The following is a 71,534-nucleotide window of genomic DNA, read 5'->3' as shown; positions in this document are numbered from 1 at the left end:
CAATGCAGATCCTGATCAATCACAATAAACTTCGAAACAAAACAAAAAACACTGACCCACCAACACTTCCGCACTCAATGACTGCTCACCACAAATGAGAGATCCCTGGGACAGCTGAATAGGGGAGCGGAGATGCATCACTGATTGCTAGGATGCCAGCGGCTGCTAGCTTCATATCAGTTTGATAGGAGCAGGAAGCTGCCATTTTTACAAATGTGCCACTGGTTACAGGAATAGTGTAGTTTGTGTACAAGGCTGCATAGCATTCATGAATTTGCTGCAAACCTATGAAACTTTTGCTGGCTTGTGAGACAATCTTTGGGACAGATACTGTATATACATAGTGATAAAGTACATAGATGTATCGCATCTCTGTCCAAAGTGTCGCATATGTGTCTGAGACAGATTTCACTTGGATCCTCAGTTTCAAGGAATGTCACGTCTGAGATATATGTTGCATGCTGTGACAGACATATAGAATATAAACATGCGACAGACTAGTTCCTCGAAAAAGTACCTGGTCTTACTTTGCATCACTTTTTCTCATTACTGAACTGTCAGAATTTATTGATTGAATATGACGCAAGCACAGCACCAGAATGAAATATGGCGTAAATAAGAACTACTTGAATTTGATGCAGGAGTCACTAGTGGTCCTGAAAAAAGTGCAGCATGTTTTACAATTTGGTGCAGACATAGCGCCAGAATTCTGGTGCAAAAGCAATATTAAAATGCCCTGATTGCACTAAGGCAGTCTATTCATTTTGAATGGACTGGCAGCACACCTTGGCACATGAAAAGTTTTTGTCTCAGCAAACCACAACACAGGCTATGTGAGTTGTGGTGCGCTACACTGCAGGTGTGTTGCCAGCATCCATGCAGGTCCGGGTGCATGAACTTGGATGCAGATGTGCAGATACATGTCGGTTCACTTGCATTTTACCACGTTACCACAATGCATAGATGTATAGCCAATCGAAAAGACAGGAATAAACATTGTTTATTATTTTGCCCATCATTAAAATACAAAAGTGTGCTTATGTGAAGTGGTAAAACATAAAAAACCCAAAAAACTTTTTTAAGGGCTTGTTCACACGATTTTCTGGTTCAGATCTGGAGACGCGGTGCAATACATGCAGTGCGTTTTTGACGCGTTTTTGAGGTGTCCCAGTAAAAACACTTGTTTTTGGTTGGAGTGGGGCTGTCAGTATATTAGCTGCAGTGCAGTGCGTTTGACACGTTCATGCATTTCCCAACCGGACAAAATGTGACATGCAGTATTTTTTCTGTCCGGACTGGAACAGACTGCCCTCATGAGAACTGTAGCCCATAAAACACATAGGGATACATTGGAAAACATTTTGGGTGCATGAGCGCACGGATCTGGTCCGGACACAATCCGGACATCGTGTGAACAAGAACTAAAGCCCAAACATTTTAGGACACGATGGTTAGAATCCCCTTTCTGCCACAATTTTTTTTTTCAGGGAGGTTACCCACCTTTCCATGTTTGATGTATGTATAATCAGGGGGCGTCCCGAGGCTGGGTGACACCCGGAGCGGTAACCAGGTGTCACCCCGCCCACTCGCTGAGATGTCACCACACGCGCGGCGATCTTCTGATACCTGCTGGCGGCCATTTTGGTGATGGACGCCAGCAGGGAGAGGAGGGGACAGTCACCCGGGATAAGGTATGCCGCCGGGTCCCCTCCTCTCTCTCCTGATACTGTCGGGCGTTCGGTCCATGACGAAGCGCCCGACTTTTCAGAGGGGGGTGACACCAAAATGACTGACAGTAATTTTGGTGTCACCCCTCCAATGGTGTCACCCGGGTGCGGGCCGCACACCCCGCACCACCCTTGTGACGCCACTGTGCATAATCTAGGTGTATTAACATCGTTTGCACATGTCCCAGATCCTATAGAACAGTTCTGGGATTTTAAACACTGTCCTGTACTCAGTGGCGTCACAAGTGGGGTGCAGGGGCCTGTACTGTCCACATCCTGCAAGCTATCCCACAGGATCCAGGAGACTTGGAACTTGAGATAGTGGCAGCGAGGTGCTGAGTGCTGGAATGCTTTGCCTTCAAACACCTGGAACTGCAGTTTTGTTGGTGCTGACTGTCAGGCAAAGTGATCCAGCCAGATGGTCACAGCATAGTTCTGGTGAGCAGAGAAAGAGCAGCAGTGTCGTAGCATTTATTCAGGTAAGTAACTGCTGAACATCAGTGCTTATTGTTACTTTGACTAACACCAGTGATTTGGGGTTTATTGTACTCCCACTGACACCAGGATGTGGTTTATTTCACCTCACTGACACTAACTATATGGGGTTTGTTTAATCCCACTGTCACCAACAACTGGACTTATTGTACTCTCACTTTCACTCCATTGTACCTCCAGGGCCTGTTTTGTCTAAAACATAGCAAAGCCTCAAGGCAAGTTGCGCCACTACTAAATCGTGCGCTGTGAAGCAACACGTACTAATGGCCACCCCCACTTTTAGTAATGCCCACCAGGCGGCATGCTGCATTTTCCTTTTCAATCCCTTCAGGGTGTCCATCCTCGTTATTTCTATATGTTGGCACATTTGTATTCACAGTTGTCAAGAGTGAAAACTGCAGATGTCATTTTCTATGTTGTAACCCACAGAAACCCAAACTAGATTAACAGTGGTAATGTTCAAAAAGCTGCAATCATCCGTGAGGGGTAAGGGGCAGTTCTTGGTGGCTCTCAGTGGCATACCAAATTGTTTGTGTAGAATTGCCCTAGTGGAGGGAAGAAAGTCGCATTTATTAACCACCTTATAAAAATGACGTTCATCACACATCTCTTTTGGGCATGATGATGTTATTGGGAACAACTGCTTACGGACACCAAGAGCTGTCTGCTATGAAATATTGCATTTCATTGTAACGTGTTGATTGTTGATACACAGTCACAGATATTAAGCAAACTAGTGCGTTTTTGGCGTTTCTAAGATTCCAAACTCCCACCTGATACTGCAAACAGAGACTCATTTGTGCTTGGTATGCAGCAAGCAATGATGCATTAAAATTCCTCAATGCACATCCGCAATAAATGCCAACATAGTTCTATTTATACACCCTCTGACACTGTACTTTTCAATATAAATGGAGTGGACAGTAATGTAGGTTCCATATATATGAAGACATGAAGAAGTATGTGGAGTTACTTGTAAAGCTGAGGATGCACATTACAACCTGATTGCACAATCTCTTTATCACCTTTACATTTATGAAGACCTCATTGGAAATAAATGGTAAGAGTTTTTAAAGTAAATGTGTGCTGAGAGAAATATGAGGGCTGCCATCGCTGACCTCCTTCTGCAAATTCTAGATGATACTAAAATTGGGAGGGTAATAGACACGGAAATAGACACTATAACATTACAAGAGGACCTGGATAAAATAGGGGAGTGGGCATTAATGTGGCAGATGAGGTTTAATGTCGATAAATGTAAAGTAATGCACTTTGGGGTTAAAAATAGGCAAGCAGCATACACATTAATGGGGTCCACTAGGGAAGTCAGAAATGGAAAAAGATCTGGGGGGCATAGCAGTCCACAGATTGAACAATAGCTTGCAATGCCAGGCTGCGGCAAACAAAGCGAGCAGAGTAATGTCTTGTATTAAAAAGGGGATGTATTGCAGGGACAAGTCTATAATTTTACCACTTTATAGAACACTAATTCGGCCTCATCTGGAGTATGCGGTTCAGTTTTGGTCACCAATCCACAGAAAGGATGTCCTTGAGCGGGAGAGAGTCCACAGAAGGGCAACCAAAGTAATTAAGGGGCTGGAGGACCAAAGCTATGAGACAAGGTTACTAAATTTAAACATGTTCACGCTGGAAGTAAGGAGATTAAGGGGGGACATGATATGATTTACAAGATGTTCAACGGGGATAGCAACATCAGCAATAAACTTTTTACGGTAAACTCCAAAACAAAGACCAGAGGCCACCACCTAAAATTGGTGGAGAAAAGATTTTAGCACAAGGGGCGTAGGGGGTTCTTCTCAGTTATAGCGGTAAGGGTCTGGAACTCGCTGCCGCAAGCAGTGATTTCAGCTGTGAGTGTGGAATCATTCAAAAAGCATTTGGACGATTTCCTCAGAGACCGTAACATGCAGGGGTACAGGTACACTTAAGAACAAGGTCACATATGGACTCATACACATGCAGAATCACATACCTACACGCAATAGGTTGAACTTGATGGACCTGTGTCTTTATTCAACCTCAAATACTATCTTACTATGTTATTAGCTCCTTGCCTGGTATGATAATCTCATGACTTCAGTGCAGCGTTGTCAACTCGGAACAAGTATGAAGCACTTTTTTTTCACGTTGTCCACCTTGTTTTGTATTACAGATTTATGCCAGTGGTGATCCTGTCACTGCAAGAGTTAAATGCTCGGTTGTGTCTAGGGAGTATTAAACTTATACTCACCTGATCTTCGGAGCCGACTTGCTCCTAGGCCGGTCCCTGGATGCTCTCCCCCCCCTCCACTGCAGCTGTCTAAAGTCCTGTAAATCATCACATTCTATACACAGTATATAGGACGTGGGGACGCCGAGGGACATTCCATCACTGCAATGTAGGAGTAGTATGAGGTGAATATAGTTGTTATTTCCCTTCCCAGACCAAACCGAGCCGTTAACCCTTGCATTGTGGGGGTAGCACCAGCGCAAGGGTTAATAATAGATTTCACCTTAATTCTGCTTCAAGAACAGTTACAACTATGTGGTTACAAGTGTAAGAACTCCACACCTAGGTGTTACATGTTTGCAAATGTTAAAGAAAAAAAAAAAAAAGGTATGCGAGAAGTAAAAATGCTGAGAGCTGCTAATGATAACCACAGACCAGCTGACAGAACTTCCACCCTGCAGGAAGCAGCAGAACTTGTGTGTGATTCTCAGTGGAATGAGCTGCAGTGACCTGAGACCAAGAAACGCTTTGCAAATGCGTTTCATACTTCACACGTTTTTGTGCATTAAGGTACAGTGGGGGAAATGCATAAAAACTGGAGCAAACAGAATCTGGAGCAGTTGTCCATGGCAACCAATCAGCCTTCAGTTTGCTCAGGTAAAGTTTGAAAATGAGACAGAGAAGCTGATTGGCTGTAATGCAAATTTGGTCCAGATGTTATCTGCTCCAGTTTTGATAAATGCCCCCGCCCCCCCGTGTTTAAGCAACCTATTTATTTTAATGTGCTGGCCGCATACTGTTATATCTGAAAAAACAGACGTGCACAATTTTTGTCGCAAAAAAACACAATACGAGCAATGTGAGTTGTGGTGTGCTGCACTGCAGGTGTGAAGAAAGCAAAAACGAAGCGCTACAACCCAGGACTGGCAGGTGTGTTGCCAGCTTCTGTACATGTCCACTGTAATATTTGGGGATGCACTGATACCGATACTAGTATCGTTATCGGTGCCGATACAAAGTATTTGGGTGAGTACTCGTACTCATCCAAATACTCCAATACCGGAACCTCTGATCAGAGGGAGATTGGTCAGGAAGACAGGCTGCACAGCAACAAGTGAAGCCGGCTTCCTAGCCAATCAGGAAGCCAGGAGGCGTGCCATGACATGCCGCCCATTTCCTGATTGGCTAGGAAGCCAGCTTCACTTGTTGCTAGGCAGCCTGGCTTCCTGACCAATCAGAAAGCCAGTCAGAACCTCATGACAAGCCACCCGGATTCCTTAATGGTCAGGAAGACAGGCAGCCTCAGGAAGTGAAGCCAGTGTGCCACGGTACTAGGGTTGAGAGCTCACAGGAGAGCGGATGACATGGGATCCCCCGGGTGTGGAATCTAAGGGCCCGCCAGTGTTCCGCCAGGGACCACCTCACTGAAGTTTCACCCTGCTCGTGAGGAAAGTACCTGAAGACACAGTGCAGGCAGGGATGAATGAATGGATGGAGCAAAAGGAGTTTCAGATAACAAGCCAAGGTCAGGGCGGGCAGCAGACAATCTTAAACAGGAGAACAAGCCGAGTCGTTATACTATATTTATAAGGACATGTATGTATACAGGAATACAGAATTGTTCAGGAAACATATACAGTAGATAGGAAAACTTCCTGTGTATCATAGGTAAGTATGCATATAGAAAACTAACAGTGCACTACAGAGCCATCTACAGCTCTAAAGACATAATTACAGTCAGTAAAACAATCAGTATGCTGTTGCATTTCCAACACCCCTTCTCAACAGTATATGCGTTGCTATATGAGATTTAGCTTCTCTCGAAGGAAACTGTGACGATCCTTTGGCAATGGCTTGGTGACTGCGTCCACAGCCATTTCTTCTGATGAGCAATATTGCATGTCGATAATAGGTTACTTGAGTGTCCCTTAGCAGATGATACTTCACATCAATGTACTTGGTTCTAGGGTTGACCCTTTCTGATTGTGTCAGCTTTATACATCCCTGGTTGTCTTCAAAGATTGGGATGCGGTTTGACATGTCTACGCCCATGTCCATTAAAAGCTGGGGAATCCATATTGCTTCTTGACATGTGTGCTGCTTTTATGTATTCAGCTTCAGTTGATGAAAGTGCAACAGTGGTTTTTGCTTTTCGGCTAGACCAGGGGTAGGCAACCTGGGCTCTCCAGCTGTGCTGAAACTACAAAGCCCATCATGTTTCTGCCTCTGGGAGTCATGCCTGTGGCTTGCCATACCTTATGGGATTTGTAGTTTCAACACAGCTGGAGAGCCAAGGTTGCCTACCCCTGGGCTAGACCAACTTATGGTTCCTTCCCCGTATTGAAAGATGTAAACACTTGTGGATCTGCAGTCTGTGGAGTCTCCAGTCCAATCAGCATCCACATATCCAACTAGTTTTGGATTTGACATTGCTGGCAGTCATAGCTTCATCCAAATTGCTCATTTGAAGTATTGTATTACCCACTTTAATGTGTGACAGGGTGTTGCGACTTTTTTTTTAGTGAGTTTGCCCGCTTGTTTTTTTGATAGCCTGGTTTCAGGGGTGTTTTTACTTTTTTGGCATCCTGCATGTTGAAACTTTGGTTGAGAAGATCGCTTCTATCTTCTCACTATTTGAGTTCCCAGATAGTGACTGATGTTCCCTAGCTCTTTAATTTTAAAGTTTTGTTTTAGTTTGTAAACTATTTGGCTATAGTCCCCTTCTTGTTCAAAACAGGTTATAATTGGGGATGCACCAATATTTTGGCCTCAAACTTATCGGGCGCAAAATGCCAAAAGTGCAATTTTTGGGCTGAAATAGTGGTGCATCCGTGCTTTCTCTACTCCCTGCTGGGTGCTGCTCTGTATCCCAGCAGGCATGAGAGAAACTGTCACAGGAGGCCGAGCGGTGCGGGAGGAGAGTGCTGTGAGCGGCTAGTGTCTCTCCTCCCCACACCGCTCAGCCTCGTGTGACAGATCAGGAGAGTGTTGTGGGGGCAGAGACAGTTCTCATTGCTGTCACAGGAGGCTGGTCAGCGGTGCAGGGGAGGAGGCAGCTGTTAGATCGAGCTCTCCTCCCCGCACCACTCGCTCAGCCGCCTACGACAGCTGATCCAGGATGGAGAGCGGGTACAAACACTTGGCGATCAGTGATCGCTGAGTGTTTGTAAATAATTGAGGACAGTATGTTTACTGTGTCCCCAATTATGAATGAATGGGAAGGGCTTTACATCACTTCCTGTTCATTCATGATTGTGGATATAGTAAACATACTCTGTCCTTATGAATGAACAGGAACACTCAGTATAGAGGATTCCTATTTATTTATAACAGAGGCTGCAGAAAAAGAGGTTAAGGACTTTTTTTTTTAAAGGGAAATATAAGGGGTCTGTTTAGACCCCAATATTTCCCCCAAAGCCCCTAAAAGTAAAAAATAAAAAATGTATTACAATTAAAATCTAAGAAAATTAAAACGTTTTATAATTTTTTTTAAATAAAAATATAATATTTAAAACGTTAGACAAACATTTTCGGTCTGACTTTTTTCATTTCGGTGGACCCCTGGTAATGTCCTCAATATAAATTAGGATGTATTTCCATCAGTCTTCTTAATTCCTGGAATAAAGATAGGGATCTGCTTTGCTTCTTGTGAATCCCTCTTTCGTGAGTATTTCATTCACTGTCTCATTCCACTTTCTTGCAGATTGCTTTAAGCCTTGTTCACACCAAGCACGTTCCAGGAGCAGAGCAGGTAGACTGGATCAAAACTGCGTCCAATGTATTCCAAGCTCTAGTTCACACCACAGCGTTCAGTTCCAGAGCATGTCAAAACAAAACAAAACTGAAGCAAGCCCTATTTTACCTGCTCGCAAACACATCAAAAAAGCATGCAAACACCCTGGAACACACTAAAAGCCCATTTTAAAGTAAAGAAAATAAATATTTTTTTTGTTTTTTCTAATCAAAAACGTCCCGGTACGTGGCAAAAAAACACGGCACAACCCACTGCACTGCGTGTGCAGAAACTCGTGCAGCTCTGGCCTGCATTTGGTGTGAACAAGCCCGTAGTCTGTAGATGCTTTTATGAAGTTTACACACAAGGTTGTGTCCTTGCTCAAACCCTGGTGGTTGCTCCATGTAAACCTCAGCTGGTCACACAATTTTTGCAATTTTTCTTTCAACTGCAACTGTGGGTGGGTGGGGTTATGGTTTATTTATTTTTTTCTGTTGGGGGCTTCGGGGAAATATCAGGAGTCTAAACAGACCCTTGACATTTCCCTTTTGAAATAAAAAAATAAATGTAGTCCTCAATCTTTTTCTCCAGCCTCAGTTATACACTGTTCACCCCCTTATTATCATTACAAGAGCGCTGTTTGTACGTTTTGTATAAATGAATAGAAAGTGATGTAAAGCACTTTTTGTTCATTCACAACTGGGGACACATAGAAATATATGTCCCCAGTTGTTTACAAACGCTAGAGCAATCAGCTTATCACTCCAGTGTTTGTTCTGCACATAGAGGATCGATATATAACACAGATATTTACTGATCCTCCCGCTCTCCATCCTGAAGCACATGCAGATCAGAGCTGCCAGCCAGGATCTGGCAGCCGGCAGCTCCTCTATGCACAACGCTCAGCCATCCGACATGGCAACGGCAGTACCGGTGGAGTCGGGCCGGAATTTTTGATAGCTCTGCTGACGGCTATTATTTTACAGGGGACCCTTCTGATATAAAAGTCCCCCGACTATGAGCTTATAGCAGAAGGAAGAAAGCCATCGAGGCATGGCATACTGACAGGGCCAGCTGCAAGTGCTTTTGTTCCACCGTATGCCATACGTTGGTGGCAGCGAAAGGGTTAAAGGCCATGTAGTACATTATGATGTAAAAAAGTTAGCCAGCGGATTTTACACATAAATTCACCAGGACCACAAGTCTCAACCCATGAACCCAATGTGGCAGTCACTCTGAATCTCCTTTTTACTTCATATCAATGAATCCGGTTTTCTATTTTCAGCAACATCTTGCTTTAACAGCATGACTGCTTGCAGCATGACTAAATAAAGGGAAATCCAGGTTTTAGATGATTCACATATACAATAAAAATAGCAAGACTTGGATAAAGCACAGCAGCTACATCTACAATGAACAACACATACACATTATGTACACAACAGGTGCAGTGTGGGAAGTGGCTGGTTTTCACATAGCTTCAGTTACTGCAACAGCTGCAGTCTTACCCACAAGTTTTAGGTTTTCGTTATTCAAACCAGGGGTAGGTAACCCTGGAAAGTGGGGATCTAGCTGAATATAGAAGAAATCAAAACTTTTTAGCTTCAGTGAGCAACTTTACTTTCACGAACAATTATTTTCATGTCTGGAGAGTAATTTGTTGCCCCATGCCCAATTCAGGGGTAATGTAGAGTGCCGAGAGAGCATGGAGCCGGCTTCCCGGCCAATCAGGAAGTCGGACAATGTGTAATGACACGCTGCCCAGCTTCCTAATACCGGAAGTATAGGGCTAGGCATCGCAGCATTTGGGCGAGTACTAGTATCGGTGCATCCCTACTGGGCATCATTCAACCTAGAGGAGAGACATCTAGTCAAGGGGCAGACTTTCTGTGGGAGAAGGTTTGGAATGAAAGCTCCTTTTTAGTTTCATCTTGCTCTTTGCAATGTATTTTTTTTTTTAACTGGGCTTCAAAGTGTACGTTCAGCCAAATATTTTTAGTATTAGGTAAGCATTCGGAAAGAGTAGAACCTCTGGAAACAGGTCCATCACACTACTGCTGCCTTCTCCGACCTGTCCAATGCATCTGTTTATTACAGGTATTTATATAGCGCTGACAATTTACGCAGCACTTTACATAGTTGCACATTCACATCAGTCAGTTGGATACAGAGACAAGCTGAGCCGACATTAAGGCAGCAACATCTGCAGCCATTCCCTCTTCAGCAGGGTTTCTTCCCGCTGCACTGGTCCCTGGCTCAAGTTCTTCTACTCACATACTGAGACATAAGCTGCTAATCATTCCATGGGTGAATGAAGAGGGATCAGCAGGGTGTGCAGTGGAGCAGAAGGTAAGGAAACAGGAGCAAAGAATGAAGGGGTGGAAAATGTATCAATTCCGGTGAACACCTACAGCATACACTTATAAGAAATAAACCCTTGCAGTGGGGCTACCCCGCACTGTAAGGGCTAACTGCCAGTTTTTCCTCTAGGGGTGAAGAAATAGCTGATCCTCAGTCCCGCCTTGCTGCTAGACCAGTTCCCAAAGCCTCTTCACTCCTGGTCTCAAGCAATCCAAGGACCAGTGATTTCATCACGTCTCATACAAGTTTAATAGAAGGGAAGATTCCGAAGGACATACCACAACAAGAGCAGAGGAGTGAGCAGTCACTGCTGCAGGACTGAGGAGCAGGTGAGTATTTCTTTATTTTCAGAGAGAAAAACATTTTCATTTTCCTAGAGAAAAACATTTTGCAGTGCAGGGGAGCCCCACTGCAAGGGTTCATTTTTCTTAAACCTGGGAGTTATTCTTTAATTCATTACTGTATAGATCAGTGGTTCTCAACCTGTGTAACCTCATGACCCATATTTGTCCATGGTCAAGTCCCAACCCAAGATGCACTGCAATGGAATGGCAATGCACCTCCCACACCAGAATGCGTAGTAGGTGCGATTGCATGGTACAGTGCAAGTTAAATGGCACAGGACTGTTCATTTAACGCACTGTACTAGTGTGAACGGGCCCTCAAAAATGCTGACAGGCACAATCTCAAACACACATATACACACACTCCAAAAAAAATTATTTATTTTTTTTAAAGATCCACCCAGTCTCCCTACCTTGTGAGAACTGGAAATTAGAAACTAGAAAAGTGGAAAGCATGCCGTGACCCACTGAACATGGGGTTGCGACCCACCAGTTGAGAACCATGGGTCTAGAGGATACAGGTTTGTGATTAAAATGGAAATTAGAAAACATTTTCTAGCCGGTAATGTTTTATGGTAAAATACTTAAATATGTCTTCTGCAAAAAAAAAAAAAAACTTGTCAGTTATAATTGCCATGAAGTACCTTTTTAATAGGAGTACAAATGTAATGTTTTTACAGTGATGCCACTAATTTCTTTAACCCCCAAAATTCTGATAGCTGGGAATGATGTGCCCCAGCAGTTCTGGCGGGGGCAGGTAGTTAGTTGCAGTTTTTGTACAGTACTCCTATTACGTGTAGCTTGTAACAGCTACCATAAGTCCACCCTCCCAATTGGTTGATAGAAGAGGTGGCTAATAGCTTCAGTGGGATGCACTGAAATAGACAAGGTAAAGTGTTTATTTACATTAGAGTGGGGTACTGTGCCAACACTGGTCAAGTTGGCACCTAACTCCTATTGCCTTGCACAGAAGATGCCACAGTGACAACGCCAGTTACAATGACACTAGCACTCTATAGAAAGGATTAACATTGAGGCAGGGTTTCTGATCATATGTAGAAATTATTATTCCGCGCTTTGGATAACAATCTAAAATGAGTGCAGGAAGCTGCTGTACTATAAGGTGCAATAGTAAATGTGAAAAGTGCACAGCGCTACCAAAACAGTTGGGAATAGACACATTGTAAGGGAACCCTGTGCACTTTTCACATTTCTGATAGGATGAGCAGGTAAATTTAACTATAGAGATTGTGCACACAGACACACTATCATGCCCCTGTAAAACCCACCTAACAAAGAATTTGAAGTGGAAGTAAGCTCTTTAACCCCTTTTCTGGTGTCTTCTCACTATAGTTATTGGTCAGATGCGCATGCTGGAGTTGCATTCTACCAGCATCCAGCTCCATTCCTAGAATCTGTATTACAGATGGCAGGACTGTAGACTGCACTCTGCATGCACCACAGTAAACATAAAACAAAAAAAATGCTAGCAGACAGGTAACATAAGGTTTACATCTGCTTTATAGCTTTTTTTTTTTTATGTCCTAATGTTGGTGTACTGACTTGCTGCATCAGGTAATATTTTCTAATATCAATCATTTCTTTTGGTGTTTAGTAATCCATTGTCAGATTTTAGAGTGACCTCCTAATGAGGATGAGACAAACACCACCTTGGCTTGCATACCCCTATAACCCTCATGTATAAATCTGTATAGTAATTAAATTCAAGTCCTTGAATACTCTGAGAAATTTATTAAAACTTTCCAGTCCTTCCAAAATTGACTGCGTGCTTCAAGTTGCATTTGACCTTCAATCCCAATAAATATGTTGTCAGTGTGGAGCTCTCAAGGCTTCTGGCTCATCTTCTTTAAGGTCTTGTTTAACTAGAAAAACAAACACAAAACAATTCTTTATGATCAGGTCAGTCCTGGAAAATGCAACCAATTCAATCCATACCAGTTAAATATGTCAGGATTGCTGAATGGCAATTATTAAACATGTAAATCTGTACTGAACCTAAATATGATGGGTGGATATGGTCCTGCCGCACTCAATGTATGTAAGGTACAGAAAATGTGCTACTATAGAATCTATAGACCTGGAGAAGAATGCATCCACAGCAATGTTTTCTTTACATTTCTATTTTACACAAAGAGGTAGAATGTGATTAAGGCGGCACAGACATTTTCTTCCCTATAGAGATTGTATAAATGACCCTGAGTCCGGTTTAATATTTACCTAATATTTCTAAGGTTCCTAGGAATGCATAAGAAGCTTACCTCCTCAAACTTGTGTATCTGTCTTATAAAAAAGTCTCCATAGCGCCGAGCCACTTTGGTGTCCGCAATGTGAATCATATCCTAGGGAGGAGGAGAAGAAAAGTGTTAAAAACGAAACCGTAACAAAATATTCTAGAGTATGATTTGTGAATTTCAGTTGGTTGGAACTGGAGCAAAACAATTACTTTTTTTATTTTTTATTACTAGCCTATAAGAATTCTCCTTTTAAACAGGAGAGACTTTACGGCCCGATTCACACCTAGGCGACAGGAGTGGGTGGGGGGTTTCTGCACGTTTTTGGATGTACATAGGTTGCACGTTTTTATGAGCAGATTGTGACAAATTGATGTGAATGGCAAAGACGCACAACCAATTGCAACACATGTTTCTAAGCATTTCCTAACGACACTAAGGGGACAGATGGAACAGAGAGCTACCAAAAAGAAGCTCATGTATTTTTTCCAGTGGCAGGAGCTTTGCTTATTGTGACTATTAAGCTGTGAACAAGGACCATAAGAATGAATGGGATGTTTTGGGGGAAGCTTTTTTTTGTCGCACTGAATCAACTATGACAATATGCTCAGAGTGAACCAGGTCTACATGTCTCTTCTGCTAAAAAAAAAAGTTTCCTTATTCCTAGCAATTTTTAAAATAGTGTACACTGCCTGCAGCGCATGTGCAGTACAATGCAGTATACACCCCAGCTTATCTTACATATGTTGAGAATGGAGCGGGGTGCAGGTAATGATGTAATCCAGAAGGCAAAGTGTTCGGTTTAGGCTTTTCTTTTTTTCCATATCTCTATAGGTTGAACTCGATGGACATGTGTCTTTTTTGAACCTAACTATGTAAGGCGAGGTGAAGAGGTCAGTGTTTGCAGATTGAGCGCTGAAGTACAGCCCTGAGTAGTCATCACTGGATAAACAAACAGCCATAGAAGTACAGTTCTGCTTTAAAAGAAAGGCTTCTAAGAATTCTTTCCCAGCATCTTGAGCTCTGTTATATGTAAAGAAAGTAGCAAGCTTGACCCATGCTTTCTCCCCTATGCAGTTCTATAGGCAGATGTGTGAGCACATTGCTTTGCGTGAGGCAGAGTAAGATATGTTACAGCTACAAAGAATGCTGGAAGAACATTTGAAATACAAGAGCCATTATTATGTATTCCCAGACTAAAACTATTTCAATTGGAACTTAGAGTCCAAGACAACAACCACTAATAAAATGTGCCAACTTGGAACACACTAGTAGTCAATATAAAATAATCATGTAATATTAAGAAGCAGCTGAAGTTATGGATAAAAGACAAAGTATCATGACACCACTGCTCCATCAATCAACAAACAAGGATAAAGCACAACTTCAGCTTTTTAGGTCCCCCCCTCTCCCTCCCCATGGTAAATTTCCAGAATTAAGGTGGTATACCTTAATTTAGTTGTCTTTCAGCCAGTCATGATGAACAGGGCCCCTTTTCCTGTTCTCAAGCATGAGCAATCCTCAATGCTGCATACAACATCACTCACGTTGTGGCATGTGATAGTAAAATACTGCCTAGATGTCTATTAGCACAGGCTTCATAATAATCAGGTTCAGGGGGTGTTAAAAGGACAGCCTTCGCTCATAGAGTATGATGCTGGGTGTACAGGACAAGCGGCCACTAGTGGACAGAGTAGAGTGTCTGTGGGAGACTGCTGGGGAAGGGGAAAAGCTAAATATTGCATCTAAAAAGGTGCGTTTTTTTTTATTGCTACAAACGTTAGCGAATAACTTTTTTTTACATTTATTTGTTTTTTTTTAACTGGAGCTAGAGATGGTCTCTAAATATATATTGCAAGAGATGCCAATTCATCTAGGTCAGATATATTTTACTATTTTGTTTTTTTAAACCACACTCCCCTTTAAGTAACCCTAGCACATGTACTGTAGTCACCTTATCTATATAGAAGTCAACTTCTGAGGCAGACTGAAATTCTCCTTCCAATGCAGAGATGCCACTTGTCCAGACGAGATTCTTCATCTTGTGTTTAAAAACAAGCAGTTGAATCCGAAACTCCTGCTCTGTAAGATCCAGGAAACCAGCAAGCTTTGCCACAGGCATGGTGGTATAAAGCTTCAGGAAGCTGAGGGAAAGAGATGGATATGACGTTACAAAGTATGGAAAAAAAAAATATGCCTGTTAGAAGGGGTCTGTAAATGACTCACCTACGGATAGTGGACAACTGAGCTTGCTGCTGAACTTCATCCAAAAAGACTTTTAGCTGTTGTAGATAAGGTTCTTTGTGATAGTTTGGATGGACATTATCATAGTTAGGGACCACTGGTGACAAGAACTTGGGACATGCAAAATTAAACAGCTCTTCATAGATCTGGGCATCTCTGTTAAATAAAAAAAATATAAAATCAGATGGGAGGAAGGGAGAAATTGCTTTGGCTTATTTTAGATCCTGTAGAGAAGAATAGAGTGGTGCCCAGATTAAAGAAACACTAAACTAAGGAGTTAAATCTTAAAAATGCATTCTAGTAGCCTAACAATTAACAAAAATGTATCTTACTTGTGTATCACTCGGCTGTAGATCCTCAAATCATATCTGAATTCATGCCGACACGGTCCTTCCTTCCGTACCCCATGGTCCCTGTGTGTGTTGCAAAGTAGCCACCACTCCAAGCTCACTCCTGTGATGGACTACAATCACAATATAAATTAGTATACTAAATGTGAGATTGTAGTCCATCACAGGAGTGAGCTTGGAGCTGTGGCTACTTTACAACACACACAGGGACCCTGGGGAACAAAAGTAGGAGATGATTTGAGGCTCTACAACAAGTTGAGTGATACACAAATGTCCAGTTTTGTTAATAGTTAAAAGGTACTTGAATGCATTTTTGAAATTTAACTCCAGAGTTTAACTCTATTAAAAGGGAACTCTAACATTCCTGCAATAATCACTCACATATACAGGCCAGAAGAAAAGTCTAGTCTAACACGGTCACATGCAGAAGACTCCTGGAAGTTGGCATTTTTTCCTTCAGGAGGTACATGGAGTTAACACTGAGGGGAATGTATCAGAACTGGAGCAGACAAAAACTGGAGCAGATTTGCACTGCAACCAATCGGCTTCTCTGTCTCATTTTCAAATCTTACCTGAGCAAACTGAAGAGAGATGCTGATTGGTTGTCATGCACAGCTGCTCCAGATTTTGTCTGCTCCAGTTTTGACAAATTCCCCCATGTGACTTTTAGGAATATGGAGAGAACCTGTAGCTCATTGTAGCTGCCGTGCTTATACAGACATTTTTGATAAGCTACCTGGTATATTACCATATCACTGGACCCTATATTTTGTTTTCCTGATGGCCATGTTAAATTAGTTGGTCATAAGGAAATATCCTGCACATTGGTGAAGTTCATTTGGGGCCATAGTGTAAATCTGTGCAACTTCAGCATAGCCATAATAATGTACTGTCACTAGCCTGTTTCCAAAGCATTACAAGAATTAGGGATGCACCGATACCGATACTAGTATCGATACCAAGTATTTGGGTGAGTACTCGGACTCGCCCAAATGCTCCGATGCCTAGCACGAGTACTTCCTGTATCAGGAAGCCGGGCAGCGCATCATTACACGCTGCCCGGTTTCCTGATTGGCCAGGAAACGGCTCCATGCTCTCTCGTCACTTGTGATGAGAGCATGGAGCCGACTTTCCGGCCAATCAGGAAGCCGGGTAGCGCGCAATGACACGCTGCCCGGCTTCCCGATTGGTCAGGAAGCTAGCAAATCCGGAAGCCGGGCGCCGTGTAATGACGCATCGCTCGGCATTCCGATTGGCCGGGAAGCCGGTGTCATGCTCCAGTGTCATCTCATGAATCATAATATTAAGAAAGTGACCTTAAAGCATTAGTTTGTATTGCTTTAGAAAAAATGTGACCTGTCCCTTTAAGAAAAAGTATCGGTACTCGGTATCTGCGAGTACTTGATCAAAAGTATCGGTACTCGGTCTTAAAAAAGTGGTATCGGTGCATCCCTAACAAGAATCACTTTGCTAAGTGAATAGTTGATGCTCCATTGTTAACACTGAAGAGTTATGAAAAACCACCCAAGAAACAACTAATGAAAAGGAAATAAAGCACACCATTCCTAATAGCCATTCATACAACAGGCACCCTTTTCTAGTGCCCATTAAAACAAAATGAGTGTATACTTGACTGGAAGCTACAGACAGCAACCTTATTTACCATTAATGGGACATAGATGCACAGTGTACGTTTTCACATAGTGGATAAACAAAAAAACAACCATATGTCATTGTACCAATTAGCATAAAAAAGGCAAAAAAAAACTGCACACTTGAGACCAAAAGTAAAAAAATTCATGATCATTCCAAAATATACCACACTGTACTGGATCTGACCAAGAGATCACATGGGTCAAAAGAGAACACAGGAAAATAAGCCAACCTAGTTTGCACAAGGATAATACACTTGTTTTATAAGTGAAGTGGGCCCAGTTAATAAAAGGAAAGGAAATTTTTAGGCTAGATGTATGCACATTAATGCTTACCAGCGTTCCCAGAAGTTCTAAGTAAAAAATAATTGGTTTTGAAAGACAATACATGTAAAACTCAGCACGCTTTCTTACCCCTTCTGCATACGCAGCATCTTGTCACCATATTTCTCTCTGAGCTGTGTGTGAATACTCTCATCAATGCGCATAGGATACATGGTCAGAGCAATTGCCAGCAATGCATGCATCTGCTCATTCTGCTTATTAATCTGTACAGAGGAATATAGTCAGTTTAGAATGACAGCATTAGAAGGGCAAAAAAAGAAAAGCTGAACAGCAGAGGCTACTCACCATCTCATACTTGTACGTTGTCCTCTGGAACATACTTTTGGTCCTCTGAATGTAAAGCAGGATGTTGGCAAAGACACGTATTGAGTCCTGGTATCTTCTCATCATGAGATAAGCAAAACCAACATAGTAATAGGTGGTCACCTGGCATTCTGGAACACGGGAATACATACTCTGAAAGGACAAGATAAACAAAGCAACATGGACAGCTGAAAATTATATATTAGAAAGCAGACAGATCATTGGGAAGTTTAAAGTAAACCTAAACTTTCGGTCCCATTTAAACAAAAGCAGATGGGCATGGCAACCATAAGGAGACCCCACAGTACTCTGGTTTTAGGTCACATTGAAAACCATAGCAGACATGCATTAGAGCACCAAAATCTGTGTAGTCTTTGGTTAAGTTGACTTGGAACTGGAACCGTAGAAAAGGTATCATGGCACACTCACAAACCAGCATGTAAAACAACTTGTCTCACCACCAAGGTTAATAACAGAGGTTTGGATACACGTCTTCTGCAGAAAATGTGAAAGCCGCGCCAAGGCACCTTTTATAGTGCGGTCCTAGCTCTAAACTATGAGAGTCTCCATCTTGGAGACTCTCAGGTTTAGAGATTTCAAATTGCACCCATTTTGAAATCTTCTGCCCCCATGTGCTCCAAGATGGAGACTCTCATAGTTTAGAGTTAGGACCGCACTATAAGAGGTGCCTTGGTGCGGCTTTCACATTTTCTGCAGAAGACGTGTATCCAAACCTCTGTTATTAACCTTAGTGGTGAGACAAGTTGTTTAAGAAAAAAAAAAAACATTCAGCAGGGGATCATACCTTCTTGTTGAGTTCTATGTTCTCCAACACCTTGATAGCCTGATAATAGTCTCCAAGCAGTGAGTGTAGACGCAGCAATCCAACCAAGCTGAAGTATCCAAGCATTTTGTAAAGAGAGTGTCTGCCATATTCTCCAGCCACGCTTTCGGGGTCCCCTATTAAAAAAAATAAATGGTTAGAAATATTCCAGACTTATCAAGTATAGCAAGAAGTGGGTTAGACAAAATATGGAGAATCCAGGAGCAGCAAAGATCAAACATGGTCTCATGAAGACAGAAATGAACAGAAATAGTTCATGAATCTAAAAGCAATGTTTGACACATTTTATATCTGCCTACTTCGATCTGATTTATCTAGTTCAAGCAAGGTAGGAAATTATCACATGCAGATTGCAAAGCCTTTTCTGTTTATGCCATTTATTTTTGAAGGCAGAGCATACTATAGTCCTGCAAAAAAGCAAACAAAACGCAAGTTTTTGTTGAAAGAAAAGACACTCAATTTTTGAGTTTTCCCCACTGCCCCTTAGTGGTTTATTTCCCATGCACACTCTGTAGTGTCCTCGTCAGTTCATACACTCCATACTAGCACATAACAGCAAAAACTCAGATGATCCAATAGCACTTAATTCTACTTTATTGCGTTTATCTTGGTATTTGGTACAGATACATGTGTTGCAGCTATAAATGAGCGGATCAATATCCTTGTTTAATCTGGAGTCATTTGTTTACACATTAGCGAGCCTATCTGCACCGAACCAATTTAAGTAGCTACTAAATCAATTATTGTCTCTTATCATACCAAGTGAAAACTTGCATTCAACTTAATGCTTTGCAGCTAGAAGCTGTTAACACAGTGATGGACATACAGCTCAATTTTGTGTGGTCTCCCATCTGGCATTTAATTTGCTGAAAATACTGCATATTACAACAATGTACTAAAACACAATGTAAGAGAACAAGACTTATTACACTGCCCGCCACTCAGCTATTAGGAGTACTTTGCATATTTGCCTCTACATAAACATTACCCCCACCCCTAACTAAGCACCCACTTTGCCCAGCACTGACAGGGCCACTATGCATGCTGTTGCAAGTACTGCAAGCCACATTGGACAGGATAATTCCCTCACCTCCACTGGTATATACTTCCAACTGACGGTTAATGTTGGATTTGTCCACTAGAGAATGCAGGACATTCAGAACGCTGTGCACATTCCAGATTTTAGGGTTTGAGCGTAGAAATTCAATCTCTTCCTCGGACTTCTTGGCAGTCTTGCATCGATACTGGCTGAATGACTGAAACTAAAGTAATAAAAAAGGACAGTTCAAGCCAAAGTCATAAACACAATATTTCCACAGCAACACAAATCTATAAAGGGAGGATAAAAACCAAGTGAACCATGAGATGCACAGTAGCAGCTGGCATTTTATACCTGGTATATAAACTCATCAATAATGTCCCACAGCCACTGGTTAGGCAACTCTAAGGGAGCTGGACCATCTGCATCTAGAAAAGTAAGCCAAACATTATACACTATTCTTCCACTTAATACATTTATACGATTTATTTCACCCAGGATTTGAAACACTTACTGAGAATGTAGTTAAAAAGGTTGCAGTAGTTGTAATAAGACTCAAATCTTTGCTCTAGCGAAGGTCCTCCCTACAGAAACAAGATCAGATCAAATAATTAAATAATGATAAAATTCTACGGTTTTCCATATACCCCACCCTCCACTCTAAAAATGCACAAGGAATACTTACACTGACTTTGGCATATATGTGCCTGTAGTAAAGTTCTTTATATAGTATTAGGAACACTGCATCTGAAAGAAAGTGGCAACATAATAAAGGAATAAAATAACTAAAAAGATCCTAAAACAAATAGACCCAAGACTAGTAATTAAGCAGAGGGTGATGACCGTTTCCAGTCTGTGAAGACTAATGGTTTTGCATTAAAAAAAAGTATAAGGTACACATTTTTTTAAACTTAAATATAATACTCTGTGTGCACCAAATCCCTATGAAAACACAGATATTACTATGTAAAGTAGCAATAACATCATCACTGTGGTGAACATAGCCTTTGCAGGAAGCAGAGCTGTAGGTGGGACACAGACGCTTACATCCACTAAAGGCTGTCTGCAGAAAACTCCGGGGGGCACATACAAGACCAGTCACTGCTGCTCTCACTGAGTGTACAGGGTGACTGGTCTTTATTACAGGAAACTCCTGCACAGACACAAAGTGAGGGAGTTGTTTCATACTGGATTACTACACAGATGTGGAAGAATCAAAAAGGACAAACAAAACAAACAAAACGGACACAAAGATTCAAGAAAACATTTGTCTCTTTAGATAATATATATTTAGTCTGGAGTTTAGCTTTCCAGAATCAATAGGCAGGATGCAGTCTGCATGAACAAAACGTCTCCGATATTAGGACAGGTAAAGGAAATATGTCCTCACTTACCATTTCCAACTTGTGGAGCAATGGCTTCTGCTTCGGGCCAGGGGGAATTCTTAAAGAAACGTTCTGTTAACTTTGCCCAGCTGCATTACAAATGGAATGTCAATGAGTTCAAGAAATTTTCTAACATGCACACAAACCACCATAACACATTGTGTTAAATACTAAACCAAAATGTCACATGCTCCAAATAATTAAAAACATTAGTAGTAGAAATGAAAGGGTAATACCACTTCCCCTAGGTGCAGTCAAATGACCGCACTGACCAATGAGTGCTTGCCATTTGCAAGCTAAATTTGAAACTCATATGATGGCACTTGACCAATGAGAAGCACTTCTTAGCAAGAATGGCTTCTCATTGGTCAGCGTGGTCAGAAGTGCTTCTCACGTCTTCTCCAGCACATGCACAACATGAAGTCCACTGACTTCAATGAAGAAACTACCAATAGGTGGACAAGATGCAAATGAGCTTTCAAATAAAGTGAATGCAATTCAAGCCACAAGATTGGCTGGAAATGGAAGATTCCAAGGAAAGACTGAGTGATGGTCAGAAGCTGCATTTCATATACGTATTGTATTACAAAAACTGCTCGGGAAACAAAGCTAAAAAGTACACTTATTCTTGAAAAAAGTAGAAGTTTCTTCAAGAATATTTGGACCTGCTCTTCAACACTGATCTTGATTCAAACGTCACAGTGAAACTGTGAGCTGGTAGTCTTCTAAAATGTGTCAACCTATGCTCCCATCTTCGGACAGCTGGCACTGTAAAAGTGCCAAAATGTACATGTTCCTCCGGTGCATTGCCCCACCAAAGCCTACAAAAGATTCTGTGCAAATAAGTTTCTGAAAGTTGGTATTGCACAGGTAAAAGGTCTGCCTTACTTCGCTTGAGTAAAGAGTATTTCAGAAAATTGAGAGTATGTGGGGTGGGGGTAGATTGGGGGTTATGAGAAGTGAACAAATATGGAACCTTAAAGTGACATTAAAGGATAAAAAAAAATGTCCCCCCATGTTAATGTCAGCACATACCTTAAAGGAGAACTATGAGATGAGTGATTTCCACTCCTCATAGTTCTAGCCGACCTGTGACAATGAGACTGTCACAGGTCGGCTCAGTAGATCTGGAGGTGAGTGAACACATACCAGGTTTGCTCACCTCTCGATCCTGTCACGGCTCTCTGCCGTGACAGGGGGAGGGGCTGGATTCCCCTCTCCCATCTGCCAGCGCTGACTGGCGGAACGAACGGGGGAGGGGCGGATACAGCTGGCTCTGCCTCTAGATAGGCAGAGCCAGCTGTCACTCACGCAGCTGGGCGGATCCCGTCATCTACGTCGGGATCCGCTCCGTCGTCTCAGTATACCACGAGCTGTAGCTCGCGGTATACTGAGCTTAGTGTAACGGGAGGACGCTAGTTTGTGTCCTCCCGTTACCCGAAGGAGAACTATGGGGAAAAACACTGACCCCATAGTTCTCCTTTAAATGATGTCTCTTAATCCGATCTTTCCTGATGTTCTCATCTGTCCCTCCAGCGGTGCGGCGGGTCTCCGATCCAGCGCTGACTTCTCTCGGCTTGCTGGCACTTCCGATCCCATGGTGTCTGCATGCGGGTGCACGCGTCCATAGACTTACCTTGCGTCTCTGCTCGTCTCCCGGCCGAGAATCCGAACTGCGCCCGCTCGAACACTTTTGGTTTCTCGGGCGGGAGCGCACAGCGAAAACAAGGTAAGTTTAAACCGCTGTTAAAGCGTTTTTTTAAAAAACTGTTTGCCTATATCTACTGCTTGATACAGTAGATATAGGCAAAAAAAAACAGGAGGGTTTAGAACCCCTTTAAAAAGGTGACTACTAACCATGGATAGGGGTTAACATATTTTGACTTTTTAAAATATTTTGAGTCCAGGTTTTCTTTAGATTACGCATTTATAGCTAAATGTTTAGGTTTGACAGGAATATGTTTTTAAATAATCTTTTGCCAATAAATGAATGCAGTGCAGAACACATATATGCCATTTATGAGAGCATATGGGTCGTAAAACAAAAAGGGTGGATTAAGGATTATTTGAATGCTAGATAAAGAGCTCTAGAATGGTTTGTAAACAAAACAGCAGACAGTATAATGTAAAATACACTGCTATGCTTTGTAAAGCACAAAAGCAATTTTGATTGAATTCCATCTTATACTTCGGGAATCATTCTCCACACAATAAAGCTTGAGTGTTTTGTTTTTTTTTTCTCCGAGAGGAAAAAAAAAAAACTCAGACGCTCTTGGTTAACATTCAACATTTGAGAAAGGTAGATTAGCCACAACATTCACTCTACCTCTTCATCCCTGTGTAACAGCCATATAGGGAGAGCAGTGTTTTCAATGAGTTGGCTGATTCAGACACATGCACTTTGAGAAGAAAAGCTTGTCCACTGTGTAGCACTTTAAAATGTATTTTCACTTTTGCAGCAAAACCGGGATAACTACTTTAGATTAGCTCTTCTCATTTACATTAAAAAATAAAAAAGTTAAAAACTGCAGATTACTTTTTTTTTTTTTTTTTAACTGCTTCCCGTCCGGCCATTGTATATAAACAGCCAGACTGGAACTTCAATGCGGGTGGGCGTTTTAAAATGTCCTTGTGCTCGCGAGCGCACAAGCAGGAAACTGTCACTATTTGAAACAGCCAGTGATGGCCGTTTACATACAAGCGTTCGTGGCTGTAAATCCGCCCGATCGCTTGTATGTGGCGTCACTCGGTATGCCCTCTCCTCCACAGCCACCGGACCAGGAGCTCATGTGTGCCCGCTGCAGGCCCCGAACCGGCATGGCGGCTCTGACTGAAGATCAGCACATGATCTCCCCGGTCTCTGAATGCAGGAGTGATGTATATTACATTACGTCTGCATTCAGCTGTCACTCTACGGTTACAGAAGCTGGAGAAAAGCTGGTGAAGCAGATCTCTCCTCTTTGGGGTCCCTAGGTGACATTAGGGGGTCTTAGAGATGGCTGATGCCCCTATAAAGAGGACCCGTCACTGTGACTTGGCTATCACATAGGTGGCTTCTTAGCACCTCATGTGATAACAATAAAGTTAAGAAAAAAAAGTTGCATATATAAAAAATGTTTTTTTTTTTAAATACAAAAACATTTTAAAGTCCCCTGCCCACGCACACGTTGGGAGGCGCCTACGTACGGAAATGGCGATTGTGCTGCACATGTTACATGTCAGTGCAAAAGTCAAAGCATGAGCAAAAATTCTAGGACCATCAATCACTGTTCACACTAAACTGATGAGCAGTAAAAGCTTTTTATGGCCAATTTTGGGTATGCTAGTTTTTTGGCGATGTCACTAGCATGTGCAGTTTTAAAGCTTGACATGTTTGGTGTCTGTTTACCCGACGTGACCCCGTCTTTTATATTTTACCAAAAAGTTTAGTAGGTACCAAAAAGCCTGGACAGGAAGGGGGTGTAAACACCCTGGTCTTCAAGTGGTTAATCAATGTTTCTGCAAACTCCAGGACTGAAAAATACAGCTTAGTTCTCGCTGTCTGCAGGGAAATAGGTTTCAAATTATTAACCCTTCATCACCATCGCAAAACTAGATGAGCAGGACTGTCTGTCTTAAGACTTAAAGACATGGTATGTTAATGAACTATAAAAAAAACAAAAAAAAAACCTGTCCCTTATCAGCTCACAGGCATCTATTTTAACCACTAGAAGCTGCCTGTTGAGCCCTATGTATATTCCTGCTCCAAAGAAACAGCTAAAAGGGAAGAATGTTTTATTATTATTTTTAGGTATGATGTGTGAATGGGAACACAAAACATATATTCTTAAATTTGCCTGCAAAAACTGAAAAGCCCTTTAAAGGAAACAGAACATGTATGTGCACCAAGCCAATATTTTTACACATTCGTCTATAAAAAAAAAACATTAAAAAAAAACAAAAACTGTAGGACTGGATGCATTGGTTGTTTCAAAAAAATCAATGGTCATACCTGTTCTCATAGATATCTTGGATCTCATAAACCTTCTGGTCAATGAGATCACTAGACACTCGGCTGGCTTGTAGTTCATACACCTTCTGGTCAATTAAATCAGACACAGTCTTGTGGAAATACTGGATGAAGTTTTTGATCACATCAGGAATGACCGGATAGGTCTGTTGTTCATACTGGCGCTCAAAAGCTAGATCCTGTTTAGGATCACCTTAAACACAGGAGGAAAAAAAAATGGTAAGCAATGTCCAGATTTAGACAGATCCAAGAAACTTAAAAACATGCTCTTAAAATGTTCTTAATATCCTTGAAAACAATAACCTCTGGTGACACCTAAAACAGTTCTGGATCATTCTACAAGATTGTATCCATCTCCACAGCTGAATGCCCCCTAAACACCACCTATCAGTAGGGGTGGGGAGCCTTTGGAAGTCGGACACTTTTTTTTGGAATAGCAAAAAGTAAAAAAACGAATATTCATTTTGAGTAGATCACCCATCTGATATTACCTCCACAACTTACCAAGTACAAGCTGAGGAAACAATGTACCACAACCACCCATATATTTAATGCTTACATTTACAGAACATTTTATAAATGACTACCTTTCTTTATGCAGTGGTAACATGCTCTTCAGAAGCAATCAAGAAACACGCCTATTAGAATTTTTAACAATAGAGTGTCTGTGATCATTCTAAACTCAACATGTATCTCCTTTATACAGGTGAAACTCGAATAATTAGAATATCGTGCAAAGTTCATTTATTTCACTAATGCAACTTAAAAGGTGAAACTAATATATGAGATAGACTCATTACATGCAAAGCAAGATAGTTCAAGCCGTGATTTGTCATAATTGTGATGATTATGGCTTGCAGCTCATGAAAACCCCAAATCCACAATCTCAAAAAAGTAGATTATTACATGCAATCAATAAAACAAGGATTGTACATAGAACAATATCGGACCTCTGAAAAGTACAAGCATGCATATGTACTCAGTACTTGGTTTGGGCCCCTTTTGCAGCACTTACTGCAATTACTTTTGCACGATATTCTAATTATTCGAGTTTCACCTGTACTGCATGAACAATCCTATCACAAGGTAGGGACACCTAAGAGGCATAGGATCTTTACCTTGCCTGAGATTCTGGACATGCTGCATCATTTTTAAAAAGGATATCTCATCCAGTTACCATGCTGTGTTATGTCTAAAATGATATGAAAGGGTTTACCTTCTTAGACTGAATGCAGAAGCTATTTTTATTTCAAGATACACTGTGTTTCCTGTGTGTGGGGGAGGAGATTCCATCTCGTGATGCTGTCCTGGAAGACGTTATGGGAAATAGAATGTGTAGCAGTATACAATTAAGTGATGGTGGATCCCCCTTGTGCATGCATAATCACAGCTGAAGTGTGACCACAGTGAGGCATGGTACACGGAAGCAACTCTGCAGAGAGAGGACTGCAAATAAGGCAGGCATTGCGCTGAAGAAAGCCTGAGTGCCACCGACTGCAGGACAAGAGCATCGAAGGTCCGGGATACCGATACTACCGCTAGGAATGGTATGACAATTTCATTCATTTGGGAAGTGTCAAAAGGAGAAGAGACTTATTGGGCGCACTGGACAGAGTAGGGAAGGTTTAGTGCTTTGTCAGGTTTTTATTGCTATCTGTGTGCCCACAGGAGAGATTGCACTCACTTCCAGTCCCAGTGAACGAGGGGTATCCCTCAGCAGGAATACATACATTAAAACCTGACTTATGTTTTCTTAGCTGCAGTTCTACTTTGGGGCTTACTTAGTAACAAAATACTGTTAAATAAAAATACTATGATTAAGTGTATTGTTTTACACATTTATCGATAATACAGCATAGGTTTTTATTTTTTAGGTCTTGTTCACACCACGTCTGTTAAGTTACATTTTTCTGCAGAGTACCGCACGTGTATGGTGTGAAAAGGGCACATAGAAAACGTTTGTTTTCTATATGTCGTGATGCGCAGACCACCACAGCTCAATTGAAATGGTGTCAACAAGCCCTTACTCCATTCATGGTACATTCATGCAAAAGCGTATGGAGCTACAAAATGTATTTGAAACAAATTTAAAACGTAAAGTGTATGTGCCGTTGTGATCACGACAAGCTAAGGATGGCTTTGGAAGCTGAATAGTGATCAGGTCATTTGTAAGCAATCAGCTGACAACTGTGTTCCCAAGAAATCACTGTCCCAATGCACGCTAGCACTGTCAATAAACAATATAACCATGTTACAAGCTAAAGAACAACCAAAAAGTGTATTTACATACCTGTGTGCATATCATAATCGGCTTTATAATTGTACGGATCATAGGAAGTAGTCTAAAATAAATATATAAAATAAAAACGTGACTTGAGTTTTGTATTCTTTCTAGTTCTCTACATAATAAACACAAATTTCAGACCACTGCACCCTGTACTATACGTTCCATTTTCCTGAAGCATGTACTCCATAGTGATTATGTGTATTATAGAACTCTGACAACTCCTTCCAGAAGTCACATACTGCAGAGTACCACAATATACACTGTTTTGGATTTGACATAGAGTGGACAGGAGTTACTCATCATACATAGTCCAGATCCCCACACTCTGTACATAAATGCTCCTTTCCCCCCGCTCTCTACAGAAATATGCTCCTTTCCCCCCGCTCTCTACAAAAATATGCTCCTTTCCCCCCGCTCTCTACAAAAATATGCTCCTTTCCCCACGCTCTCTACAAAAATATGCTCCTTTCCCCACGCTCTCTACAAAAATATGCTCCTTTCCCCACGCTCTCTACAAAAATATGCTCCTTTCCCCACCCGCTCGTCAAAAATATGCTCCTTTCCCCACCCGCTCTACAAAAATATGCTCCTCTCCCCACGCGCTCGTCAAAAATATGCTCCTCTCCCCGCGCTCGTCAAAAATATGCTCCTCTCCCCGCGCTCGTCAAAAATATGCTCCTCTCCCCGCGCTCGTCAAAAATATGCTCCTCTCCCCGCGCTCGTCAAAAATATGCTCCTCTCCCCGCGCTCGTCAAAAATATGCTCCTCTCCCCGCGCTCGTCAAAAATATGCTCCTCTCCCCGCGCTCGTCAAAAATATGCTCCTCTCCCCGCGCTCGTCAAAAATATGCTCCTCTCCCCGCGCTCGTCAAAAATATGCTCCTCTCCCCGCGCTCGTCAAAAATATGCTCCTCTCCCCGCGCTCGTCAAAAATATGCTCCTCTCCCCGCGCTCGTCAAAAATATGCTCCTCTCCCCGCGCTCGTCAAAAATATGCTCCTCTCCCCGCGCTCGTCAAAAATATGCTCCTCTCCCCGCGCTCGTCAAAAATATGCTCCTCTCCCCGCGCTCGTCAAAAATATGCTCCTCTCCCCGCGCTCGTCAAAAATATGCTCCTCTCCCCGCGCTCGTCAAAAATATGCTCCTCTCCCCGCGCTCGTCAAAAATATGCTCCTCTCCCCGCGCTCGTCAAAAATATGCTCCTCTCCCCGCGCTCGTCAAAAATATGCTCCTCTCCCCGCGCTCGTCAAAAATATGCTCCTCTCCCCGCGCTCGTCAAAAATATGCTCCTCTCCCCGCGCTCGTCAAAAATATGCTCCTCTCCCCGCGCTCGTCAAAAATATGCTCCTCTCCCCGCGCTCGTCAAAAATATGCTCCTCTCCCCGCGCTCGTCAAAAATATGCTCCTCTCCCCGCGCTCGTCAAAAATATGCTCCTCTCCCCGCGCTCGTCAAAAATATGCTCCTCTCCCCGCGCTCGTCAAAAATATGCTCCTCTCCCCGCGCTCGTCAAAAATATGCTCCTCTCCCCGCGCTCGTCAAAAATATGCTCCTCTCCCCGCGCTCGTCAAAAATATGCTCCTCTCCCCGCGCTCGTCAAAAATATGCTCCTCTCCCCGCGCTCGTCAAAAATATGCTCCTCTCCCCGCGCTCGTCAAAAATATGCTCCTCTCCCCGCGCTCGTCAAAAATATGCTCCTCTCCCCGCGCTCGTCAAAAATATGCTCCTCTCCCCGCGCTCGTCAAAAATATGCTCCTCTCCCCGCGCTCGTCAAAAATATGCTCCTCTCCCCGCGCTCGTCAAAAATATGCTCCTCTCCCCGCGCTCGTCAAAAATATGCTCCTCTCCCCGCGCTCGTCAAAAATATGCTCCTCTCCCCGCGCTCGTCAAAAATATGCTCCTCTCCCCGCGCTCGTCAAAAATATGCTCCTCTCCCCGCGCTCGTCAAAAATATGCTCCTCTCCCCGCGCTCGTCAAAAATATGCTCCTCTCCCCGCGCTCGTCAAAAATATGCTCCTCTCCCCGCGCTCGTCAAAAATATGCTCCTCTCCCCGCGCTCGTCAAAAATATGCTCCTCTCCCCGCGCTCGTCAAAAATATGCTCCTCTCCCCGCGCTCGTCAAAAATATGCTCCTCTCCCCGCGCTCGTCAAAAATATGCTCCTCTCCCCGCGCTCGTCAAAAATATGCTCCTCTCCCCGCGCTCGTCAAAAATATGCTCCTCTCCCCGCGCTCGTCAAAAATATGCTCCTCTCCCCGCGCTCGTCAAAAATATGCTCCTCTCCCCGCGCTCGTCAAAAATATGCTCCTCTCCCCGCGCTCGTCAAAAATATGCTCCTCTCCCCGCGCTCGTCAAAAATATGCTCCTCTCCCCGCGCTCGTCAAAAATATGCTCCTCTCCCCGCGCTCGTCAAAAATATGCTCCTCTCCCCGCGCTCGTCAAAAATATGCTCCTCTCCCCGCGCTCGTCAAAAATATGCTCCTCTCCCCGCGCTCTCTACAAAAATATGCTCCTATATACCCGGAGCTGCTGCATCGTATGTCATCCTAGATGTACAATTGAGAATCTCGTATGCTGCTGAATATTTGGGACGAACATGCAAAAACAAACATTACATTGTGTAGCAAATCTTCAAGAAATATGATTGTCCCTGGAAATTGTATGACTACACTCTAAAGTTCGATTTCACTCCATCTCTATTGTACAGACTAGCGCATTGCAACCAGAGTGGTCTAAATGAATACTATACAATATCTACACTCACCTCGAACTCCTCGTTCCCGTAAGACATGGTCACCGGCTACAGCACAACCACACCGCGCACAGGGCAGGAAAAAGAAAGGCACTTCCGGCGATCTGATATTACCTCATTTCCGTTACAGGGCTTCTCCAATCATTGGCCTCGTTTCAAAGCCAGGGTGCCCGCAATTCGTTCTCACACCCGAACTGATTGTTAGTGATTGGTCACATGGTCTGAAGGCGTGGCTGTGTGGTTGTGAAGCACATGGGGGTTGGTTGTGTGGCTGACTGGCTGGCTACTCAGCCAGTGAAACTCAAAGTCCAGCTGACACCTGCAGAGCAACCGAGCGCGTATTTATATGAGTGGCGGTCGTTGTACAGGCTGGAAATTGTGTAGCAGTTGAAGAGACGGGGATTTTTTTTGTTTTTTTTAACACTACACTACTTGCAGCTTTATGACAATTTGTAGTGGACTTAACATGGGATATATGATTCCATGTCCATTGCATGCATAGGTTGCAAAAAGTCCATCAAGGTTATCTGGTAGAATAATAAATCCAAAACCTGCATGAACAGAACCCTAAACCCACGGTGGGTCCAGAGGAAGGAAATAAACCCTTATGAAGAAGGCATGTCCCTGAGCAGTAAACTAATGGTGAAATAATCACCTACCTACAGTGGCCACCGATGCAAAGGGGAACTTCTACAATGACTACTTTATGTTAGGGGACAGCACAATTTTTGTTGTCTGCATTTCTATTCTGTTATTATTCATTGAATTTGAAGATTAAAGTGACACTAAACTCAGGAGTTAAATCTTAAAAAATGCATTTAAATACCTTAACTATTAACAATACGGTATATTATCACTTGGCTGCTAGATCCTCACATCATCTCTGGATTGGTGCTGACACTGTCCTTCCTTCTAAAGGGTGGCTACTTTTGTCCCCCATGGTCCCTATGTGTATTATAAAGTAGCAAGTGCTCCAAGCTCACTCCTGTGATTGTCTACAATCGCAATACAAATTAGTAAACTAAACATGAGATTGTAGTCCATCATGGGAGTGAGCTTGGAGCAGTGACTACTTTACAACACACACAGGGACCATGGGGAACAAAAGTAGCCACCTCCAGAAGGAAGGACAGAGTCAGCACCAATTCGGAGATGATTTAAGGATCTACAGCCGAGTGATACACAAATACGCTACATTTTTGGTAATAGTTAAGTTACTTGAATGCATTTTTAAGATGTAACTCCTGAGTTTAGTGTCACTTTAGTTAAAATGTTGTGCAGAACAGGAGGGTAGAAAAAAATTATCTGCTCAGAGTGCCAAATACAACCCCAATTCCAAAAAAGTTGGGACGCAGTGTAAAATCGACATAAAAACAGAATGCAATGATTTGCAAATCTTATAAATCCATATTTTATTCACAATAGAATATATAAAACATAGCAAGTGTTTAAACTGAGAAAATGGACCATTTTAAGAAAAAAATAAGGTCATTTTGACATTGATGCATGCAGGATGCATGTAAGCTATCTGGTCCCCGGGTTTGTTCGCATTGAGTTCTAATCTGGACTCTAATCTTGTTCACCCTTATCTCAGTCAGCCACTGAGGTACCATGGTGTCAGTAGGATAAAAGAAACTATATTGATGGTGTCAGTGAAATGAAATAAACCCCATCATTGGTGCCACTGGGAATAAAAATAAGCCCCATCATTGGTGTTAGTGAGAGAAAAAATAAGCCACATCGTTGTCGTCTGTGAGATCACAAAAAGAACATTGTTCGTCTAAATTGGATGTTGACATAAGTGGAACATAATAAATCCCATTGTTGGTGTCAGTGGGATAAATAAACTAGGGCTGTGGATATTAAAGATTTATTTCTCGATTAATCGTTAAACTTTTTGATCAATTAAAATTATTTTGATCGCTAATGAAAACACTCATCTCTCCGCTGGCTTCTGGGAGTCCCTTCAGCGATCCGGTGACGTCAAAGACATCGACGTCACCGGACTCCTCCCCCTTCCCCAAGTGGCTCCGTCGGCTAACGAAGGGATGGGGGGAGGAGTCCGGTGACGTTGATGTCCGTGACGTCACCGGACTCCTCCTCCCTTCGTTAGCCGACGGAGCCACTTGGGCCGGTGAGTTTGCCCAAGAAACTTTCTGCACGAGCGCCAGCCAAGGCATTGGCCTATACACATACAGCACAGCAATGAAGTAATAAAATGAACTAGGATCACACTAATCCAGCACGTTATTATTCTGAGTTGCCCCACTCAAGCGGCGGCCATATTGAGTGGGGCACGTGAGATTAATAACGTGCTGGATTAGTGTGATCCTAGTTCATTTTATTACTTCATTGCTGTGCTGTATGTGTATAGGCCAATGTAGTTGGATCTGTATGTGCGTTATAATTTAAATTAATCGATAAAAAAAATTTTGATTAATCGAACACGAAAATTTTAATCATTACCAGCATTAAAATAAACCCAATATTGTTGGTGTCAATTGGATAAAAAGGCCCATCACTGATGTCAGTAGAAAGAATATAAGCCCAATCATTGGTGTCAGTGGGAGGAAAATAAGCCCAGCTTTGCTGGTGTCAGTGGAAGGAACATGAATCCTGTGGACAACTGTGGATACTGCAGGACACAGTGTCCATATGTCAAGACTAGCAAAACAAATGGCAAACGCACTCATCAATTTGTAACCAGCTCTAAGCAAGGTGCACATGGAAGGGCTTTATACAGTACAACAGCAAAAAGTTTCCCAGCACACTCACCAGCCAGCATGCAAAAAAAACTAGTCTTACTGCTAAGGTTAAAAACAGAGGTTTAGATACATGTCTTCTGCAGAAAATGTGAAAGCCACACCGCCTCACCAAGGCACCTCTATGTAGTGCGGTCCTGACTCTAAACTATGAGAGTCTCCATCTTGGAGCACAAGTGGCAAAAGATAAAATTGGGTGCAGGTTTGTCAGGAGGAAGCCCAACCTCCTTAAAGGCTTTTTGCTGTCATATCTCAAGACTGTCCCCAGGATCTGGGACGCACAGCATCTATGCCTCCCTCTTTTTCTCCAATCTGTTGCTCATGGTCTGTGCTGTGGTTCTATCCACTGAACATAATTCACTGCTGTATCCTATAGTGACAAACTGCCTGGAGGCTGGAACCACAGTAGAAGTGTCAAATGTTGAAGATTCTGAATGAGGCTGTAGTGCTTCAGTGGAGCAAAGATAGGATACATGGGGGACCAAAGAGGTAAATATAATAGGTATCTATAGGATGATCAGCAAAGATAACATGGAAAGAATATTAATGTTAAATTAGTGTGTGTGTGTGTGTATGGGGGAGGGATAAGGCATTTGTTCAACTTATCAGGGGAAGGACAATGATAAAATGGATATGGTGAGTGAAGTTGACACAATTATCAGGGGGAGAACGATGGAACACATAATGGATATGAGGAGAGGAGGAGTTGACACAATTATCAAGGGGAGGACTATGGAACACACAGGGGATATGGGGAGTGGATGATCTGACACAATTATCAGGGGGAGAGCGATGGAACACATAATGCATATGAGGAGTGGAGCTGACACTATTATCAGGAGAGGGCGATGGAACACATAATGGATATGAGTAGTGGAGCTGACACTATTATCAGGAGAGGGCGATGGAACACATAATGGATATGAGGAGTGGAGGAGCTGACATTTATCAGGAGAGGGTGATGGAACATATAATGGATATGAGGAGTGGAGGAGCTGACATTTATCAGGAGAGGGTGATGGAACACATAATAGATATGAGGAGTGGAGGAGCTGACATTTATCAGGAGAGTGCGATGGAACATATAATGGATATGAGGAGTGGAGGAGCTGGCATTTATCAGGGTAAGGTGATGGAACACACAGGGGATATGAGGAGTGGAGGAGCTGACACTATTATTAGGAGAGGGCGATAGAACACATAATGGATATAAGGAGTGGAGCTGACCCTATTATCAGGGGAGGGCGATGGAACACATAATGGATATGAGGAGTGGAGGAGCTGAAACTATTATCAAGGGGAGTGCGATGGAACACATAATGGACATGAGGAGTAGAGGAGCTGACATTTATCAGAGTAGGGTGATGGAAAACACAGGGCATATGAGGAGTGGAGGAGCTGACACTATTATTAGGAGAGGGCGATGGAACACATAATGGACATGAGGAGTAGAGGAGCTGACATTTATCAGGAGAGTGGAAGAGCTGACATTTATCAGTGTAGGTTGATGGAACACACAGGGGATATGAGGAGTGGAGGAGCTGACATTTATCAGGGGAGTGGAAGAGCTGACATTTATCAGGGTAGGGTGATGGAACACACAGGGGATATGAGGAGTGGAGGAGCTGACATTTATCAGGGGAGTGGAGGAGCTGACATTCATCAGGGGAGTGGAGGAGCTGACACTATTATTAGGAGAGGGTGATGGAACACACAGGGCATATGAGGAGTGGAGGAGCTGACACTATTATTACAGGGATCTCAAGTCTCCCTGATGTTCAGGAAGTCTCCCTCTTTTGGACAGCAGCTCCCTGATGTCTGCGAGAGAGGCATTTTCTCCCTGAAAGGTTTACTCTGAGTAAACCTTTCCGGTAAGATATCAGTGGGTAAGGTTTCAGAGTGAGGCTTGCCTCCTAGAGGAAGGTCATGTGATCTCTAGAGTAGCCTCAGAACGAGGCTTGGCTCTCAGAAGGAAGAAGCCACTTGCTGCACAGAGAGGGCGGATATAGACTACTACTGAGAGCAGGTACAGGCACTGAGATCTACTGCTGCAGGGTTGAGAGAGTGCTGTTAACCCTTTGTGGATAATATAGAATTAATTATATGTCCTGGTTGACTAGTTATAGAGAACATTTATTTCATTTGCCATCCATAGCAACTAGTCAACTGTGTATCAGGGACTTTACTCCTCAGCGTTTTTTTAAAAAGGTCTTGGGCTGCCTAATAAATTGTGACCTTTACACTGACAGATACTTGAATATCAATTCACAAATCTGATGTATATATAAATAATTATATAATATTATTGGTATATGGATAGTATACGGGAACCTCCCTGAAATAAGGTTTTGCAGGTTGGGATGTCTGTTATTAGGAGAGAGCGATGGAACGCATAATGGAAATGAGGAGTGGAGGAGCTGACATTTATCAGGAGAGGGCGACGGAACACATAATGGGTACGAGGAGTGGAGGAGCTGACATTTATCAGGGGAGGGCGATGGAGCACATAATGCGTACGAGGAGTGGAGGAGCTGACATTTATCAGGGGAGGGCAATGGAACACATAATGGGTACGAGGAGTGGAGGAGCTGACATTTATCAGGGGAGGGCGATGGAGCACATAATGCGTACGAGGAGTGGAGGAGCTGACATTTATCAGGGGAGGGCAATGGAACACATAATGGGTACGAGGAGTGGAGGAGCTGACATTTATCAGGGGAGGGTGACGGAACACATAATGGGTATGAGGAGATGACACAATTAGGCCTCATACACACAGTGTTCAAAGCTGCGGCTGGGAATTCCCATGGCAAGAAACTACGGATACTTTCAGTAGAAATTCCAAGTGTGTCCACACAGATGCAGCCGCTGGGCGGTTGCACACAGTATTTGCCACGCGACGCCATTGATTATCAATGGGGTTACATCCGCGTGGCAATCACTGAAAAAAGGTACTGCCAGCATGATCAACGGTGGTGTGCGATTCGGTGATCTGCGCGGTTTCGTGCACGATTGTCACGTGGTCACAGATCACCCAAGTGTGAACCGGGCACAACGATTACCTGCGGATTGGGAGCAACTCTTGTCCCTGAATGCAATGTCTCTGTATCCAGGGGCAAGCATTTCTCCTGATCTGCACGTAATCGAGATCCAGCCACTGTCAGTCTGTCATTACATTGAATAGGCACAGCGGCTGCATCTGTGTGGACACCTGGAATTCCTGCCACAGGAATCCCCAGCCGCAGCTTTGAGCGCCATGTGCAAGAAGTCTTATTAAGAGGAGGGCAATGGGACATAGAATGGATATGAGAAGTGGAGGAATTACCAATTATCAGGAGACGGCGATAGACAGACCGCAGAGTGTGTAGGAACTAGGAAGGGTTAGGGTAGTGAGAAGAAGGCGTTGAATTGCGGACTGTACAATTGCATAGAGCAAGCCTGCCACCTTGTGGCGGTAGAATGTTTACACAGACAAGGGCGGAATCTGTCAAGTGGTATTCAAATGAGCTCTAGCAGTTTTCCCTTCGTGTCAGGTTTCATAGCCTAGATTCTCTCACCATTGGCTGCAGATCATTGTTGCCGTGGTTACTGAGGCCTAGTGCTATCCGGAGCCTTTGGAAGGAATGGAGCTGGAGGAGCCCAGCAAGACGGTTATTCCCTCAGATCTGGGCGCTGGGGTTCGGGATGAAGACCTCTGCCCGTCTACTGTCCCTGAGCTGCTTAGAGCACTATGGGATGAACCCGAGAACCAGAAACGGAATCTCGGAGGCCGTGTGAAGTCTCACCGACAGCACCGATACAGATTATGTCCCCTGGGGAGGGAGAGCTATGGTAAGCGGTAGAGATTGTGCAGTCGCATGATGGTTGGAGGTCGTTATCAGTGTGTGTCTGATTCATTGTACATTGATACATGAAGGGCTCATGCACATGGCTGTCTGTGACCGTATAATAGGGGTGGGCAACTCTGGCCCTACAGCTGTTGTGGAACTACAAGTCCCATAAGGCACTGCAATACTGACAGTTACAGACATGACTCACAGAGATAGAGGCATGTTGGGATTGGTAGTTAAAGCACAGCCGAGGCCAGAGTTGCCCACCCCACAAGTGCTGTGTACAGCCTCCCTTAGAGGTCAGTGGCTGTAAGTGGGTATACACCAGGCTTGTGTAAACATGTACATGCTACTCAGAAAGCAGGCAGTCTGTGTACGTGTGCTGGTGTTTACACAGGTTTTACAGATGGGGTTCCTAAGGCACTTTGACATTTGTAATTGTGCAAACTCCTGTCTAATGTTTTTTTTCTGTCTGTGTCCTTTTGGTGAGATTTCTTTTTCATTTCTCTGTCAGAAACACAACGGAAAGTGAGAGAAATCCCCTCCTGGACATTTCCTGCTGGAACAGATGTCCTTACTAGGACATTTCTTCTCTCTTCCTGTTCTGATGACAACAGTAAGATTTTTCATAGGGATGCACTGATACCGGTTTTTCAGTATCGAGTACCGATATTTATTTATTTTCCGGTACTCGCCGATACCAAGTGCCAATACTGGTGCCGTGTGCCCCAATTATCAAGAAGCCAGGTCGGCGGATCATGACCCGCCGCCCAGCTTCCTGATTGCCTGGGAAGCCGGTGTTCTTTTGACAGAATATTCTGCCCGGCTCCTTTGAGTCTTTAGCTGAAGAATGTAGGGCAGGAAGCAGCATACGGGACAAATGTCATCTGTTTCGTCAATGACTAGGGGTGTCTAATTGTTAGAACACCCATTTCCTTCTATACTTTAAACTACTGTAAGTAAATTGTAAACAAGATATGTGAGCAATTCCTCTTTAAAGGAGAACTATGGGGTTAGGGCTTTTCCCCATAGTTCTCCTTAGGGTAACAGGAGGACACAAACTAGCGTCCTCCCGTCACCCTAAGCTCAGTATACCGCGAGCTACAGCTCGCGATATACTGAGACGTTGCAGCTGAAGCGGGTCCCGACAATTATGTCTGGATCCGCCCAGCTGCATGAGTGACAGCTGGCTCTGCCTATCTAGAAGCAGAGCCAGTTGTACCCGCCCCCTCCCCCATCCGTTCCGCCAGTCAGCGCTGGAGGATCGGGGTGGGGGAATCCAGTACCTCCCAGAGCCGTGACAGGATCGAGAAGTTAGGGGGCGTGGCGGGCCATTCAAGTGAATGGCGCAGTAGCCACGCCCTCCGGCCACAATGCGATCCGCCGCACGGGATAGCAAGGCACATTGTGCTTGCGGTCCGAACCTGTGCGATCAAAATGCTACAAGCACTATTTTGATCACATCGCACAGGGCCGGATAATCGGGCCGGAACGCACTGCATCTAGTGTGACTGAGCCCTTAATCCGAAGCTTCCATACAGACTGCAGTAAAATCATTTATTTACCATTCAGAAGACCTATGCCTGAAACTTGCCACCTGTGGGGTGGCTGTTATGCAGGATAAGGCCCCATTCACACTGAGCGGATTGCCGTGCGATTTCCGCCGCGATATCGCGCATTTTTGCTGCGCGATATCGCTAGAAGTCGCCGGCCAATGATTTTCAATGGAGCTGTCTTCATTTACAGCTCCGTGTCGCCCGTCACGGTCACAAGTCGCTTCTACAGGACCCTTTTTTTGCCGCGATTTTTCGATTTTTTTTTTAATGCAGCCCGACGTTGAAGGTCGCGCTACCTTCGCTGGAACGTCGCCCCGAAAGTCGCGCTATCCCGGCCGCACGCATCCGCTCCAAAAGGTATGTCACTTAGTGTGAATGGGGCCTAAGACATCACTGATGCATTCATTGGTTGCAGCTGTCTACACACCAGTTGCAGTACATTCAGTGAAAGAATTCCAAACGTTGTATGAAGTCCTTGAGTTGTGTTCCCCAAATATACAGAAAGTGCAGACATTATGTTTCATCCTCCATTACAGCCAGCCTGCCAGCCAATGAGATGTGACAAGTGCAGCCCGTCTTTAAGGAACTACAATATGTATTTGTCAAGCTGAGTAATAAAACAATAATAAAAAAAGTTTTGCAGGAGAGAAAGTATACTGTTGTATAGATAAGTTCATTCTGTTCACAATCTTATTTTTCAACAGCTCTCAGGAAGTTAAGAGAAGCAGCAAATGGGAATGATATAGATACAGGTAATTGTTTTGTTATTTATATTTGTATTTATATTGCGCTGACAATTTACGCAGTGCTTTACATAGTGCACATTCACATCATTCTCTGCCCTCAAGGAGATTCTAAGGCCCCTATCTCGGATGCATACATACAGGGTCGATTTAAACAAGAGCCAATTAACCTACCAGCATGTCTTTAGCCTATGGGAGGAAACCCACGCAAGCAAAGGGAGCACATGCAAACTCCTTGCAGATAGTGTCCTCTGGGATTTGAATCGGGGACCCTCAGTGCTGCAAGGCAGAAGTACTAACCACTACACTGCTGACATTAAACTCAGGAGTTAAATCTTAAAAATCCATTCAAGTACCCTAATTATTAACGAAAACATAGGTTATTTGTGTATCGCTCAGCTGTAGATCCTCAAATCATCCCTGGATTGGTGCTGATACTGTCTACTGTGGCTACTTTTGTTCTCCATGGTCCCTGTGTGTATTGTAAAGTAGTCACAACTCCAAGCTCGCTCCCGTGATGGACTACAATCTCAGTAGAAATCTAAATGTGAGATTGTAGTCCATCATGGGAGCGAGTATGGAGTGGTAGCTACTTACAACACACACAGGGAACAAAAGATAGCCACCCTCCAGAAGGATGGACAGTGCCAGCACCAATTCAGAGATGATTTGAGGATCTACAGCCGAGTGATACACAAATAAGATACATTTGTGTTTAAAAGTTAAGGTACTTGAATGCTAAAGATTTAACTCCTGAGCTTAGTGTCACTTTAATTAGTGTTATTGTATTTGTTGTAACTGAACTTCAGAGACCCCATAAACAGTGCATGGGAAAATGGACTCCCTACTACGACTGTTTTTGGAGGTGGATATTGAAATGTAAGAAAGAAAGTAGCTTATTGTTATGCTTGTAATTAGGCTCATGTGATCCTAGTGGCTGCATCTTTCTTTAAGTGATGCTGGTTTGGAGGATTCTAGCAATGGCCATGCTACATCACATCCTTCAAAGTTCAGCCTTTACGACTGTCATTTGGCAATCGTAGAGTTTAGTGCTAGGACTGCTGCGAGTAGACAGGACATGGAGGAGTCAATGGAGCAAGTACTCGCAGAACTCAGCTGCTGGTAATGCCTTTTGGTTACGTAGAAGATGAAGGTGAGCTGGAGACTGGTCTGGTAGCGCTTTCCATTAGACATTGGCCTATAGGAATACGTATATAAAAATGACATATTATACAAGATCTAAATGCGGTGCTGGAAAAAACACACTATTACAGGTATGATTACACTTCTCCATTGTGGCTTTATGATTTCCTTTGTGCCTGCTGTTCATCTTTCAAATGTTTCAGTGGGTAGAGATTAGCACTTCCTCATTTTCTAAGTTATTTTGTTTTTAATCGCCACAAATTTCTTCTGACTACAAACATATAAAGGAGAACTATGAGGTGAGTGATTTACACTCACCCTCATAGTTAGAGCCGACGTGTGACAAACAAGCTGTCACACGTCGACTCTATAGATCGGGAAGTGAGCGAACACATACCGTCGCTCGCTCACTCTCCGATCATCTCCCTGCAGAGAGTCAGTCACCGCTCCCTGCAGGGACACCCCCACCCCCCCTCCCCTCCAGCGCTGACTTGAGGAACGGACAGGGAAGGGGTGGGCACAGCTGGCTCTTCCTCTGGATAGGCAGAGCCTGCTGTCAATCAGCCAGCTGGGTGGACAGTATTGTCGGGATCCGTCCCGTCTGCGGTGCTCTCAGTACTATGACCCTTAAGAGAACTATGGGATAAAAAGGTAACCCTATAGTTCTCTTTTAAGTACATTGAGGCAGCATGTTTAAATTTAGCTAAACTTGAAGAACTCCAGGCAGAAATAATCTTAACCATTGCAGTGGGGTTACCCCTGCACCCCATCCTTCCTTCTGCTGCAGCCAGTCTTGCTGTGAGCCTGAGGTGTCAAGGATGTGGCATCATGCCGCTCTGAGCTTACAGTACTGTTATGTATTTAGATCAATAGCAATGAACCACCCACCGCTGGAGGGAAGAAGAGGACCTGAGGGGGGTATGGGGGAGTCTTGCTGTACTCTGTGCTCAACCTTGTGGAGTTGGGCTTTAAAATAGATTGTCTACCGAGCTCTAGAATAATTTACCAAATGTTTTTGTTTTTCAGTCCAACATTTGCTAGATGAAGGAGCAGATCCATGTGCGGCTGATGACAAGGGCCGCACTGCACTGCACTTTGCTTCCTGCAATGGAAACGACCAAATTGGTAACATAACATAGTGAATATCTGAGATTTGCTTTTGGTATAATTACAGAAAGTCTTGCATTATGTTTTGGTTATATTCAGTTTAAAACGGAACTTCTAACACTTGTTTAGTTTCAAATGCTGATATATCCAATCACAGTGGCTCCATCGACCCAGTCTGTATGGACAGTATGGCCACTTGCTAAAATAGCACAATCCACAAGCAGTTTAACTCTTCAATAAGTCACAGAAGTTGAATTTAAATTGGGCCGGTAAGATGGCCTCACACAGAGTGGGAAGTCTCCTCCATCATCTATGTGCATTGTGTTCCAGCAGCTGCTGTATTGATAGCGAGGCTCCTGCTGGGAGCTACTGTAAATCAACACAGCAATCAAACTGACAACAGGAGGTACAGGCATGTTTTATATTGGCACGACATCCTATATCCAGGACACAAATGGAAGATGGCAGAGGTAGACAGTTTTTTTTTCAATGTAATTGATACCATAGCTGCTGTAAGGATGTGTACGTAAAGCTCAATTTAGGTTTAACCCTTGGTGGTTACTGGTTAAGTTAGCATTTTGCTCATTTTTATTGTGTTTTAGTTTGCAATTTCATGTAGTTATGGGGCCCATTCACAATGGAACGTTGTGCCAGTTGCACGGTACTGCACACTAGGTGTGTTGTGCGATAGCGCGTGCCAAACGCACGGTAACATGCGATTAGCTCAAAACTCCGGTGTGGATGGGCCCTAAACCATTAGATAAATGAATACTTCCATCCATGTGTCTTTTTTTTGCTCCATTATTTAGTGCGTATGCTTCTGGACCATGGTGCTGATCCAAACCAGAGAGATGGGCTAGGGAATACACCATTACACTTAGGTATGATGCATCTTATAGTTCTCTTATATGGTAGTTCTCTGGATTTAATAGGTAGCACTTATACTATGTACTTTTCATTCTTCTTCCCAGCTGCATGCACCAGCCATGTTCCAGTAATTACAACACTTTTACGTGGAGGTAAGTTATCTTTTTGTATACTTAGTGTTTATATTTTCCAGTACAGGTAATAAAATATGTTGGATTTAAAACCCGGGCGTATGCTGTTCTCTTTTGCCTTCTCTCAAGGTGCCAGAGTGGATGCCTTGGATCGTGCTGGCCGAACCCCCCTTCACTTAGCCAAGTCAAAGCTGAACATCCTGCAGGATGGAAAATCACAGACCCTGGAATCTCTGCGACTGGAGGTGAAACAGGTAAGATTGCTTAATTAAGCTATTCAAAGGTGCCTTAATAGCAAAAGGTTCATTTTGGTGCATATGAGGTTAAAATCCTTAAAATAAATGTATAGTTCATATAGTAATTCTTTAGAAACGCATGTAAATTAAATTCCTCCATTGCGGTATTACACAATGATTGTGTTACTTCTACTCCCACAAAGCAAGTCTATAAATTAAACAACGGAGTGAAAACAATGCCATCAGTAGTGAGGAAAGATGCCCTTGTGTAAACTCCAAGCTGACTTGTTAGAACTTACACAGGACTCTTTCCCCATCCTATATGACCGCTCTGGGTCTACCAGGCACCAGTGTTGTCATATGCAAGAAGGTGAGCCAGTGATGTGGTCCTCCATGCCTGGAAGTGTCAGGTATTATTCTTAGCTCCTGATGGGTAAAAAGAGTGGCAGAGGGGCGGAGAAGTATCCTCTTCAGGAAATAGCATGTTATTGGACTGTGGAACCTTGTAATGTTTGTTCATTTGATTTGTAGATCATCCAGATGTTGCGGGAGTATTTAGAGAAGCTGGGCCAGCAGGAGCAGACCGAACAGTTAGATCAAATTTGTTACAGACTACAGAGGACAAGCACTAAGGAACAGGTAATGACTAGGGCTTGCTGTCTCTTATGCATACTAAATTATGGGCCTCATTTCTGACCGTAAAAAGGAAAGGTTTGTGTTTCCCATAGCAACTGGTCAGATTCTTCCTTTTCTTTCCTGCTATTTCATAGCTGCTTTGCATATTGTACCTTAGTTTGGACAAAATTTCCCAACATTCCATCAAAGGACACAGCTCTTGCTTCCCGAAGGTGAATAATTTAGGGAGGAGAGTGGGCAATTATTGCTAACAGGGGATAGGAGGGGGGGCAAGCATTATAAAGAAGTTCTCTCCCTCAGTACACATCTCTGTCCCTCGTTCTGCTTTAGTGCTCATAGCAGATCCACTATCCCTCATTCTGCACTGCCTTAGTATACAGATTGAGATAAAATATACATTAAAGCAGAGTAAGGATCTGATATGTGTACTGAGGCAGAGCAGAACAGGTAAAAGAGAACTTAAAGCAGAACTCTGGGCAAATCAGATCTTAATCCTTGCAGTGAGGCTATCCCCACACTGCAAGAGTTAAGTGCGCATTTGTCTAGTAAGCTAAAATAACAAAGTTATACTCACCCGAACCACGATCCCGGCTTGCTCTTAGACTGCTCCCTTCAACCTCGCTCCCCCTCCACTCCAGCTGTCTAAGGCCATGTGAGTTATCATGTCCAGTACAATTTTGTTGGAAGTGAGGATGCAGAGGGACAGAACATCACTGGAGCGGAGGAGGAGACAGGCTGGAGGGAGCGGTGTAAGAGCAAGCCGGAATCGTGGTTTGGGTAAATATAACTTTGTTACTCTAGCTCCCTAGACAAAACGAGCACTTAACCCTTGCAGTGTGGGGATAACCCCATGGCAAGGGTTAATATTTTATTTGATCCTCTTCTCTTTGTTCTTCCATGGCTCAGTGCACAGACCAGACCCTACAACACAGCTGGTTTCCTCTTCACACAGTTGACTGGGGTGGAACTATTTAATGACATTTATGGAACGCCCACTCAATACACTGTTTATCATACCCATCTTAGGGCTTAGGTGGGACAATTGTCTTAGACTTTCTAACACCTATGGAACCTTTTAATCACGCTGGCACTGTCATTACACCACCACAGTTTAGATATGCCTACAGATAGGAGGAGGCTGTACATTTTACCACATATTAATGCACAGAACTAAGTGCCATTCATTGACAGCCCAACACAAATATTAAGCACATGAACTTGATTTCTGTGCACTGTATGATGGGAATGGCAATACATACTGGGAATGGGCGCTAAACTGTTTGGTGAATTTCCCCTAATAAGCAGAAGTAGCCTCTGAACTTGTCACTGTGGGTGTACACACGCATACCACTGCAAAATAGTGAGTTAGAGGACAATGGGTGGGTGGGGTATAGCTGAGAATTAGTATTCTTAGACTGTGTATCTACTTTAAATAGTCTTTTGTTAAAGTATTATGCCCGTTTATTTGTTTAAGAGTTTATATATATATATATATATATATAATCTCAGTGAACTGAAATTCATAAAAACATGTAATGTAGGGGAATCTTCAGGTGCATGTGTTCTTAAATGACAGCCATTGATTTACCACCGGTGAATGTTTGGTAAATGTCACGTTCACTGCTTTGAAAACAATACCCCCTAATGTTGCTCTGTGGGCAAAGGGTCATCTTTGAATCAAATGTATGTTTTACAGGTGGACGAGGTGACAGAGCTTCTGGCCAGCTTCACATCCCTTAGCCTCCAAATACAGAACATGGAAAACAGGTAGCCAGACTTGTGACTACTTCTGTACTACATGAGGAACTCCTGGAGTTTTCCAGTCACCTGTTTACTGTCTTACAATCGTGGACTGTTGGCTACCTTGATTATGATCTAAGTCTAGCTGTAATGTTGAAATGTCTGCGGGTCCCTAATGGCAAACCTTAAATCTGAACTTCAGGATCCCGGAAAACATCATTTTTTAGAAACCTTACCTCCCACTTATATGCATTTGGAGTTAAACATTTAGCCTGGTTTCACAACTATTCTTTGTAGTAATGCGTGGTAAATGCAGAATTTACAATAGCATGCAGCGTACAGTAGCCTGCAACACACCCTCTCTATAGTGCGTGATACAACACACATGCTATGTGTTGTGCTGTGCTGGATTAAAAAAAAAAACGGTGCTCTGTTTATTTTTTGTTATTATTGCCATCTGATGGTAGCCTGTTCACAATACTTATGTTACCTTACTGGGACACATGGTAATGCGTGAAACCGAACGTACACATGATCATGCCCTGCAGTGGACCCTAAAGGTTCTAAGGTGCCCCTAAAAATGTGCAAGTAGGTTTATTTTGTTTATAATACTTGCCTCTCATGATTCAATGCAGCCACCTGATAATATATTTGCTGCTGGTCTGGGGGTAGTCGAATCATGAGCCAAATGTTTGGGTGAGCAGTATTCCTGCATATGAAAGTAGTGAACTGCTGGGAGCTTACTAGGTTTACAGGCATACAGCTTTAAAGGCTGATACAGAGGTATTCTTAACCAAACAAGATCAATCCAGCTGGTAAGACAGCTCATTTCCATTGCCTGGGCTTCAGGTTTAAGGTTCATTGTTAGATATTGTCTGCTGAAAAAGACAACAAGAAACAAGTCATGGAAACGTATGGTACTATGACCATCCCCACCTCATCGTTTCAGTGTTGTCTTCTGTCAGCAGGTCCTTGTTTTTCTTTGGTAAGTGTATTGCCTTGAGATGTGCATGTTTCCTCCATCTCTATCTGTTTACTTTGCTGCTGTTAAGGGCTTGATCACACCAAATCCGGACCAGATCTGCATGAGTTTCTGCACATGCAGTGCAGTGTGTTTTGCCACGTTTTTGCCGTGTTCCGGTCTGTTTTTTTTTTTTTTTTAAATGGACTTTCAGTGTGTTCCAGGGCGTTGCATGCGTTTTGCATGCACTTTGGTGCGTTCCAGTGCAGAAAAAATAGGCCATGCTGCAGTTTCTCCACATGCTCTGGAACTGAACGCTCTGTTGTGAACTAGAGCACAAAATACCATTTGGAATACATTGGATGCAGTTTTGATGCGTTCTGTAACTGCTCTGCATCTGCTCCGCACTTGGTGTGAACAAGCCCTTAGTGTTCTTAAACTGACGTCAAACTCGGGAGTTAAATCTTAAAAATGCATTCTAGTACCTAACTATTAACAGAAATGTATCTTATTTGTGTATCACTCAGCTGTAGATCCCCAAATCATCTCTGAATTGGTGCTGACACTGTCCTTCCTTCTGGAGTGTGGCTACTCTTGTTCCCCATGGTCCCTGTGTACACTGTACTGTACACCGCTCCAAGCTCACTCCTCTGATAGACTACAATCTCAATACAAATTAGTAAACTAAACATGAGATTGTAGTCCATCACGGGAGCAAGCTTGAAGTGGTGGCTACTTTACAAACAAAAGTAGCCACCCAACAGAAGGACAGTGTCGGCACCAATTCAGAGATGATTTGAGGATCCACAGCGAGTAATACACAAAAATATACATTTTTATTATTAATTAAGGTACATGAATGTATTTTTAAGGTTTAACTCCTGAGTTTATTGTCACTGTAATGTTGTGTCCTGAGATTTGTGACTTATTTAGTAGTGTACTACAAATTGCAGTAGCACATAGTGACCAATCAGCTTATACACATTTTTACATTTAATGTCATTTTTTACATTTTAACAACAAATGTATAGCTGTTTGGTTTCTGTTGGATACTGCGCATTGTATCCTTGTGTGTTTTCATCACATCGCTTGTATGATATGTAAGTAGGGTTTTTGCAGTACTGCAGTGCACATCAAAAAGTTGTTTGGTGTAATTTTGTATGTTTTGCATATTTAATGCAAATCCAGGGCAAAACTGCCGTGAAAGATGTTACCCATCAATCAGGTGGGTGGATTTTATGTAAAAAAAAATTCCCTTTCATGCACAGCTTCTGTTCTGTTTTTTTTATTTGTGATATGCACAGAGAAGGACTATGTCTGACTGGAAAGTTTATTACCTACTCGATTAATTCCAGTAGCCAGTTTGTCTTTCAATATGGTGGCTACATGTGTTGATATATAAACAATTGCAACCATAAAAAATTGAGTGGGATGGAACAGAAAGACACAGGTAAGTGAGAAAAGGGAAATGAGAGGCAGTCGGATATAACTAGGGAAATGCACAGCAAAGATAATATATTGATATTGAATATAGTGTATAAAAAAATATAACAAGTGTTTGAGATCCCACAATCAGATTCTACTAGACATACAGATCTTTCAGATGTTTGAGTATCCATCGTAACAAGAATATCGGTTTTAGGTGGCCTGATTTTAAACATTTTGCACTGGAATTGCGTTAAATATGTTTGTTTGTTTTTCTCATCCATTGAGGGACACAGGAATCCAGATCTTGTCGGGTTATACTGCTGCCTGCAGGAGGTTTGCACACTGGCAAAGAAAAAAAAATTGTGGGCCAGCCCAGGATAACCCGCCCTCCTTTTCCGCTCTTCAGAAAGTAACGTCCAGCTGCTGTCCATTCCTACTGCGCACATACGGTTGGTTACCTCCGACTGTCTGACCCTTGCTGTCTACTAGCTGTCGAAGTCTTGAGTACCTGAGGCATTTCCCTTTATCCTGAGCCACGAGGTTGAACATGTCTGTATTTAGCCACAGCGGGGACTGTCCCGCTCCATAGGATGACCCCAGTTTACACTCCCCTAACGGTTCTGAGGACATTTACTTTGTGCCCCCTGAAAGCATTGATGTCTGTGATATAGAAACTGCTTACCATATGGATATAGGGTCTGCTAAATCGGAGTTCTCCATAGCTCCTTAAGGTGAGGTTGCATCCCCTGCCTAATCAGCAGCGGCTTCCACTGCAGTGAAACAAGACTTTGTGGCCTAATTCACCCAGGTCCATGCTGGTGCTGACTGCTGAGATTTCTAAGTTCACTCCCATGCCTTCCCCTGCAGAATACATTTCTGATCTCCCTGCAGCCTTAGAAAAGGCTGGGCCAGAGGTCACTGCTACCATCTCTGACTCACATTTAGGGTCTCCTCTGTCTCTCCCTGCCAAGATTGTGTTGAGGAATTGCAGTCTTCTGCTATTATCTCAGAATTGCATGAGATTGTCTCGGCCCTTATTGATGCGATACGTACCACTCTGCATCTGGAGAATAAGCCTGCTGTGTCCAGTCTTGTGTCTTTCAGAACTCCTACAGCTACATAGACCTTGCCATTGCATTTGCTCTTTGAGGCATTCTCCATTAATATTGGAAGCACCCTCAGGGGTCCTGGACTCCCCCGAGCGCTTGCTGGATCTGTTCCCTTTTGGACTCTGTAGCACAGATGTTACGCTTCAGCTGTGATGGTCTGCTGGAAGCATCTAGGCTTGTGTCTCATATGGGTTTGTTTTCCTTACAAATGCACAGAGCACTCTGGTTGGGGGGCAAGGAGTGCCAGATTCACTTGTATCCAAGGAGCACCTAACTTGTTCTTTGAGGGGTGTCTCTTATCCTTACCATTATCAAGTTTATCCCTGAAGGCCAGCATGTTCCCCTTCCTCAGCATGAGACATCTAAGGAGAAGTTGACTGAGTTCCATCTTTCTCCTACATACTTCTGAAGTAGGCATGACCAGATCCTCCAAGCCTGGTACTTTGACCAACCGTACAGTTGTAAGAAAGAAACCTGCTAAATTGTGAGAGAAGACTGAAGCATGAATGTGCGCCTCCATTTTTCCAAGTGGAGGAACTTGTGTTTATTCCTTGTAGGCTCTGTAATTTGCCCTTCAGGCATTCGAATGCACAGAGTGAGCCTTCAGATTTACAAACTAATCACGTCCTCTGGTGATCTCTTCAGCTGCTCACCCTTTGCTTTCCTGTACCAGATTCCTGAACCCAGAGATTTTTACTCTAGCCCCTGTGCCAGATTCCCAGAGTAATTGTTTGGACTGCTTTTGGATGTCCTGACAGTATATGACTTCCTGTGTCACTCAATGGGCGAAAAAGAAAATCTAATTTTTGTACTAACTGTGCAATCCTTTTCTTAGAGTCCATTGAGGCCTCACACATCCCACCCCTCAGTCTTTATAGTTATGCTCTTGGTACTGCTGGATACAAAACTGAGGCGTGCTGGTGGTAGGAGAGGTTATCCTGGGCTAGCCTACAGATTTTTATTTGCCAGTTTCCAATCCCCTGGTAGGCAACAGTGTAACCCAACAGCATATAAATTCCTGTGTCCCTTAATGGGTGCCAAGAAAAGGATTTTACAGTAAGTAAAAAAAAAAAAAAAAAGTCATGTACAGTTCTTCTAGATGTTTGTAGGTAATTTCTTGTGTATCAATCTTAATATCTCCATTTCCCATCTTGGAAAATACAATACTGTCTTATCTGTTGTACTGTGACAACAACATTGTAACTCTCCTTTGGAGAACTGTAAGTGCCCTCTCATTGTATAACTAAAACAGTGTTAATAAAAATGACATTCATTTCAAAGTTTTGCTTTGTGTTTTTCTTCAATCGGTAACATTGCCATGCCTGACTGAAACTACCTTTTTGTTCTTTCCAAAGATTAAAAAAAATGGAGTCAGTCCGCCCTCAACTTGCATGTACGAATCTGGTAATAATATCTGCACCTGAATTCTTTGGTGCACTTACCTGCCGTGACCATTAGGGAGAGGCTCACTTTCCCTGTCACATAATATATTTATAATATACTGTATATTGTTATCACAAAGGTAATAAAGCTTCTCCCAGGCCATTGTCGGCCCTGAACCCAGAAGTGCTCAGAGCTGAGAAATTTTGGGTTCATTATTCACAGGGAAAATCAGCAAACAGATGTTTCCTGGGCACCCAGGAGTGACAAGTAAGCCTGGGACCCATGCTGGGGGATCGCATTAATCACTTTTTCAGGAAACCTGACAGTTTTGGTAAAACATGTAAACTCCCATCTGCTATGGCAGCCTGGGATCTGTTTTCCATGTCTGTGCTGCTGAGAGAAATGCAGAGTCTGTTAGTCGCTTGGATTTTGAGGCGATGGCCTAGAAAAAGCATGCAGAAAGAAAAATCAAATAAAAAATATGCCAGAGCTACTAATCTACTAACTTGTTCCAAGTAAATAACTTAGTACTGAGGTGTGGATCAGCATTCGCAATCAGGTTTCCTTTTAAACAGACGCTGACACTTTAAGAAAACTAAAAGCCACTGGCAGGTATGAAGTGCAGGCACCCAGAAAAGCCTGTATATACCTGCATCAGATTCCAGTATCCTTTGTGTTGCCCAAACACTGAGCCATTCTAATTGGATAAGGCTTTAACACTTTTCATAGTTTTAAACCTTACATGCCCCCTTTCATACATTACTATTAGCCAGTGAGGCTGCCCATCGTAGTGATGTGGCCAGTGGTAGTGTGTGGGGGTAAGGCTTAGTGGCAAGGTGTGTGCAGATACCTCCGGGTGACTATTCTTCATACCTGTCAGCAGCTTTTAGGGTTCTTCATGTGATAGTCTCTTTAATGAAAAAAAAAAAGTCAATCATTTGACAAAATGCATCAGGTCAAACCATAACCAATTGATCTATTTGTTCAAGCAGTTGTTATAGTGCCGTGTGCACTTTTGACACCGCTTACTACATGTGACTGTAACAGCTTTCATATAGTTTTTGTCATTTTAATAAACAGATCTATGCTATATAAAATGTATTTTGTATGATATAATGGAAATTGCTATATGAGATCTTATTTATCTAGTAAGAAGAGAAGTGGTGAAACATTATCTGGCTATAATGTAAGGGAGGAATTGTAGAGAACCAAAGGGATATTAGTTGAGATCCTTCAAGTAAAGCAGTTTTCATGAATGTATCCTTGTGGTAAAGAGCAGCAGACAGATTAACATAGTTTTATTGATACAACACTGAAGTAAGATTGGAGGCTCTGAGAGTCTCCACAGGGCTGGGATACACGATTTGGCAGCATTGAGTAGATGGAGCAATAATGAATTCTTATATCTGAGCTAATGTGTATCTGTTATTGGTATTTATATAGCACTGACAATTTTATGCATCACTGTTGATCTGAAATGGGACTGAGAAAGGGTCAGTCTGTGACTGATGTCAATGAATGCATCCCAGTAGGAAGTAAGAACTGGACAGTCTATGTATAAAATGTATAAGAGTGTGCTAATGTGGACTCCACATCTCATGTATTGGCCTGCTGAGAATGTATCCTTTGCAACCGGACAGGAGCCATATACCACCTAGTGAGCAACTTGTATCCCAATTCCTGCATCCTATTGGAGGCCGAGGATTTATGTGAGAAGAAAAGGATATGACCAATTTGATTTTAAATTGGTGTTTGGTGAAGATCTCTCTCCCACGCTTGCAGATAAGAGGGTGGGGAAAGGTTGTTTACTTCAAAGAGGATGGAATGTGCAGAGAGTGTATGTCGTTGAGGGGAGGATTGAGCTGCATTTTCTCAAATTGCGTGAGTTGTCAAAACAAAAGTTGATTGCCAAATGAGGAACAAAGGTAGTGCGACAGTTGTATAAGTCTCCAAGTGTCGAGAGTGGTGGCGAACTTAGTCTGGAAAGCCATCAAAGACATAAACGTCCCAGCATCAATTAAATTACAGGCTCCTGATTTAATCAGGTTGAGGAAGGAGGCATCAGTATATTCAGTTTCTAATCCTGGGGTGCCTAATGTTGAAAAAGAACATTGAGAAAGCTGGGAAGGTACAGCGGTACCTTGCATTATGTATCTTTTATAGTTACCCTACACGTGGGTCCCAAAAAAAGATGGTCTCTTACATCCTGAGGAAGCTGGACAAAAAAATCCAAGGGGGAGCCATAACTTCTTGTTCTAAGGATATCTAATGTTAATGGGGGCCACAGGCTGCACCATTCCAGAAGACACACCAGATGTGAGGCTTCATAGTATCTAAGCGGGTTGAGAAAACCTATTCCTCCATCAGATTTGGAGAGACTTAAACCTGGGCGCTTAATTGGCACCCTTTTTCCAGCCCGAAGGAAGTGAAGGAAAGTAAAATTAAAATCTTTCAGGACGTGTGGGGGTAATGTGATTGGCAAAGTTTGAAACAGATAAATTAAGCTTGGAAACATTTTATTTTCAGCACACTGCTATGACCAAACCAAATAAAGGTTCCCTCATTTTACAAGATCTCTTTTGATAGTCCACAAAAGAAGTTTAAAATTGAGAGAGAAAAGCTGGGTGAGGTCAGTTGAAATGTTGGTACCCAGATAACAAATGTGGCAGTATGACCATCTGAAAATTTGCCCCAAATGGTGAACTAGGTGGAGTCAAGCTTTAAAGATTGAGGATAGCCTGCAGCTCCTTTAGGGTCCCTAATGCTGGCCATACATTATGGGGTCTATTCACGAAGCTGCCGAAGCATCTGGCTGTAGCTTCGGCCGATCCTTCAGCCCCAGGACCCCGTCAGTTCTGTAGAACCGAAGGGGTGCTGTACGGGCTATTCACAATAGCCCGTACAGCTGCCGATCATGGCCGAGCGGCTCAGTCGAGCCGAACGCATATGCATCGGCTCGGCTGAGCCGTGCTGAAAGCCGAAGCTGGCCGAGCGGCCGGCCGACAGCCTGCTTCTGACAGCTGGGCGGGCGATCTTACGGCTGGCTCCGGCCACTTTCAGAGAGATCAGCGTCCCTGGTTACCTGCTAACCAGGGACACTAATCTCCAAACAGCTAACTCTCCCTGGCGCCCCAGGAGCCTCCCGCTCCCGGCCACCAAGGAGAGAAGCAATTGTAGGCCCTTTCGAAAACGTTGCTCTTGTTGGCATCCCCCGCAATACAACCTGCCCTGGCTGTGATACTTGTGTGTCACGCTTTAGTTGACTGGACTAGGGCTTTGAGGAAGGATCTGGGTCCCATTCAGTATGTTCCCTTACTGACTGAGTGTTTAGAGCTCATGTTGGCAGCCTTAAACTGCTGTGTGGACGGATTGCAACAGTTTCCTATCTAATTTCCCTTATGAGTCTCCTCTCAGTGAACATGATAAAGACTCTGTGCTAAAAGCTAGGACTTAGACTGGAAAGGCTTCTCCCTCCTCTGAGGTCAAGAAGAATTCCTCTTGTTATTCCCAGGCCTCTACCTACAAAGCCAAGCCCAATCCTAAGCCTGGTCCCCAGTCCACCCACAAACTTTGGACTTCCAAGTCCCCCAAGCCCTCAGATAAATCTTCCTCAGCCCCCTTACTTTCAAATACAAGGAATGCCTGCTAGCCTTTTGTTGACATTTGGACAGTCAGCATTCCTGATAAAATTCTGCTCTCATCCCAGTGAGAACTGTAGCCCATAAAACACATAGGGATACATTTTGAGTGCAGGAGCGTACGGATCAGGTCAGCACACAAAACGGACGTCGTGTGAACAAGCATTAAGGCTCTAATTATTTTTTAGGCCCAGAAATTCTGAATTGACTCACCAGGTCTGTCATAAGCTCCCTCCAGCAAGGAGACTTTCTGGCCTCTGCAAACATGAAGGATGCATACCTGCATGCCCCCTTTCTCCAACACATCAGCAACCCATTTGCTTTGTAGTGGGTCCTCAGCATTTCCATTTTGTGGACAAGTGATTTCCACAATGCTTAAGGCTAGGAAGTCTTACAGTGCACATGGAAGGCATACGGTACTTCACTTGGTGCAAAGCAAGAGATTTTCACTCCAGGAAAAGTGTGACAAATCCTGGCTTTTTTGCAAATAGACCTGGCTCAACATTTGTCCTTAAGTACTATCAAGGATCAGATTTTGGTACTTACAATCTTGTTCCAGAAACCACCAGCCTCCAATTCTGTAATTAAGATCTTTGTGCAGGGTGTTTCCCATGTGGCTTCACCAGTTAAAAAAATGCACATTAAACCAGAATGCACGGCCAGTGCAATTGTGTGGTACAGTGCGTTAATCAGGAACCAGAATGTGACGTCACTCCGGTCCAGGCATCTTTACAGGACACGTGAGGAGCTGTAAGCAATGCACATATGGATGGAGCTCCCTCGCAGCCATAGCCCCATCCTATCCCACCTTAAGCTTACACTCGGCGCTGGGCAGCATATTTTGAATGGCTGCTTGGCGCAAGAACTGACCATGCTGCACTAGAGGGAGGCTGAGGAGCATCTCACCAAGAAAAGTGTAGAAAGACTTTTTGTTATACCTGATGGCCCCCATAAAGGAGCTTCTCATTCTACCATCGCTTAGTGATTCAGAAAGACCATCCAGTAGGCTTATGGTTTCAATTATCTTTTCTGCTATGGCACACTCTACTAGATCTGTGACTGCTTCTTGGGCTTTTCGAAATCAAGTAACTTTACCAAATATCCAAGTCTGCCACTTGGTCTGTTCACACGTTCTCCAAATTTTACTAGGTGGTATTTTGTTTTTAGGGATTCAGCCCCAAAAGTCAATTTGTTTCGGGATTTGGATTCGGACGAAATCTGAATTTTCGTTAGCAGTAGTATTTACAAACAAATTTTCGCTGCAGCAAAGTGACAGACAACGGGAAAAAAAATTACATTTTCTTTTTAGGCTGTAGAAGAAAAAAAAACGTGTGAGGTTCCCCCCAAAAGTCATACCAGACTCTTTAGGTCCAGTAGGAGTGTTAGGGGGACTCCCAATGTAAAAAAAAAAAAAGGCATGAGGTTGCCCCAGAAGTCATACCAGACCCTTTAGGTCTGGTAGGAATTTTAAGGGGGACGCCAACGTCAAAAAAAAACATGAGGTCCCTCTAAAATACCAAACCAGACCCTTAATTTGAGCACTGACCTTACGACGGGGCAGGAAAGGTAGGGGTTGCACTCGCTGCGCAATACCAGGCCACATGCCCTCAATTTTCGGGGGATGCCCGGGAAAGAAACTTGTCTCCATGCTGATGAGCACAAGGGCCTCTTTCCACAACCCTTGCCTGGTGGTTGTGGGGGTCTGTGGGTAGGGGGGCTTATTTGCATCTGTGTGCCCTCTCTCATAAAGGGGGCACCCAGATGCCCCCTCTTGTGAATAAGGGGTAGTTATGTGTTTAGAGGAAGCACTGGGATCTTGAGGAATACTAAATTAAGTTTTACTTGCTTATAAGAACATTACATCAAAATGCAGCATTATACCGCATACAAAGAGAACTTCTTGTGTATATTATAGATAAGCATGAACACACACAGAAAATGCGCGTTACTGTGTTTTTACACATGTTTTGTGTGGGTTTGCTCATTAACATCAATGAGCTACAATCCGCTCACAAAAACACGTGATTGGATTCTTGCGCAGAAAATGCACAAAAACGCCGTCGCCTAGGTGTGAACCCAGCCTAAGACTAAGTCCAGTGTCTTCAATTAGGCACATTAATAGTTCCTGCATCCTGCTGCTTATCATGGTTAGGGGAGCCAGGCTGGGAGACACACTGGTCAATACATACCAGCGGAAAAGCAAAACTTTGGGTCCAGTGTTTGTCCAAGAGCTTCTTTAACATTGTAGGAACAAAAGGAGACAACCCATATGAAGATCCGATGAGATCAAACCAGCTAAGAAAAAAGACTTCTCCTTAAACTCTGTGGTGATGCACATCTTGTTCCGATTTGGGGAGGTGCCTATTTCAGGTGCTGTCCTGGAAGACGATTTCGGAAGGATTCGGAAGGATAAACTCAATTTCATATTATAAAATACTGTAGGCAGCCTTTACTTTTACTGAAAACAATAAAAGAAGAATGCAGATCACACTTGGTTTTATATAGTAGAATGCAAAGCAAGTCATTACTTTAATATATAATGATATGTACAGATGGGTATTAAATCAGGGCACTTGGCACATGCTTCTCTGCATTCATGTACTGTATCTTAATTAGGAGCGCTTTTAAATCACTGTAAACTTTAAATACCAAGTTAGTGCCTCAGTAGGGGTATCACAACGCTCTATATACATTTACTTCCAAGATTCTAGATCTTAATATTAAATGGGGGGAAAAAAAAAAAAAAAGTACATAATGTACTGACTTTCATATATACACTGCAACATAGGCAGATGCAAAATGTGTATTCTGTCCATTACATTTAGTCCAGTCTTCTAGAATTTTCTTTGTTCATTATTCATGTTTACTCCATCACTGTGGCACTATTGCCTTTTTGGTTAAACATATAAACCCATACAAAAGGCTGTAGGAAAACAATAAATTAAGCCTATATAACAACACAGTCAATCTGGTCTATTCTAAGTGGCCACAATCTATCTTCTTCCAAAGTATTCCTTTTCAAAACGCTCAAAGTCTGAATCTGAGAACACAGATTTCTGTTGCATTCTCTTTTTCTTCGTTGCCTGCTGGTCTTTCGCTTTGCGTCCACAGTTCTGATCCAATATCTGTAAAAATAAAAGAAGACATGCTTAGCATCAACGGAAACAGATGTGCTGGCGTGGTCAGCTTGCGTTCCTGAGATTTCTGCTCGGAGGTACAGGATGCTGTGTCAATGCACAGCAAGCCTGTACTCCCGTAGTCAGCTGTCAGACCTCCCCCTGCCCAGCCCTGCTGATTGACAATAGTGGCAGTAGCCAATTGTGGTCTATGCTTTGCACCTGCAGCCTGGAATGATGTCCACACGCTGAGAATTAAGACATACAATGGGGAACAATAAGGGAAGGGAATCTGTGGTGTAATTATATATATATATATTTTTTATTTTACTCTGCAAAAGTTTAAGGCAGGTGTGAAAAAAATGCTGCAAAGTAACAAAACAAACTGCCTCCTGCCACAGCAAAATATTTCACATTTTGATTTATGAGTCCAGAGCTCCTGCTGCCATTTTTCTGTGGCCTTGCGGCCAAAAAGCCATACCTCTGGCATGGAAACAAGGCTAAGTGACTCAACTAGCATGAAAACATAGGAACTGGAGTGCGAAAAATTGCAGCATGTGCTCTGGACTGAGAAGTCAAAATGTGAAATATTAGGCTGTAGCAGGAAGCAGTTTTTTCGCCGGAGGGCTGGAGAGCAGTACAATAATGAGTGTCTGCAGGCAACAGTGAAGCATGGTGGAGGTTCCTTGGGGCTGCATTTCTGCCAGTGGAGTTGGAGACTTGGTCAGGATCAATGGTGTCCTCAATGCTGAGAAATACAAGCAGATACTTATCCATCATGCCATACCATCAGGGAGGTGTGTGATTGGCCCCAAATTTTCCTGCAGCATGACAATGACCCCAAACATACAGCCAATGTCATTAAGAACTATTGACAGCGTAAAATACAACAAGGAGTCCTGGAAGTGATGGTTTGGCCCCCACAGAGCCCTGATCTCAACATTGAGTCTATCTGGGATTACATGCAGAGATAGAAGGATATGAGGCAGCTTACATCTGTGTACAGAAGGTCTGTGGTTAGTTCTCCGAGGTGTTTGGAACAACCTGCCTAAAACTTTTGCACAGTAGTGTGTGTGTATATGTATTTTTTTTTCTTTCATGTAAGTTTTTTACAGTATTATAGTAGTGTACAATCATTGGAGTTTTTACAAAGACTTTAAATTCCATGGTTGCTTCCAATGTTAAGGGAGTGCATATTTACTTTTAGCAGCCAATCACCTACAAGAATGCATTGAAAAAAACCCCCAAAGTATAAAAGTTACAACTTAAAGGAGAACTATGAGGTGAGTGAAAATCACTCAGCCTCATAGTTCGAGCCGACATGTGACAATGAAACTGTTACACTTTGGCTCAATAGATCGGGAAATGAGCGAACGCATACCGTCGCTCGCTCACGTCTTGATCATCTACCTGCAGAAAGCCGTGACTGTCAGTCACAGCTCCCTGCAGGGATTCCACCCCTCCCCGATCCACCAGCGCTGACTGGAGGAGGGGGCGGGTACAGCAGGCTCTGCCTCAAGATAGGCAGAGCCTGCTGTCACTCACGCTTCTGGGTGGATCTCGACAGTAATGTCGGGATCCGTCCCGGCTGCGGCGGTCTCAGTATACCGCGAGCTGTAGCTCCCGGTATATTGAGCTTAGGGTCACAGGAGGCTAGTTTATGTCCTCCTGTGACCATTAAGAGAACTATGGGGAAAAACACTTACACCATAGTTCTCTTTTAAATGTCTCACGCTAAACCTGTTTTATAGCAATGCAATACCAATGTAAAGATTGCAAGTGATGTCATGGGCAAGCATAGATATTATATTTAGTGGCCAGGCAAGTACAAACGTTTAGTGGTGTATAAAAACAGTAGACTTAAAGTGACACTAAACTCAGGAGTTAAATCTTAAAAATAAATTCAAGTACCTTAACTATTAACAAAAATGTAGCTTATTTGTGTATCACTCAGCTGTAGATCCTCAAATCATCTCTGAATTGGTGCTGACACTTCCTTCCTTCTGGAGGGGGGCTACTTTTTTTCCCTATGGTCCCTGTGTGTGTGTTGTAAAGTACATTTTTAAGATTTAACTCCTGAATTTAGTATGACTTTAAGAGGTCTCCTTGACAACATCAAAAGTTGTGTGCAAAAAAAATGTCTTTCCTGCTTTGGTGTGCACTACTTGTAGTACTAAAAAGCCACCTCATGTGAAATTCCATTATTACAATTGAGGACAATTTCTTGCTTACGCAATACACATCACATTCCTAGGCCTCAGTAAAAATACACATAGATGTTTGGTCAAGTCAGCTTGTTGTATTCTATAGCAAATCATTTGCTACAAAATTAGGATTACACTTTGATATGAACTTACAAGAGGACTTACCTTTTTGACAACATTTTTGTTTGTAACAGAGCAGGATCCAAGCATGTATTTGAGGTTTTGTGCAAGGTAATCTTGTGATTCAAGTTTTTTACGCTCCTCTGAGAAATAAAAAAAATAAAAAAAAATGTTCACATAGGCTTAGGTGTGCGTTATTTATTAGAAGCCCATTTATAAAGTAGCAGTATGGCCTTAACACAGTTAAAAACTCATGTGAATTACCTCTCCTCCTATCATGCTTTTCATGGAGTAAGATCATCTAGAAGGGACAGAAAAAACTTGACAACAGAGGTTCTTATACAGCGGTCTCAAACTCAATTTCCTCGGGGGCCACTCGAGAAATTTTTTTTCTCCCATGGGGGCCGCTTGCCAATTTCATACTTTGAAATAAAATTTAACTATATCCGGTTTGTTACTACGGACACCAATACACACACAATAAGGCCTCATTCATATCTGAAGGTTTAGGTGCGATTAGGGATTCCTGCGTCAGAAACTTGCGTTTTCCAGCAGCAGGAATCACTAATCTGATGTTTACCCATTCAAGTTAATGATCAGATGACAGCAGCTGAATATAAACACCTGCACACCACATGTGATACGGTTACATGCGGTTAGAAAACACTCTCCCTGGATGCACAATCATTGCGTCCAGGAAGATTGAGTGATTCCTAACCGAATGTAATCATATCACATATCATTTCATGCGGCAGGCAGGCGTTTACATGCAACTGCGGTCACCTGATCATTAACTTGAATAGGTTCCACACACATAAAATAGTATCATTCCCAGTGTGTGTCCATGTAAAAATATATGTGGTACTGATTGGTAAGGTCTGCTGCAGACTTCATTAATCAGTCCTTTTGGCCATTGTTCAGTGAAGACGCCAGCCGAAAGGATCCTAGTGCTGCCACAGAAGCAGCTGTGCGGTCTGCATCCGACAGAGATGCAGACCATGTAGCTGCTTCCGCATGTCTGGTACGCGGTCCGTGACCATGTACCAGACTTGTGAGCTGGCTGCAGGCCACATTGTACCGGCCCGCAGCCACTGCTCTAATACTTCCCCATTATAAAAGAAATAAAGTTGTGGCTGAAGGCTCATTTTAATGTGTACAGTACTTCCAGCCAGAACTTTTTGTTTGTTTTGAATAGACAAACAGAAAATGAGGACAGTATGTCTCCAGCAGCAACAAATAAAAATGTAGCTTCTACAGGCAGCCACATATTAGCAATGGTTACATTCATTTGCTAAATCCCTCCTCTAAAATATACACATTGCATCTCCTGTTACTAAGCTGTATTTATTTCCTATGATCCTCAGCTCCATCTAGTGGCCATTATGCAGTTTTTTCATAATTCACTCTGTTCTGAATGAACAAACTTATTTTTGTTACTGCCCACAATATTTGAAGCACATTCGACCAGAACAGACTTTAGCCTAAGAACATTTGGTTTTTCCCATCCATCCTCACAACTTGTAATTCACACAGATTGAATGTACATGTAGTTTCGTTGGATGACTTGCTATGTAAATTGTTTTATAAATAGATCCCAAGTGGTTTTTTTTGTAAGCAAAAATTAAGGAACATGTCTGTTTAAAATGTTTTGAACCGCCATGAGCAAATGAATCCAAAAGACGGTGGGTTTTCACAGTCCTAGATGGGGCACAGTTATTTGATAACCAACTGTTTGTTGTCTTCATGGCACATTACACTTTGAAAACGGTCATATACAGCCAGTATTAAAGTTATCTGCTGTCCAAAACTATTTCAATACTGGCATGATGTGATTGCTCTCATTAAAAGGTACCCATACACCTTACAATTATCTGCAGATTTTCTGTGGTCAGATGGAAAAATAGGATTTTTGTACTCACGTAAAATCCTTTTCTCTCCGTTCATTGAAGGACACAGGCAACAGATCGTAGATCCTGAATGGTAGGGTAATATCGCCACCTGCAGGAGAAGGACGCTAGGCACAAAACTAAAGACCAATTACAGCCTAGGGGCGGCCCCTGCCGGTGGCCAAACCCCCCACCTGCTGACAAGTCTCCAGTTTAGTAACAAGCAGTTAGGAGTGTACACCCCATAAAGAGGGCGGGGCCTGTGTCCTTCAATGAACGGGGAGAAAAGGATTTAACGGTGAGTACAAAAATCCTATTTTCTCTCCCGGACACAGGCATTGGAATGCAGACACAACCTTCGGCAGGAACGCCGGCCGAGGACGGAGATCCGCCTTGTCCCGATGCAAAACCAAAACTGATCTACGATCTGTTGCCTGTGTCCTTCAATGAACGGGAGAGAAAAGTGCAACAGATTGGAGATGACTCCATCCACACAGTTAAGTGTAGATGGAGGAATCTGTTGCACCTTTTCCATCTGACCACAGAAAAGCTGGAGATAATTGTAAGGTGTATGGCCAGCTTAACAGTGCTTATGCTACAAGTCTAGACAATATACCCTTATCTTGTGTCTTGCATTTTGTTGCATGAACTTGCATTTCAAGTTGAAATCCCATTATTTCTTATAAGGCTGATTAACATCTAGGAGTTGCAGTTCAGTGTGAAAGGGAAACTATATGGGCCCAATTACACTTGTGTTACCATGCGTGCTGCAACACACACAAAACACTGTAAATCCAGTGTTATTTTCCAGTAAAAGTTCAAATCCAGTTGACAAGTCTAAAGCGGCAGAGTCGGCAGTCCGTTTGTTGAGAAACACTGATAAACTTGACAGACTCTTCATGACTACATTAATAATTATGAAATGCTATTCAAACGTAGTGTAGACCTGACACAGAAGTCTTACCTATTGCTGGTTTATTATCCCTGTCTTTGGCCGTTGCTCTCTGATTTTGTGGCCGTCCCTGTTTCAGTTTTCGGAGCTGCTTCTTCATTCCTGTTTTGTTAGTGCTTAAAGCTTCTTTTCGCTTGTGCTTTGCTGGTTGCTTTCCGAAATCTAGATTTACACACATAAATAATTGTATGTTACAAGGTGAACAGGTTGATGGAGACATTTAAACCCTGCTGCACAGCAGCAGCCATGATGGGAGAGGGAGGGGCAGACAATTAGGGCTCTACTACTTTGCAAAATGATGCCAATAGCTTAAACAAGCTTACAGGGAAAAGAACAGAGCAATCTTGTCTGTTGACTGTCCTGTCATGGGGAGGGGAGAAGGTAACCATTGTGTAGCACTGCAAAGCAGGAAGTATGTGAATATGGCTGCCCCCATGCACTTTTAAAAAAACACATGCTTTTTTAATCGAATTATATTACCCAATGATTTTAAAAACCACATTCCATAAATTTTCCAGGACAGCCGATAGATGATGGGTTCCACCTTCAACAGGAAACACAGGTCAAATATAGTTAAAAGCAACCTGATTACCCGTACTCTTTTAGGCTTTAAGACATATATTAGGACCACTAAACAGAACTAGAAGACGACTGGAACATCTAAAGTCTTTTGAAAACTCCAAGAATATCAACGCACGCCTCCTGACATCAAGAGAATTGAATTATTCTTTCTGATTCTTCAGATAAGTACAGAAGGTTGAGAGAATAATTTGAGACTAGGGCTGCAGCTAACGATTATTTTCATAATCGATTAGTTACCCGATGATTTTTTCAACTAATCGATTAGTTGTATAAACAAAATTCTCTCTCTCTACTTCCCCAAGCAACTAATCGATGATGAGAACAGTTGCTAACTATTCCCGTAATCGATTTAGTCGATTAGTTGTTGCAGCTCTATTTGAGACCTATATAAAGTTGAAGATAGTTTAGGAATGAACATTGGGTCTGGCCTTAAAATTACTTGTCTTGCAAGCTAATCAAATAAAGGTCTTTACAGAAAAGAGCTTAAATATTTGACTCTACCCTATTTGACTCTGTTCAACAGCCCCCCTTCCCCCAGAGTCTGCGTTATCTCCCTCAGCACTATCCACATTTGTAGATGCAGAATAGACTGATACTGCTTAGTAGCGTGCCCAATCTTGAGGCAGGTCTCCTCATTGCTCCTGGCCTACAGCAGCAACTTTCCCCCACTTCATTCTTACTGAAGTTAGAGTGTTAAGCAGGAGCAGTCTGCTGATAATGCCAGTGTCTCCAGTGATGTGTTCACCACAAATGACCTTAGAAAGCATAACAGACATGATGAAGCATGTTCCTGGACAGTTCGAAAACACAATGAAACTAAGGATGAAGGGAGTGGGAGGGCTATTATCCATTTTTGGCTGGTGTTTCCTGTTGAAGGCAGAGTCAATCATCTCTTAGGGCCCATTCACATCTGAGTGCAGTATTATTTGTACGATTTTGTGTGATTAAAGCACACTATCCCAAAAAGTTAGTCTCAGATGGATGTAAACAGTGGGATTTGCATACATACCCATACAGTTGTTGGAAGATGGTGTTACAGGCCTTATGTTTAAGGAAGACTGTGCTGATCTAAGACTGGCCATAGACGGCTTGAATTTCAGCCAATTCCTGCTAAACTGACTGAAATTCAAGCTGTGGGTGGCCCTTGAAGAACCACCTGGCTTGACAAAAGTAGATTTAACCACTTGAAGACCAGGGGGGGTTACACCACCTTCCTGTCCAGTCCATTTTTCAGTATTTAGCACTGTAATACTTTCATTGACATTTATTTAGTCATACAGCGCTGTACTGAAATTGTGCCAACCTTGTGAAGACGTACAGGGCACGTTTGACCTCTGTCATTGACAACAAAGGATATATAACAAAGTATTGAGATGACCTTTTGATATTGACCAAATACTTATTTTCCACCATAATTTGCAAATAAATTAGTTCCAAATCAGCCAATGTGATTTGTTTTCTCATTTTGTCTCTCATAGTTGAGGTCTACCTATGATGCCAATTACAGGCCTCTCTCATCTTTTTAAGTGGGAGAACTTGCCCAATTGGTGGCTGACTAAATACTTTTTTGCCCCACTGTATATATGTATATATATAATAAAACTGCTTTACCAATGTTATTTAATATTTTATTACCCAATGTTTTGTGTAAAATATAAAAGACGGGGTCACGTCAGGTAAATAGACACCAGACATGTGAATCCTTAAAATTGCGTGCACCCGCAAAACACTACAATACCCGAAACTGGGCATAGGCGACGCTTTAAAAGCTTTCACTGCCCATCAATTCAGGGTTAATGGTCATTGAAGGCCCTAGAATTATAGCTCACACTCCGACGTTCGCGGTGATATGTAACATGTGCAGCACAATGGGTGCAATCGTCGTTTTTGCACACAGGCCCACCTAACCCATGTTTTCATTTGTAAGTGTATGTACATGGGGACAGGGGACTTTAAGACTTTTTTGCGTTTCTTTTATTTTATTTGTGACTTACATTTTTTGTAAACTTTGATAAAAAAAAGAAAAAACTTGATAGCAAAGGAACAGTGACAGGTTCTCTTTATGGAGACATCAGGTGTCTTCTAGACCCCTAATGTCACCTAGTGACCACCAAAGAATCTGAGGAAGCAGAGATCTGCTTCACCAGGTTCTCTCTGGCTAATACACATCACTTCTGCATTCAGAGATCGGAAGGGAGATCAGCGGGAGAACGCATGCTGAGCTCCCTCCGATCTCAGTACAGAGAGCCTTTGTGCCGGAGCCCGGGATAGGCGGAGGGGGGCACACACTTTCCAATGTACAAGCGTTCGGGCAGCTATAGAGCACGTATGTAAACAACATTTGCCAGCTGTTTAAAATGCGGTCAGATATAGTGGCTGCGGAATACAAAAGACGGCAGTGGAAGTTGCTCCATTCATGCTGATTAGTGTGGATGGGGGAAATTGATTTTCCATTGTATTTGGCTGGCTTTAAGGTGCCCATATACCTTACGATTATCGTCCGATAATCGTATACGATCGCGTTTTCGTCCGATAATCGCATGGTGTATGTGGAGTGTACAACCGCAAATACTGTACAATCGTACGACTTTTGACTTTCAAGCAAGATTGAAAACTTTGGGCGATTGTACGATTATTGCAAGGTTAGTGGCGTTTCAGTACGTCAAAAATCGTATGATCTACACTGCTCATGCGCAAACGAAAATACGTGCGGTTGATTACAGCAATTCATCCAGTCGCTTTTCTTTAATTACGGCTAATTGAACCTTGCGATAATCGGGGCATCATGGGGCCGCCGTACGACAATTGTACGATAGTTCGATCATCGGATGAAAAGTGTTGTCCGATAATCGTAAGTAGTGATGGGCTCGGGTGTGTTCGCAGCTCCACGTGCCGAGCCCGTCAGGAAGCTGACAGCGCCGCATCTCCAATCACAGGTACTGAGAGATTATCCCGGTCCGCAGCTGCAGAGATCGGGATATGTCTCAGTGCCTGTGATTGGCTCTACGGCACAGTCAGCTTCCTGGCGGGCTCAGCACGTGGAGCTGCGAACACGCCCGAGCCCATCACTAATCATAAGGTGTATGGCCACCTTTAGATAGATGGATACATTCACACCCAATTTGAACCATCTGTATATGTTTATCCAAAATCTGAACCTTGTTGCTTGTTCTCAAAAAAGTGACTCGTCTTTTAAATGTAGATAGAGTGCTGAGCCACAAGCAAAGGTGGTCACCCCCCCGCATTTCACTATGTGTAGTTTAGTCTGCTGCACATGTGTGTTTAAATTCAGTTGTAATCAAATGTATTCAACCCCCATTGCAAATCAGGTTTATTGGCAAAATTTACAGACTTTCAGCCGTTTCCAATGAGCAAATCAAACAAAAGCAAATGAAATGGGTCAATACAACGAATGTTTCAAGTGTTCCCCCCAAATTCAACTTTCATTACTTCTGCTTTCTCAAAATTATTTAACCCCCTGTTCACAAACAAGGAATAGGATTAAAAAAAAGACAGCGAAGGCACTGATTGTTCCTAGAGACACCGATGGAAGCATAGTTTTCCAATTCAAAGTTAAAGGAACAGTGGTTACACTACCTGGACGGGGCAGAAAAGGGAAGCTATCGATGGCTGCAACCAGATTTCTGAGAAAAACAGGCACTGAGGTTTCAGTTAGCACAGTAAGGCGTGTAGAAAAGTTGGCTCCAATATGCCCAAAATCATATAAATGATCCATAGATGTTTAGGGATCCTGTCATGTGGAGCAATGAAACAAAACTGGAACTTTTCAGCCCTGTGGATCAGCAGTATGTCCGGAGGAAGAAAAATTAAGCATATGCTAAAAAGAACACTGCTCACAGTTAAAGGAGAACTATGAGGTAAGTGAAAATCACTCATCCTCATAGTTCAAGCCGACGTGTTACAATGAAACTGTCACATGTCGGCTCAATAGATCGGGAAGTGAGCGAACACATACCGTCGCTCGCTCACTTCTCGATCCTGTTCCTGCAGAGAGCCGTGACTGTCACTCAATCAGCCAGCACCGATTGGAGGAACGGACGGGGGAGTGGGCGAGCACAGCTGGCTCTGCCTCTAGATAGGCAGAGCCAGCTGTCATTCACGCAGCTGGGTGGATCTCGACAGCATTGGTGGGATCCGTCCTGGCTGCGGCGGTCTCAGTATACCGCGAGCTGTAGCTCGCAATATACTGATCTTTGGGTCACGGGAGGATGCTAGTATATGTCCTCCTGTGACCCTTAAGAGAACTATGAAGAAAAACACTTACCCCAAGTTCTCTTTTAACCATGGTGGTGGCTTGGTGATGCTCTAGGGCTGTTTTGCATCCTCTGGCACTGGAAACCTGTAGTGTGTGGAGAGCAAGATGGATTCATTGAAGTATCAGGAAATCCTAGGAGAAAACGTCATGCCATCTGTGAGGAAGATGAAGCTTGTGCATCATTAGAACTTCCAACAGCACAATGATCCCAAGCATACCTCAAAATCCACAAAGCAGTCCTGGAGATTCTACAGTAGCCATCACAATCATCTGACTTGAACCCCCATAGAAAATCTCCGGTGGGATTGAAGAAGACGGTTACAGCATGCAAACCCAAGAATATTAGTGAACTGGAGGCCATTACTCATGAGGAATGGGCTGAGATTCCATAGGAACGCTGCCTGAAGCTGGTGTTTGGCTATGGATCTTGTTTACTGCAGGACACAACAAGTCATTAAAAGTTGCATTTTCAGTTGAGTTTGGGGAAACCACTTAAAACATTTGTTGTGTTTATCTATTTCAATTGCATTTGTTTGTGTTGTTCATTGAAAATAGCTGAAGATCTGTACATTTTGCCAATAAAACTGATTTGCAATGAGGGTTGAATAATTGTGATTACAACTGTATATTGGCTGTTCTTCTCTTGCAAGCTGAGCGGCCGAGGTTCGACTCATCTATACCCAACCTGTGCACTCCCTTCTGCATTTGATCGCATATACACACTGCTCTGCATATGAGACATTTTATACTAATACACACCCGGCATTCTGAGAACTGTAATGGTCAGTTTCCTGTACCTCGTGCAGCCATAACCACTGACACAACAAAAGGAAACCGGATAAATGTTTGTGTACAATGTTATTTAAAAGACGCCTCACCCTTGGAGTCAGAGCACACAAGCTCTAGCTCTTTCTTCAGCAATGAAGTAGACATTTCTACCATCCGCCGACTCTCCACAAATCCTTCGCGTGCAGTGTGGACGGAAGTGACGTCAGAGAGATGCGCCGGCCGGAAGCGGGCGGAAATCGGACTGTGCTCTGTATGGGGAATGCACAAGGAGCGAAGAGGCGGGAGGGCTGTACAGGTAAGTCATGGATCGACTGTCGTACTCAGGATTCTCTTTGTTAGTTTGTTTACATTGTTTCGCATATCGGTTATGAAGGCTAAATACATGCTGGAAATAGATTATCTGTAATGGCGTTATATGAGCTTACAGTGTAACTAGCAACATCTTCACAACACTGGAGCTGTACTGTGACCTCAGCTGTATAGTGTGCGATGCTATCATTGAGAACCTGTTACATGTTTCAATACGAAACTGTACATATTACAACCATGATGGATACACATCACAATGTATGTAATAATGCAGTTCTGCCTGATCCATGTTACAGTGTATGTAGTCCCTGACTGATCAATAATACAACGTACGTAATAATGTGGCCCCTGACTGATCTGTAGTACAGTGTATGTAATAGTGTGGCCCCTGACTGATCCATATAACAGTGTATTTTGTAATGTGGCCTCTGACAGATCTATATTACAGTGTATGTAGTAATTTGGCTACATATAACAGTGTATGTAGTAATGTGGCCCCTGACGGATCCACATAACAGTGTATGTAGTAATGTGGCCCCTGACGGATCCACATAACAGTGTATGTAGTAATGTGGCCCCTGACGGATCCATATAACAGTGCATGTAGTAATGTGGTCCCTGACTGATCTTTTTTATAATGCATGAGGAAATGCGAGCCCCTGACTGATCCCTATTGCAGTACATGTAGTGCTGACAGATCCACATCACAATGCATTTTGTAGTACATCCTTGACGGACACTTATCAGAGTGTATGTAGTATCTGTCAGGGCTGTATTACTTCATGCATTGTGACATGAATCTGTAGAGAGCTGCTCTCCTGCGTTGCATTGTGATGTTATATAACACTCCCACAGGGGCTGTAAGTCTAAGGTGCTTGTATTGATGGCATTGGTTTGATATCAGTTTGAGATGCTTCTGAGATCATTCAGAATTTGTCAAGTTAATTTGACCTGCTTCAATCGGTTCTGCATTCCCATAGACTTGTATGGGAATGGAAATCCCTCTTGAAGTGAAGGAAACCTGTTGAAATTGGCCCTAAAATTGTCTGGAGGTGTGCATCGTAATTAAAGCAGAACCCTTAGCAAAAATATTATTAACTGCTCGTTTAGGTCTAGGACTAAAAATAAAGTTATACTCATCCGATCCTTGGAGCTGGCAGCACTCCCTCCAGCCACTCTCGTCCACCAGTGCAGGGATGGAATGTCCCTCAGCGTCCTCACGTCCAATATACCGTATTGGGCGCGATTACTTGATGATCCTTAGGCCGCTGAAGTGGAGGGGGAGTGACGCTGGAAGCACCGGTCTAACCGCAAACAATCTCCAAGGATCGGGTGAGTATAACCCCACTGCAAGGGTTAATAATATTTTTGTCCAGAGTTGTACTTTAAATGACAGTCTGCAGACTAGGGCTGCAACAACTAATCAATTTAATTGATGATAATCGATCATGAGAAACGTTGCCATTATCGATTAGTTGATTGTTCGATTAGTTATTTCTGTGTCCCGTCTGATCTCAGCTGCTTCCAGCGGGACCGGGAGGGGACACAGACCCCCTGTAGCCGGTGCTTAGCAGTGAGGAGAGCTCCAAAACTCACTCTCCCGCCGCCGCACTGCTTCCCCGTTCCCCTCCCCACTAGGAGCCCCTGCGTGCTGCGATCTGTGTCTGTGGCCAGCGGGAGGAAAGACAGCTGTGCCTCTGCATTCCAAAGTTGTGCCCCCAGTGCCTCTGTTTCCGCCCCGGTGCCTCTGGTGCTCCTCCATGTTCCCACTGGTCGTCCTCGCGTCTCCTCCATGTCCCTCCTCCCCGCGTTTCGGCTGCTCCTCTCGCTGCTCTTCCCTGTGTCCCCGCCGCTCCTCTGTGCCCCCTCTAAGGGCTTGCTCCCATCCAGCAGCTGGGAACAATAGCCAGCCTGCTATTGGCTATTTTAAAATTGCAGTAGCAGGCTGGCTATTGCACCCACCTTCTTTTTTTGTCACATTTGTGTGTGTTATTTTAAATAAAAGTTTGTTTACTTTATTATGTTTGTTAGCTTTTCAATTCAGATTATTTTAAATCAATGAAACAAATTAAATGTCTAATATAATACATACAATAATTAAAGAAAAAAAAAGGTGGGGGGAAAAAAAGTAACTTTTGGTTTCGGCCTGACAAATTCTGCTGCAGGATGTGTGTTTCAGTGGCACCCCAAACGCGCCACCTGCCCGCAGTGTGATTGCCCGCACTGGAACGCACAGTAACTGTGTATCCTTCCTCTGGGTAATTACATTGGGTAATTGTGGGCATAGTGTTCTGTTTAGGCTTTTCTTCTTTTTTTTTTTTCTTCTCCGTATTATTAGAACTGCTATCCGAAAATAGACTGTTGCTAGCTAGAAGCAACATTCTATCTTTTTCTATGTGTTAGGAATATTGCAAAAAGGAATCTGGGTGATATGGCCATTCCACTTTCCCCTTTATTGTATGTTATGGTAACAAATGATGATAATATTGATATATTTATTTTCCACCTAAAGGACTCAAAGCTTTCCTCAAGTCTTTCTCTCGCATAGAAAGAGATACTGTGTTAGAAAACATTAGGGCCCATTTATACCACAGCGCGTGCGTTAGCATGTGCGGAACACCCACGTGCTCCGGTGCATTTTTATTTGCACTGAGCTGCAGTTAAGTTTTGACACATCAGAGTGCGTTCTTTCTTTTTTAATTTGACTCACTGTTATTTCTGTGCACTTCAGCATTTTGCAATGCATTGCAGCGTGTGGACATGCACAGAGCTGCTCAACAATTCAACATGTTCACTTTTTCAACCAGCGCAGGCAACACAGCACATTCACCTGGGAAAATTAGCAACAAGGCAGTTGCCCTTGCGTTGAGGATTGCAGCCCAACACTGCTGATTTAAATAGGCCCTTTCATGTAAAAACATTAAACTATGTGAAAAATACCACCATTACATTTTCTCTCCTTTTTTTTTTTTAATTTGCATTGTTCATTAGTGAGGCTATAATAAAAAAAATGTATTTGTCATTCTGATCACTGCATTCTGAAGCTGCTCAAGGTTTACAGGCATATGAACCTGTTAGTGCTTTGCTTCGTGATAGATATACAGTAACTGACATGCCCAGTAAAAATAATTTTTAGATGCCAGAATATGCACACAAGATCATACTGTAGACACAGCCATTTGTTTATTGATCACATTCTCATTGAAATATCACTTTTGCTGAATTTGCAGTTGTATTATCTGGAGACGGGTATTGTTTACAATAACTAAGGTTTTATAAAAGTAATTTTAAACTGCATTTTTAAAATCAAGAACAATGTCTTCTGTTTCAACCACTTATTGCAAATAACCTACATATATTAAACAGGAAAATATATAATATAATGTACTACTTTTATGATATGTTATTGGTTACTTAAATGTATTAATGAACTTATCCTTCTGCAGGTAGGTGCTGTAAATGACTATTTACAATCTAATCTGTGTTGGACTTGGATATGGCATACAGTGACTCTCGAGGTAAGAGTTTTGACTGTGTTTCTGTATGTTTGTTTTAAATCCCATAGGAATGCACGGAAACCCACAAAACACAAGTATTCTGTATTTTTGTATATGGGTATTCTGTTGAATTGCGGACATTACCAAAATTTTTAGGAGCTGGTGAAAGGGGGTATCAGTGGGGGA

The 71,534-nt window shown here is 43.0% G+C and overlaps 4 protein-coding genes across 9 annotated transcripts in view; 2 read left to right on the top strand and 2 right to left on the bottom strand.

The window, feature by feature from the left end:
* Window positions 1–12,622: 12,622 nt before the first annotated feature.
* EIF3L (eukaryotic translation initiation factor 3 subunit L) lies at window positions 12,623–30,422 on the bottom strand. 4 transcript variants are annotated; one of them, XM_018567546.1, is made up of 15 exons: window positions 30,353–30,422; window positions 27,604–27,651; window positions 25,296–25,506; window positions 21,314–21,393; window positions 20,605–20,666; window positions 20,434–20,503; window positions 20,274–20,347; window positions 19,971–20,142; window positions 18,842–18,996; window positions 18,019–18,189; window positions 17,803–17,936; window positions 15,369–15,542; window positions 15,097–15,286; window positions 13,170–13,250; window positions 12,623–12,773 (listed from the first exon to the last, which is right to left on the bottom strand). In XM_018567546.1, the coding sequence occupies exons 1-15, from the start codon at window positions 30,384–30,386 to the stop codon at window positions 12,735–12,737; spliced, it is 1,695 nt and encodes a 564-aa protein (XP_018423048.1). In that variant the 5' UTR covers window positions 30,387–30,422; the 3' UTR covers window positions 12,623–12,734. The 4 variants fall into 4 exon arrangements, with proteins under 4 accessions (XP_018423048.1, XP_018423049.1, XP_018423050.1 ...); XM_018567547.1 differs by having other exon boundaries at window positions 27,604–27,652; window positions 30,360–30,422; XM_018567548.1 differs by having other exon boundaries at window positions 27,604–27,655; window positions 30,354–30,386.
* Window positions 30,423–36,632: 6,210 nt separating this feature from the next.
* On the top strand, window positions 36,633–45,304 carry ANKRD54 (ankyrin repeat domain 54). The gene is made up of 8 exons (XM_018567543.1): window positions 36,633–36,940; window positions 39,200–39,247; window positions 41,408–41,506; window positions 42,298–42,369; window positions 42,460–42,507; window positions 42,616–42,740; window positions 43,254–43,361; window positions 45,055–45,304. The coding sequence occupies exons 1-8, from the start codon at window positions 36,733–36,735 to the stop codon at window positions 45,127–45,129; spliced, it is 783 nt and encodes a 260-aa protein (XP_018423045.1). The 5' UTR covers window positions 36,633–36,732; the 3' UTR covers window positions 45,130–45,304.
* Window positions 45,305–56,601: 11,297 nt separating this feature from the next.
* Window positions 56,602–69,613, bottom strand: RPS19BP1 (ribosomal protein S19 binding protein 1). Its single transcript, XM_018567538.1, has 5 exons — window positions 69,448–69,613; window positions 67,632–67,790; window positions 61,908–62,057; window positions 59,103–59,200; window positions 56,602–56,742 (listed from the first exon to the last, which is right to left on the bottom strand). Exons 1-5 carry the CDS (start codon window positions 69,611–69,613, stop codon window positions 56,611–56,613), a joined length of 705 nt encoding a protein of 234 aa, XP_018423040.1. The 3' UTR covers window positions 56,602–56,610.
* Window positions 67,770–71,534, top strand: part of HMGXB4 (HMG-box containing 4) — a 28,467-nt gene continuing 24,702 nt past the window's right edge. For 2 of the 3 annotated variants that reach the window (XM_018567542.1, XM_018567541.1), the window contains exons 1-2: window positions 67,770–67,837; window positions 71,298–71,369. In XM_018567542.1, the coding sequence (XP_018423044.1) occupies window positions 71,348–71,369 (22 nt within the window). In that variant the 5' untranslated portion in view covers window positions 67,770–67,837; window positions 71,298–71,347. Of the gene's footprint in view, window positions 67,842–71,297; window positions 71,370–71,534 lie in introns of all 3 variants that reach the window. The other variant, XM_018567540.1, reaches the window with a different exon arrangement.

This window comes from Nanorana parkeri, unplaced genomic scaffold (assembly GCF_000935625.1).
Source record: "Nanorana parkeri isolate BGI_ZX_2015 unplaced genomic scaffold, ASM93562v1 scaffold1060, whole genome shotgun sequence".
NCBI classification, from domain to species: Eukaryota; Metazoa; Chordata; class Amphibia; order Anura; family Dicroglossidae; genus Nanorana; species Nanorana parkeri.
The sequence above is the reverse complement of the archived record's forward strand: the minus strand, read 5'-3'. Positions and strand labels throughout refer to the sequence as shown.

Bases quoted from the DNA above. Each gene is read 5' to 3' on its own strand.
- ANKRD54 (XM_018567543.1), top strand. From the start codon at position 36,733: ATGGAGCTGGAGGAGCCCAGCAAGACGGTTATTCCCTCAGATCTGGGC. The intron at 36,941-39,199 runs GTAAGCGGTAGA...ATTTTTCAACAG, and splicing joins CCTGGGGAGGGAGAGCTATG to CTCTCAGGAAGTTAAGAGAA. The intron at 42,741-43,253 runs GTAAGATTGCTT...TTTGATTTGTAG, and splicing joins TGCGACTGGAGGTGAAACAG to ATCATCCAGATGTTGCGGGA.
- RPS19BP1 (XM_018567538.1), bottom strand. From the start codon at position 69,613: ATGGAGGAGCACCAGAGGCACCGGGGCGGAAACAGAGGCACTGGGGGC. The intron at 59,201-61,907 runs GTAAGACTTCTG...TTTATTTCTCAG, and splicing joins GGATAATAAACCAGCAATAG to AGGAGCGTAAAAAACTTGAA. The intron at 56,743-59,102 runs GTAAGTCCTCTT...TTATTTTTACAG, and splicing joins ACAAAAATGTTGTCAAAAAG to ATATTGGATCAGAACTGTGG.
- EIF3L (XM_018567548.1), bottom strand. From the start codon at position 30,386: ATGTCTTACGGGAACGAGGAGTTCGAGGTGAGT. The intron at 27,656-30,353 runs GTAGATATTGTA...TATTTATTTTAG, and splicing joins ACGAGGAGTTCGAGGTGAGT to ACTACTTCCTATGATCCGTA. The intron at 12,774-13,169 runs GTAAGCTTCTTA...TTGTTTTTCTAG, and splicing joins AGATACACAAGTTTGAGGAG to TTAAACAAGACCTTAAAGAA.